This window comes from Bos taurus, chromosome 14 (assembly GCF_002263795.3).
Source record: "Bos taurus isolate L1 Dominette 01449 registration number 42190680 breed Hereford chromosome 14, ARS-UCD2.0, whole genome shotgun sequence".
Taxonomy (NCBI): Eukaryota; Metazoa; Chordata; class Mammalia; order Artiodactyla; family Bovidae; genus Bos; species Bos taurus.
In genome coordinates this window covers 59,646,170-59,718,258 of record NC_037341.1, presented here as the reverse complement: position 1 = coordinate 59,718,258, position 72,089 = coordinate 59,646,170, and the positions used below count along the sequence as shown (strand labels likewise).

At 39.7% G+C, this 72,089-nt stretch overlaps 1 long non-coding RNA gene across 1 annotated transcript; it reads left to right on the top strand.

The window, feature by feature from the left end:
- Positions 1-18,192: 18,192 nt before the first annotated feature.
- LOC132342165 (uncharacterized) lies at positions 18,193-66,150 on the top strand. The gene is made up of 3 exons (XR_009490413.1): positions 18,193-18,325; positions 28,788-28,915; positions 65,556-66,150. It is a non-coding gene; the product is annotated as an uncharacterized lncRNA (long non-coding RNA).
- Positions 66,151-72,089: the final 5,939 nt, after the last annotated feature.

Here is a 72,089-nt window from a genome sequence, read left to right as displayed (position 1 = left end):
ACTGACTTGCTACCGCCCCTTGGCAGGAAATGGCAGGCAGCCTGTCGGGCCTGAGAGCATCCTCTAGCAGACAGCCAGGAAGAAGATGGGGCCCTCAGTCAACCAGCCACAGGGAATAAATTTTGTCAACACCTGAATTGAGTTTCTCCAGTCAATTCTTCAGATAAGAAAACATAGTCAACACCTTTGTTTCAGTCTTATGAGATCCTGAGCAGAGGAACCAGCTCGGCCTTGCCCAGACTCCTGACCCACAGGAGCTGTGAGATAATAAATGTGTGTTGCTTTGAACCACCAAATTCATGATAATTCGTTACGTAGGGATTCACATACCAAATAGTGAGTGAGATACACTAACTTTAGTTCAAAGTCTTTCTTATACAAAAATTGCTGTTCAAATAAATGCAACATTGCAATTTCATCATTCTCTCCTCCCTGCAGAGTTCCATTTCTTTCCTCTCATTCATAATATATAAGTAAGGAAAAAAACGAGCAATTGTTTCTATTTTAAGGACTTCTATCGTATAAAAGAAATGCAAAAAAGCAAAATGGCTGTCTGGGGAGACCTTACAAATAGCTGTGAAAAGAAGAGAAGCAAAAAGCAAAGGAGAAAAGGAAAGATATAAACATCTGAATGCAGAGTTCCAAAGAATAGCAAGAAGAGATAAGAAAGCCTTCTTATCTTATCAATGCAAAGAAATAGAGGAAAACAACAGAATGGGAAAGACTAGGGATCTTTTCAAGAAAATCAGAGATACCAAAGGAACATTTCATGCAAAGATGGGCTCGATAAAGGACAGAAATGGTATGGACCTAACAGAAGCAGAAGATATTAAGAAGAGATGGCAAGAATACACAGAAGAACTGTACAAAAACGATCTTCATGACCCAGATAATCACGATGGTGTGATCACTGACCTAGAGCCAGACATCCTGGAATGTGAAGTCAAGTGGGCCTTAGAAAGCATCACTACGAACAAAGCTAGTGGAGGTGATAGAATTCCAGTTGAGCTATTCCAAATCCTGAAAGATGATGCTGTGAAAGTGCTGCACTCAATATGTCAGCAAATTTGGAAAACTCAGCAGTGGCCACAGGACTGGAAAAGGTCAGTTTTCATTCCAATCCCAAAGAAAGGCAATGCCAAAGAATGCTCAAACTACCACACAATTGCACTCATCTCACATGCTAGTAAAGTAATGCTCAAAATTCTCCAAGCCAGGCTTCAGCAATATGTGAACTGTGAAATTCCTGATGTTCAAGCTGGTTTTAGAAAAGGCAGAGGAACCAGAGATCAAATTGCCAACATCCGCTAGATCATCAAAAAAGCAAGAGAGTTCCAGAAAAACATATATTTCTGCTTTATTGACTATGCCAAAGCCTTTGACTGTGTAGATCACAATAAACTGTGGAAAATTCTTCAAGAGATGGGAATACCAGACTACCTGACCTGCCTCTTGAGAAACCTGTATGCAGGTCAGGAAGCAGCAGTTAGAACTGGACATGAAACAACAGACTGGTTCCAAATAGGAAAAGGAGTACGTCAAGGCTGTATATTGTCACCCTGCTTATTTAACTTCTATGCAGAGTACATCATGAGAAACGCTGGGCTGGAAGAAATGCAAAAGGGAATCAAGATTGCCGGGAGAAATATCAATCACCCCAGATATGCAGATGACACCACCCTTATGGCAGAAAGTGAAGAGGAACTCAAAAACCTCTTGATGAAAGTGAAAGTGGAGAGTGAAAAAGTTGGCTTAAAGCTCAACATTCAGAAAACGAAGATCATGGCGTCTGGTCCCATCACTTCATGGCAAATAGATGGGGAAACAGTGGAAACAGTGTCAGACTTTATTTTGGGGGGCTCCAAAATCACTGCAGATGGTGACTGCAGCCATAAAATTAAAAGACATTTACTCCTTGGAAGGAAAGTTATGACCAACCTAGATAGCATATTCAAAAGCAGAGACATTACTTTGCCAACAAAGGTCCGTCTAGTCAAGGCTATGGTTTTTCCTGTGGTCATGTATGGATGTGAGAGTTGGACTGTGAAGAAGGCTGAGCACCGAAGAATTGATGCTTTTGAACTGTGGTGTTGGAGAAGACTCTTGAGAGTCCCTTGGACTGCAAGGAGATCCAACCAGTCCATTCTGAAGGAGATCAGCCCTGGGATTTCTTTGGAAGGAATGATGCTGAAGCTGAAACTCCAGTACTTTGGCCACCTCATGCGAAGAGTTGACTCACTGGAAAAGACTCTGATGCTGGGAGGGATTGGGGGCAAGAAGAGAAGGGGATGATAGAGGATGAAATGGCTGGATGGCATCACTGACTTGATGGACGTGAGTCTCAGTGAACTCCGGGAGTTGGTGATGGACAGGGAGGCCTGGAGTGCTGTGGTTCATGGGGTCGCAAAGAGTCGAACATGACTGAGTGACTGATCTGATCTGATCTGATCATATAAAATGACAGAGCAATCATGAAGCCAAGTACACAGGTCATCATACACACACAAAAATGAAGTGGTCCAAATGTGTCTATCAAGAATTATTTGCTTTAAGGACAAAAACAAACACAGAAACAAAATTTCTCAAAGTAATTGGCACTTTGATTCCCACTCTAGCGGGAAAGAAAAAAAGCACACAACTTTAAATATTCTTAAGAAAATCAAGTTTGTGTGAGTTCTCCATGGAAAGGGAATTTAGGACCAGATTGTGGAGAGACTGGATAAGACATCTGAAGTTTATCTGAGAAGGAATTGAGAATCTCAGAGTTGTAACTAGCTTGTTAGCATCCTGTTGGAATGGACGACAGAAAGAGCACAAGTAGAAAGGACCTTGCCATTCTGTCCCATAAACACTGCATGTGCAGCACCCTTGGCTAAATGTTGGGATTCAAAAAGGCATAATTCATAGTCCTTGCCTTCGAAGAACCTAGAATCTAATGGGTGGATGGCTCTGTACATTAAAGAATAAGAAATAATGTAAGATATAATCCAAGAACTGAAAGATTTAGGTTCAGTAAAATGTTAGATAACAGGAAAAGAATTTAAAGAAAGCAACTGGGGAAGGTGTTTTTACAAGAAGGGACTTATCAAGACCAATAAAGTAGAGGAAGCATCAGTAGGAGGGCTAGGGATGTTATTCTAGGCTGACATCATCCATTCTAAAGCTTGGACTTGCATGTGTGATAAGTCACTTCAGTCCTGTCTACATGAGGGATGAAGAAACTTGGCTGAAATTGAGAACTGTTAGAGGGAAGATCACAACAAACTGTGGAAAATTCTGAAAGAGTTGGGAATACCAGATCACCTGACCTGCCTCTTGAGAAACCTGTATGCAGGTCAGGAAGCAACAGTTAGAATTGGACATGGAACAACAGACTGGTTCCAAACAGGAAAAGGAGTATGTCAAGGCTGTATATTGTCACCCTGCTTATTTAACTTATATGCAGAGTACATCATGAGAAACGCTGGGCTGGAAGAAGCACAAGCTGGAATCAAGATTGCTGGGAGAAATATCAATAACCGCATATATGCAGATGACACCACCCTTATGGTAGAAAGTGAAGAAGAACTAAAGAGCCTCTTGATGAATGTGAAAGAGTAGAGTTAAAAAGTTGGCTTAAAGCTCAATATTCAGAAAACCAAGATCCCATCACTTCATGGCAAATAGATGGGGAAACAGTGGAAACAGTGTCAGACTTTATTTTTCTGGGCTCCAAAATCACTGCAGTTGGTGACTGCAGCCATGACATTAAAAGACATTTACTCCTTGGAAGGAAAGTTATGACCAACCTAGACAGCATATTAAAAAGCAGAGACATTACTTTGCCAACAAAGGTCCATCTAGTCAAGGCCATGGTTTTTCCTGTGGTCATGTATGGATGTGAGAGTTGGACTGTGAAGAAGGCTGAGCTCCAAAGAATTGATGCTTTTTTTTTTTCTTCAAAATTGACAGTCATGATCTTTATTATTTTTTTTTTTTTTATTTTTTTTATTTTATTTTATTTTATTTTATTTTTTTTTATTCTTCCAATTTTATTTTATTTTTAAACTTTACATAATTGTATTAGTTTTGCCAAATATCAAAATGAATCCACCACAGGTATACATGTGTTCCCCATCCCGAACCCTCCTCCCTCCTCCCTCCCCATACCATCCCTCTGGGCCGTCCCAGTGCACCAGCCCCAAGCATCCAGCATCGTGCATCGAACCTGGACTGGCAACTCGTTTCCTACATGATATTTTACATGTTTCATTGCCATTCTCCCAAATCTTCCCACCCTCTCCCTCTCCCACAGAGTCCATAAGACTGTTCTATACATCAGTGTCTCTTTTGCTGTCTCGTACACCGGGTTATTGTTACCATCTTTCTAAATTCCATATATATGCGTTAGTATACTGGTGTTGGAGAAGACTCTTGAGAGTCCCTTGGACTGCAAGGAGATCCAACCAGTCCATCCTCAAGGAGATCAGTCCTGGGTGTTCATTGGAAGGACTGATGTTGAAGCTGCAACTCCAGTACTTTGGCCACCTGATGCAAAGAGCTGACTCATTTGAAAAGACCCTGAATCTGGGAAAGATTGTGGGCAGGAGGAGAAGGGAATGACAAAGGATGAGATGGTTGGATGGCATCACCGACACAATGGACATGAGTTTGGGTGAACTCCAGGAGTTGGTGATGGACAGGGAGGCCTGACATGCTGCTGACGTGCTGGGGTCACAAAGAGTAGGACATGACTGAGTGACTGAATTAAACTGAACCGAAGAGGGAAGAGTAAGAATCTAATTTCCACGAAGACAAGGATTTAGTCTATTTTTCTAATTTTTCTCTTTTTGGTACCATGAACAGAGATTGGCACTCGATAAATAGTTAGGGAAAGAAGGATGAAAAGAAGGAAGGAAGGAAAGAGGAAGGGAGGGAGGGAGGGAGGAAGAAGGAAAGGGGCTTCTCTTTATATAGGTGCATGTGCGTGCATGATCAGTTATGTCTGATGCTTTGTGACCCCATGGACTATAGCCCAGGCTCCTCTGTCCAAGGAATTTTCCAGGCAACAATACTGGAGTGTGTTGCCATTTTCTTCTCCAGGGGATTGTCCCAACCCAGAGATCGAATCTGCATGTCCTGCATTGGCAGGGGGATTCTTTACCACTGAGCCACCAGGGAAGCCCACTAATGTGACTGGAAATATGTAAAGTCAGAGGGTAAAAATATGATGGTAAAACACACACACCTACACACACATACCCAGAACATGGTAGACCAAGACGTCCATTTAATGGGCTTTAAAATGTTTTTTGCATCCAACTTCCCCACCCATTAGCCTTAGAAACCATTCAAGACCTGAATTAAATATTCCATCTTCCCCATCTCCACAATCACTTCAACAAGATGACCCTGAACCTTTGAGAAAGTGTTGCTTTTTAACTCGCATAGAATTTGTGACAAAATATGAGAATTTTTGAAATCCCTGTTTGCTAAGTGAACACCCTTGGTTCAGGTGGCTAGATGAGAGGCCACCTAAGTTTGTCAACAGAAGAGCCAGAGAATGAAGATTCCAAATTCTTTATTTGATTCAGATGTGAGAGAAGAAAAATTTGAAACCAAGGATTCAGAATTGGCTTTCTGTGACTTCCCCCACCCACCCCTTTAAAATCTCCAGATCAGCTAAAGAATCACTAGCTAGGGAGTAAAAGGAAAAAGGAAAGGAAGGAAGAATTGAAGTTTTGCCTATTTCTGTGATTCCAGGTGGGCTTCCCAGGTGGTGCTGGTGGTAAAGAACCTGCCTGTCCATGGAGGAGACTTAAGAGATGCAGGTTCGATCCCTGGGTGGGGAAGATCCCTGGGAGGAGGGCATGGCAACCCATTCCAGTATTCTTATCTGGAGAATCCCATGGACAGAGGAGCCTGGTGGGCTATAGTTCATAGAGTCGCAAGGAGTTGGACACAACTGAAGCAACTTAGCATTCCTGCAAACATGTGATCCCAGATGGATTTGAGAAAAATCACTGAGGACAGAGAGGAGAGGCTCATGGCTCCTCTCCCTGGAGCTCTGGCAGCTCCACAGAAATGTACTGAGATGTGACACAAGAACAACTGAGCAGGGATGTCTGTGGAGTCTGGTAGAGCCAATGGGCATCTCCTGGACAGCCCAGAGGTCCTGTGGCCTCAGTTGGATGAGGGACAGAGCATCAGCCTTCCCTGTGCTTGGGAGAAAGTGTTTGGAGATTAGCCAAGATGGAGAAATAGTGTGCCTGAGCAAATCTGAGTGCACCATGGGTGTGGGGAGGATCTCCGTATCCAGCCAGGGCAGCTCAGAGCAGAGGAAGCCAAGCTGGGGGTTGCTTTAGTGGTGGTTGGTGGTTTAGTCTCTAAGTCATGTCTGACTCTTGTGGCCGATGCCTGGACTGTAGCCCACCAGGCTCTTCTGTCCATAGTATTCTCCAGGCAAGAACGCTGATGTGGGTTACATTTTTCTTCTCCAGCGGGTTACTTTAGAATGTGGCTATTTGTCAAATGATTGCTCCTGTGGGAAAGGACACACATAAGGGTTGGACTGGAGATGGAGGTCCGCGTAGAGCTGAGGTAGACCAAGTCTGGAGAAACAGACAGAGAAGTCTCCCAAGGTCTGTGTTCACACAAATCACCAGAGCAGAGCACCAATTTCAAGTACAAGGTGGTGAGTTTGGGGGATACTGAATATAGATGAATTTTAAAGCCAAAATGACTGAAAAGACACTGAAGTTGTTGAACCTGTTTAGAAATGACTAGATTAAGTTTTCTGTATCAGACAAAAGAGGGGCTCAAGTTCTCAAAAAATAAGGATTAAGAATTTTTTTTTTTTGCAGATGTCAGTTTGTTGATAGTATGACTAGGAAATTCATACTCAACAAGCACGGATTAGTCCCATCTGTATAAAGTCTCCTGCTGCTGCTGCTGCTAAGTTGCTTCAGTCGTGTCCGACTCTGTGCGACCCCATAGACGGCAGCCCACCAGGCCCCGCTGTCCCGGGGATTCTCCAGGGAAGAACACTGGAGTGGGTTGCCATTTCCTCCTCCAATGCATGAAAGTGAAATGTGAAAGTGAAGGCGCTCAGTCATGTCCGACTCTTAGTGACCCCATGGACTGCAGCCTACCAGGCTCCTCCATCCATGGGATTTTCCAGGCACCCTTCAAGTCTGGTGTTGACCCTCAGTGATGTCTCCAGTTCCTGCCTTAACCATTTGTGTGTTCACAGAGGGCATATCACTTATGTAGATAGAATGCAAGTTGATGAGCTTCAGAGTGACCCAGACAGTGGAGGTTAGGGCCCATAGACAAATAAAAGACAAAGTCATCAGGATTAGGTGAGGAATTTGGGAAGACCATCAAGTGACTCAGGGTCTTGGAACCAGTTACAACAAAAATAAGCAGTGCCAGATACCTAGCAAGGACTCTGAGAAAGACAGGTAGAAGCAATACAAGTAGGAACTTTAAAAGAAGTTTCTAAGAGGCACTAGTTAGAGGTCCTTTAGACAAGTGGCTTTTTCCACATTGGGCATCTCCACTAGAGATCTTGTGTTAAGATCTAATTTCATGAAAGGAACTTTGGACCTTGGGTGAACTTCCAGGGAAAGTAGTTTTAAGGGTATAGTTGGGGAGTGCAATAGACAAAGGTGCTGAGGGATGTGTCAGGGTGTGTCAGATAGCTGCCATCCAAAGACTAAGTAGCAAATTAGCTTAATGCTGTTATGGCTCCCTGATTCCTTTATTTCCCCAGAATAAGAATAAGATCTTAATAGCCTGGGATAGGGACCCCTGTTCTGTGATGGTCAGTGATTAAGTCCTCTATCTTATCAGCCACCGTTACCCTGTTTTGGTGATCCATATATCTTGGATCATATAATTGAGAAAATGATGAAAACTGTAATATTGGGGTTGGCCAAAAAGTTCATTCAAGGGTGTCCATAATCCAAATGAACTTTTTGGCTAACCCAACATTTGGCCTATTTTAGCCTCAGAAAGCGGAGAAGGCAATGGCACCCCACTCCAGTACTCCTGCCTGGAAAATCCCATGGACGGAGGAGCTTGGTAGGCTGCAGTCCATGAGGTCGCTAAGAGTTGGACACGACTGAGCGACTTCACTTTCACTTTTCACTTTCATGCATTGGAGAAGGAAATGGCAACCCACTCCAGTGTTCTTGCCTGGAGAATCCCAGGGACGGGGGGGCCTGGTGGGCTGCCGTCTATGGGGTCACACAGAGTCGGACACGACTGAAGCGACTTAGCAGCAGCAGCTTCAGGAAGAACCCTAAGAAAAAATGGATACTCTTAGACAATTTCATGACCTCTGTTCTATCAAGTCTGTACCTATCATCAGTGTGCCCTTAGAAAGTCAAGCCTGCTCTTTATCAACCCCAAAGTCCCTAAAGGAATGTGAAGGAAGGCCCTGGTGGTTCATTTATGCAATAAGTTTTGCTTATTTTAAAAAAGTCTTCCTACTCTAGGTTCATTTTCCTAGTGTCATTGAGTGGCAATAGCTTAAAAAATTGTATTAATATCTTGACTGTCAATTACAAATGAAGCTTAGCAAGAGCTTTTGTTTAAAAGTTGTGCATTCCAGTGTTAATATGGTCCTTCCTGGAAAAGCAGTTGCCTTTTATGGATTTTAAAAAGCAAAACTGAGCTTTATCAAAGATTCCTCTTTCATGTTCTTCGATTGCTAAGCTATTTGAGTTAACCAAAAGATAACTAAGCATTAACCCATGTTGCCTTTTGTTTTTTATCTTCTTTTGAAATCCCATGAGTTTAGCTAAGTACATTAAATGAAGCATAAATCTTTAGGTTGTTTTTATTAAGCCACATATTTGGAATATATACCCAAGACTATTTGATCAATTGTAAAATATTAGCTGCTACACTGAAGATTTGTGACATGGGTTTTAACAAGTGAACAAACATTTCAGGAGCACAGTGAAAATCATTGGCTGGGGCATCATGAAAAAGTTATGACACTTGAGTTTAAGAACATTCAGAGAGTTTTTACGCCACAATATTTTCAGATAGACTTTGCAATTTACAATACTAAATATGAACAAATTTGGGAAAGTTTAAAGATTTAGAAATAGTTTCCATTTTTTCTATTTTAATATTCTTGTGATGATTTCCTCTCAAATTAAATGAAAAGTCCTTGGATGATTATTAAAAGCTCTGGGTTATACTGTCACAAAAGCATCCATGTGTAGATTTATACACTCTACTCCTTTTATGGATCATAAATATAATCTCAACTATTCTCTGTGTCCCAGTTTTACTTTGTCATTTCTGGCTTCTGAGCTCTGATACTATTCCTTTTGCCTAGAAACTTCCATCCTCAAAATCTCATTCATTCATTTATAATTATTAACCTCCTACTATGTGCTAGACACTCTGCTGCATGTCTTTCAAGGTATAGTTTAAAAGTCATTTAGTCTATAAAACTTTTCACAATTTTATCTCTTTTTAAAAAAGCCCCACATCTCTTTCTTCATTTTTGCGGTAGTAACACTTCACTTGTATCTCTATTCAATACATTAAATATGACCTTATATAGTTGCTTGCTTTTCCTGTCTTTCAACTCTGCAATGTTGAATTACTGAGGACAAAGGCTATTTTTAAAAATTGATCATCATAACTGATGTAGCATCTAGCTCTATGCCTTTATATAATAACTGCTCAATAAACATTTGTTCCATTAACACATGAACTCCTCTAGCTATCAAGTCAGATATTGAGAGTATCAATCTAATCTGTTTCAAACATTTAGTATTTAAATTGGTTCAACATTGCATGGTGCCACTAAAAGGTCAGCTTTCATAATCAATTTTCTTAACAAGTGATCAGGGCATTTAATTTATGTAATGACACACTTTGGAAAAGAGAAATATTATTAATGGATATTTTAATTTACATTTTAGAAAAGGAGTTAGGGCCTTTTGTTAAGTTGTCCAGTGTATATGAGTCATACAACTACAAGGTTAAAATTCTTTAACACAACTAAGAAATTCTATTATAACATTTTTAGATTCAGATTTATTCCAAGGAAGATGCTTTACAGAAAGTTTACCTTCAGAAGACAATGTTAACACTTTTCATGATTTGAATTCCATGTATTTGGTGTTTAACTCTTACCTCCCTTCCAACTCAGACGACAAGATACTAGTTTATTTTGCAGAGACAATGTCTTAAACCATAGTAGTTCGGCCTCTGACTGCCTGAAACTCCAATAACTTGAAATAAACCCCTTGATCCTAAAACGATAAGAAGAATTTACAAAGAGAAAGTCAAAATTCCAATGGAGGAAAATCAACAACATGGCGGAGAATGTTACCAAACCAAACTTGGGTTCACTTGCCCGTCCTCAATCAATCCAATCTGCTGACACTGGATTGTGGTGAAGAAGAGTACAACATTTATTGCAGGGACAGCTAGTGCTGAAAACGCCCAGACTCCCTGACAGGGTTCAGGAAAGCAGTGTTTAAAGGCCAGATGAGGGTCGCAAAGGTCTTAGGATGGGTGATGAGCTCATGCCCAATTCTCTGATTGGTCAATGGTGAGGTAACAGGGTGATGTCATAGTGATTAACATTATCAATCCTTAGGATCCAGGAGGCCTAGGGGCTTTGTGCTGATGGTCATCAGGTGGTTAACATCTTCCATTTGGTGTGGGTTTTCAGATCTGTAAAGGGTTTCCCTTGTGGCTTAAATGATAAAGAATCTGTCTGCAATATTGGAGACCTGGGTTCGATCCCTGGGTCAGGAAGGTTCCCTGGAGAAGCAAATAGCAACCCACTCTAGTATTCTTGTCTAGAGAATTCCATGTACAGAGGAGACTGGTGGGCTACAGTTTATGAGGTCGCAGAGAATCATACATGAATGAGTGACTAACGTTTTCACATCTGTAAAACAACTCAGAAAATGTGCCTCAGATAATATTGTCTAGGTACCTCAGAGAGGAGCCAGTGCAGAGGTATGGGGGAGGGGTCTGCCCCTGGAAGGCCCCATAGGGTTCTGCTTGGTTATAAAAAGGTGTGAGGGATTTTGGAGAAAGTTAACAAATAATTCCTGAGCATCTACTCCATATAACTTGGGAATATAGGTTTAAAAAAAAAATGAATGTTCAAAATTGATGTCTCTAAAAGACACAATCTGTTTAGTAAAAAGTTTACATTTAGAAAGATTTTAAATAAGGAGGCTTTTTTTTTTTACATTTTCATGAATCGAAATGTTTGAAAATTGCTAGTGTGTAAGAACCATTAGTACAAGTTATTAGCATTTTGTGCATGGATTTAGCCTTGCCAACAAGGTATTTTGAGAAATTCTCCTCCAGCATGGCATCAACATGCCTGTATAGTAGAAAGTGGCCTAAGGCTTTCTTAATGGAAGTAGTGGTCAGTATCTCTAGTTATCCTCTGAGAAGAGTCAAGCTTTCTCTGTCACTAGTGATAGACACCGTATCTCCAGGCACGAAGGCAGTTCATCGGTTGCCTGTGATCCACACATCTATCTCTGTTATGGCCATTGGATTGTGCTACTTAATCCTGTCTGAGTGGCTTCCCAGGAAGAGAAAACAATCTCTTTGTTCTAACAACCCTGAAAAGACAGTATCTCCTTATTGATAGGAGAAAGGGCTCAGAACCTTTCCAAAGTGAGGGGTGTCTGGCAGAGACTTACAGGCAAAATCTGTCCTAGGTGGAGTCCATTTTCTCCCACATAAAGATGTAAGTTCAAGAAATTACTTAGAGAGATTACTTATAAAATACCTCTTCAGGTATCTCAGAACAATTTACTAAGCAAGCATTTGAGTCTAAAGACTGAGCTGATGTTTCCTAGAGGGCCAATTATCATGTACTTCCAGTGTTCACTACAGCAAAGAAAATGAGGGACACAGGTTTCAATTTGAATTTGCTTCCTGGGGCAAGAAACTCTTGTTTCATATAGTTTATAGATTTTTCATCCTGTCTTATATTTTGGGGCAGAATTTTGGTTTGTTAACAACATTCTATAACTAGAGGTCCTGTTTAGGAATGAAGTTACATAAATACGGGGAAATATTAGAGGTCTTTCAACTTCCTCTCAACAGAGCTTGAATTAATTCATACATGAATCTATGAAGTGAGATAGAAAACTTCAGATAAACAAATACATATATTATATATATATATATATATATATATATATATAAAATTGCACTGTGCAACTAAAAGTCAGCCCATATATACATATGGGTTTCCTTGGTGGCTCAAATAGTAAACAATCTGCCTGCAATGCAGGAGACCTGGGTTCGATCCCTGGGTCAGGAAGATTCCCTGGAGAAGTTAATGGCTACCCATTCCAGTATTCTTGCCTGGAGAATTCTATGGACAAAGGAGCCTGGAGGGCTACAGTCCATAGGGTCGCAAAGAATTGGACATGACTGAGCAACTAAAACTTATATACATATATATCTTTGGTATGCTCTAAGATTTGAGATCAATACAATTTAAGGGAGAGAAAACCACATTTCATATTTGCTAATGTGACAGAGTAATCATTTGAAACATAGAGTCTAGAATACTGCTTGGTATGTGGTATATAACTGCTGAATATTTGCTCAATGTCTATTAATTAGGCTATTTTTTCCCTTACCTCTCCAACCACGGCCATCATTTCTTTCTTTTCTAAGAGACATAGGTCCATCATTAGCCCTGGCGGACAATTGTTGAAACTAAAACCTGAAATAATAGAAAAGGCCATTTTCTCCTTGTAGGGTCAAATGTGTGATGGTTCATGATAAGTATTGATTTGTCTGAGCCACAGCGCTCAGACATTTGATCAAACATTCTGGATGTTTTTGTGAGGGTGGTTTTGCATGAGATATACATTAAATTAGTGGATTTAAGTACAGCAGATTGTCCTCCATAATGTGGATGGGCCTCACCCAATCAGTTGAAGGCCTGAATAGCGTAAGAGGTTGACCTTCTCCAAGCAAAAGATTATTCAGCAGATGGCCTTCAGACTTTATCTGCAACATCAGTATTTCCTGGTTTCACAGTATACTGCCTTCAGCTTGAACTGCAACTCTCCTGGGTGGCCAGCCTGCTGGCCTTTGTCATTAAATTATGAACTAGCCAAGCTTTCACAATCACGTGTGCCAACCCCTTACAATAAGTCTCAGTGTGTATACACATCTCATTTCTTCTGTTTCTCTGGAGAATCTTTTTTTTTTTTTCGTATTTATGTATTTATTTTTGGCTGTGTCGGGTCTTAGTTGTGGCATGCAGAATCTTTCCTTGCCCAGCACGGGCTCCGGAGCATGTGGGCTCTATGAATGTAGTGCCTGGGCTTAGTTGCCTTGCAGCACATGGGATCTTAGTTCCCTGACCAGTGATCAAACCTGTGTCTCCTGCACTGGAAGGCAGATTCTTAACCACTGAACCACCAGAGAAATCCCAGCAGAATCTTAACTAATACAAAAAGTAACAGATTCAAGGGTGCAGGAAGTGGTAAGAATGATCAAAATCAGATGTAATCCGTGTCCACACACCTTCCATCCAAACTCATTATAGGTTAGCCCTCTGCATTTGGGAGGAGAGGAGAGAGAAAAGGTAGTCTGAATGCAACAGAGTTAATATGGGAGGTTCTCCATCCTGCCCCTGTCTCTTGATGTAGAATTTCCCCCTTGTACCATGTGGGAAGCATCATAGACATTCCAACCCTCAGTCCAAGAGGAGGGAGGATCTATTTCACCTGCTTTATAAGGCCCAGAGAGAAGGCAACCACAGTATAATTGTAAGTATCATATAATAAAACTGGTAGAATTAAGAGTCTGGAAAGAAGAAAGCAAGACACAGCCTTGAATTTCCCAGAGGTATGGAAGGCATTCCAAAATTTCTTGGGTACTGAAGCATGAAAATTGAATTAAAGAGAACGCTAAAGTCTACAAGAGGTTCTAATGCCAGGCCTCTTTAGAAAAGTGTAGTGAGAATAATTATCGAATGGAGTCAGTTAAAGATTTGGCTATACCTCTCCAGCTGACAGGGGCTTCCTGGTGGCTCAGTGCTAAAGAATCCACCTGCCAGTGCAGGAGACACAGCAGATGTGAGTTCAATCCCTGGGTTGGGAAGATCCTCCTCCGGAGGAAATGGCAGCCCACTGCAATATTCTTGTCGGGAAAATCCCATGGAAAGAGGAGCCTGGCGGGCTACAGTCCATGGGGTCACAAAGAGTGGGCCACAACTGAGTGACTGAGCATGCATGCACGCACTCTCCAACTGGCAAAGACTCTGAAGTGCATGTCCACTGATTTGGTTTTCAAAAGTTTCGTGAATCCATATTATTAATAGCAAGCCCGTCCACTGCCTGAGCCACAGCCAGCAGAAGAGTGAGAACAGTCTCTCAACAGCGTCTTGTCAGCATCCTTGACTGTCTTTCAGGAATGGCACTTGCTCACATCCTGCTGTTGCGTTCATTTCCCTCCATCATCTATTCTGAATGGACAACACCTTCATTAGTCTCAGACCAGTGTTCAAGGTTCTGGATGAAAAGGGAGGTGGTAGGAACAGGAGAGGAATATCCCCACACCTGGGCAAGCTGGGGTGAGAAGGAACCAGATGTAGCTATTCCAGTGAACAAAGACATGATTAGAATACATCCCTCACTCAAGATAGAATTTTGATAAAATTAATACTTCATGTGATCAAAATGTGGGCACGCCTAGATGCCAATATTAATAGCTAAAACAGTTGAAGGAACATCTGCTTTTTCTCAGAGAATTTCCCCCTCTAGCATATCTTCAATACTGTTTGATATCATGTAACTCAGTTTTTAATAATGGTATGTTATTATTATTATAAGCTTGGAAAATCATTCAACTATTTTATACTTGAGCATCACCCATCTCATAATCAAACAAGTCCTTCTTGAGTGCTTCACATTTTTAAAATATATATTTCCTCTGCCATTAGTTTTTCTTTTTTTCAATGGGGGAGAAAGACTTGAAGTGTTTAAGCTAATTCCCCATTTTCTGATCATCTGCTCCATAATCATTTTGGAAGTAGATAGGGATATAAAACACAAAATATTAAATGTAATATTTTTTCACATTATTTTTCACATGCAGAAAGATGGTTCTCATTTTCAAGTTATTTTTAAAGGCATGTATTAAAATAAACTAAAGCCATAAAAGTGAAGTGCTATAATCTTGTGGAGGACTGAAATTTTAGACATATGTTGATGCATAATTGGTGCAGTAGTTGGGTGAAAGTGAAAGTTGCTTAGTCACGTCTGAATCTTTGCACCCCATGAACTATAGCCTGCTAGACTCCTCTGTCCATGGGATTCTTCAGGCCAGAATACTGGTGTGGGTTGCCATGCCCTCCTCCAGGGGATCTTCTGAACCCAGGGATCGAACCCAGGTCTCCTGAATTGCAGGCGGATTCTTTACTGTCTGAGTCACCCTGGAAACCCTGGAGTACTGGAGTGGGTAGCCTATCCCATCTTCAGCAGATCTTTCCAACCCAGGAATTGAACTGGGGTCTCCTGCATCGCAGGAGGATTCATCATCAGCTCAGCTACCAGGGAAGAAGTAGCTGGATGGGCAAGTGTTAATAGGGCTTCCTTTCCTGGTCACATCTTTAGAGGTCCCAGATAAAGGGGCATATATTGGGTCTGATATTTTGGGTCAATCAGCTATTTTGCTTAGAGCAACAGGCTTCCAACTTACTTGGCAGAGGAATCATTCTTGGAAAACAGACTGCAAATTCTTGGAAAATAAAAGTCGAGATTTTTTACTTGAAGGGCAAGTGAGAAACCTAGCATCTGCCCTGATCCACTTTCTCTGATGGTCCTTGAGGCATCTCAGGGAACCCAGGGTTCTAGCAGGGCCAATGACAGAGGAGATTCCTGGAGATTAGGATTCAACAGGAAACTCCATAGGAGAAAAATGGCTCTGCTGATTTTCTGTTTGGTGCTGGACAGAGATTTATGGTCATATAATTGCCAACTCAATGGACATGAGTTTGAGCAGACTCCAAGAGATGGTGAAGGGCAGGAAAGTCTGACGTGTGTCAGTCCATGGTATCCCAAATATAATATCCCAAGTCTCTAGAAAACAATGGTCAAGTTTTACAGAATCATTTTTATTTGAAGGTGATTTACCCTTTCTTTGCCTTAAGAGATCTCTCTAATGCAGTATAAACCAGTGGGGTTGTGTACTTTCAGAGTAAATAGGATGAGAGATTTTTCACTCAACACTATGCCTTACCCTGCCTTCTGATGTATTCTCCAGAAAGCAAACGTGTCACATGGTGGCACTTAAGTTTTCCCTGCACATCAAAGTTCCATATGGAGAATCTTTACCCAGTGTGATATTTACTTTGCATCAGCCTGGGGAATTTTCAGTGTTTACATTTGTACTGTTTAACTCTACTAGAAAGAAAAAGAATTCCTCTTCTGTTAATGTGCATTGCTTTAAGCACTGCAACAGAATGATCACAGTCAAATTGTTTTATAATCAGTAACACGCCATTTGGGACTCAGAAACCTACTGTTAATAAATTGTGTACAACCATCCTTCTCTGGAGATGTAGTAAGCCTTTGGAGTTAATGTACACTATATAGTCCTTCTTGTTTTAACTAAGTTGTACATTAAGAAGATAGCCTAGGTTAGTACTTAGTGATGAATTATGTGTGTTGATTAGTAATCTGAAATCTATATGAGTCTTCTATATGTTTTTTGTTAATGCTGTGGCTAAAATGTATTCCACAGATAAAAGTCGTAAGACTTGAAAGAAAAGTGAAGACCGATAACCTCCATAGGAGAGGACTAGGCCATTAGTAAGTTGCTTAGCAGCCTAGTAAACCCTTGATTTGCTTTTTGATTATTATTGATTTATAGGGTGATATTTGAAAAATGGACAAGGATTATGGGGTGTCTATTAGTAATTTTACTGTATAAGTACCATATAGTTACATTTTACAAAGATTTAGACTCATCCAATGCTGTTAGAAGTTGAAACTCTTTGAGAACTTCTTCAGTAAGCCTCGGCTCAGTGAGGTCTTCATACTTTTCATTAACCAATCACAGAACAGAGTTATAAAACTGTCACCCTAACATTAACTATCACCTTAACCATCCCTGTGCTAAATATAGACAATTACCTGACATAAGTAAAACCCCATGCTTTTCATTACTTGAATAAAACATGCTACAAAATTTATGAAAATGATGGTGATAAGCCCCATGCATACTAAAGCAAATAGTAAAGAAGAAGGAAGAAGGGAATAAATAGTAGAGAAATTTTGAGGTGTAAGTGGCTGAATTGCTCTCAGAGAATCTTGTCACTCAGTGCTGGGGTGACTTTGGATTTTAAGGTAGGACAGGACCTGGAAAACAGGAAAGGGTTATCTGCTTGATTATCAACAAGGAGAGCTTAGCCAGCTTACCTGAAACTAAATGAAACTGATTTTGGCAACTTTTGTCTGTGGTCCACCTTGATGATCTTTGTGTCCCTGACCTCTGAGGAGTCCCTCATACTTATAGTAAAGAAGCTTTATGATCTGGAGTCAACTTGGAAATACCCTAGCATATGCCTTTATTAGTAAGAACAGATTTTGGAGACAAAAATCAAACTGGGAACAGTCTCATCCTAGAGATGACAAACATGATAAAAAAGGGAGAAAACCAAAATATATTATAATGAATGTAAAGAAAACCCATTCATTTATAGTTTATAAAGTTCTTTCATATATTTGATTTGACTGGAACCCCTCCTGAGTCTGATATTACTGTTATCATCATTTATCTCCTCATGAAATAGAAGAGGAAACTGAGGCTCTGACTGAGAGATTTGTTGCAGGATGATTATGAGTTTGTCTTTGTGTACCCAGCATAGCACTGGACATGTAGAAGACACTCAAAAATGTTTATTAAAGAATGAAAGTGGTTGAAGCTTATAAGATCTGAAACTATACCCAATTATTTTCTTATTATTTAAGGCTCTTTTGGTTGCAGGCAACAGAAATAAACAAAAGGTAGAGGTATTATTATAAATATGTAGAACCTAAAGTCATGAAAGTTGTTCAGGTCTTTAAAAATGAAAATGAAAACAGGAAAGCATTGGTCAACTAAGACAATATTTCTCTCTCTCTCTCTCTTTTTCTGTGTGTTTGCTTCATTTTTTATAACCTGTTTCTCAGGCCAGCTTTGTCTGAGTTCCAGACCTGTGTTCTGAAAATACAGCTGTTCTACAACTCCTTGAGTTCATGAGTTACAGATTAAGTCTCCATCTCAATTGCAGATTCTTAGGGAAGAGATCTCAATTGGCTCCACTCTGGTAAGATTCCCACTTTTGAAGTAATCAACCAAGAGATGAGGTAATGCCCTACACACATGGCTACTAGAATCTCATCCCTTTGGTGATGTAGGTGGGGGTAATTAAAGAGAACAGAAGAAGGCATTGATTTATATGCCAGGAAAACATACCAAAGCTGTTCATTACAATTTCTTTTACTCAGATCCCATGTCCTCTTTTCCGTTTTTTGCATTAATGCCACTATGAAGGAAAATTCTTTGAAATATAATATTCTTTATAATTTCCTCTCCTGCATGAGAGGAAAGCCCTTAATAATTCACTGCCTTGGTATTTTTGCAGAGCAGAAAATAGAAGCTACTGGGAATGAACAGTTATTGCTGTCTTTGCAAAAATCTGACTTCCTTGTTGAGATAATGCTGCCTATCTTGGAGACAGAGGGGACTAGACAGCTTTTTAAAAATTATTTATTGATTGATTTTAATTTTATTATCAGAGTATAATTGCTTTACAGTGTTGTGTTGGTTTCTGCTGTACAACATGGTGAATCAGCTATATGCATACATATATCCCCTCTCCCTGGAGCCTCCCTCCTGTCCTTCCCCTAAGCACCTTTAAAAGAAGCTAAAGTTGAAATAGTGATAGTACTATATTATTGGTCTACAAACTGCATTAGTAGTCTTCTTTGCCAGTTGGGACTTAAGCTGAGTCAGTCTTAAAGGATAAACCCAAACTATGCAGGTAAAAGAAGAGGATAAAGTATACTCCATTAAAAGAAACAAATATTTGAGGAAAGATATTTCCAGGAACACATATACTCTAGAATAGTTGCACTGTAGATAAAAAGTGGAGAGGTAGCAAATATTACTGGAAAATAGGGGCCAGTGGGTGATGTCTTGAGGAGGCGAACTTTATTTTGTGAGCAGTAAAAGCCATTGAAGGAGGCTAAGGAGTACTCAAAGTTTAAAACATATTGGAAGCTTAAAACCTCAGTCTGGAAAGGAAAAACACTGGACCAGAAATAAGGAAGGAAGAGCAAGAGGAGACTGTTGCAGTTATAGATATAATACAGATGTGGAAAATAAGGGCTTGAATCAAAGTGGTAGCAGTGAGAATAAAGAGAATAGGATTCAATAAGACACAATAATAAGGATGTCAGATCTTTAATTGTTGCTGAGAATGTGGGAAATAGGGAACATTTTTGACTTTCGGGTATAGTGGGACCATTCACAGAAAAATCACAGGAAGATGGTTGAGTTCAGACATGGAAACCACATGATCATTATCCTTGACTTCAGTGAGTTCTGATGTTTATGAAACATCTAAGTGGAAATGTCCAATAGCTAACTGAAGATACAAGTCTAGAGTTTAGGGAAGAAGTTGTAACTAGAGATGATTAATTTAGCAGAAAGTATTAAAAATCATACACAGTTTGGGGAATTTCACATTTAACTGTTCATATATTCAGGCTCCAATTGTAATATAAATAGAATAAAAATTCAGTTGACATATGAATTTATAGAGCCTTCACCAGATTCTTTTGCCTTCCATAGTCTGTCTTTGTTATAACAAATTTGTTTCTTTTATCAGTGCTGTTGAAACTGAGCTTTATAAAACCTTCATTTCAAAAAATGCATTTTCCAAGGAGCCGTTCCAAAGATAGAAAAGTGTATTGGATGGATTCTATTCTGACCTAATATGGTGTTAAAAAAATATGTTTGCATTGCTACATGTATTTTTTCAATGGTTGTAGCTTATAAATTCTTTGAATAGGATAAAATACTAGTTACTTAGTGCTCACAAGTAAACTTACTCTTAATTGGTTTTCTGACTTTTATAATGTAGGAACCATATTCAATTGCAGAGATAATCTTTCATGTTGATTTTTTTTTTTTTTTTGGTGTGAACACTTTGAAGGTCTATAGAATTTAAAGCTTCCTTCTTCTAGTCTGTCAGGATTCCCCTGATACTTTATATCAGCTCACCTTCCTCTGTGTGTGTGTGTGTGTGTGTGTGCATGCACGCAAGTGTGCACACACTCAGTCATCTCCAACTCTTTGCGGCCCTATAGACTTTAGCTCGCTAGGCTCCTCTGTTGAGCTCTGGTTGGGAAGATCCCCTGGAGTAGGAAATGGCAGCTCACTTCAGTATTCTTGCCTGGAAAATTCCAGACTCCTCTGTCCATGGCATTTGTCAACCACTTGTTTAATTGATAGTTTAAAATGTCACTCTAGATCTTGCCTGTTTCTAGGTTATCTGAACACAGTTGTATCTTACAGTCTAGGGTTCCTCCCAAGGTTTGTCTACAGGACCTGCTGCCTCTTGGTGGGCTAGTAACATTGCAGGCTGAACCCTTCATGATTGACTCACCCTGAAACATGTATCTGGATATCATCCATGTTCTTAACCAGCAAGAGAATCAGAAGGGTGGCAGGTCTGGAAAGCAGTTGATATGTGGAAAGGCAAAACAGAATTGTCATCTTCAGTCAGATGCAATCTAGGAAAGACCTGAAGGATAGCTTCAAATAATTGAAACTCTGTGATACAGAAGAAAGAGGCTTTAAATTCTACAGACCTTCTGAAGGTAGTACAAAGACCAGTGGTTTAAAGCTAGGGACAGATTCAGGTTTCCTGTAAAAAGAAATTGCTAACATTTAGTGAAATGGAATGAAAAGTTACAAAAGGTGAAACGTATCAATCGTTGTGTATGCTATACAGAGGATATATGTTTATCTGTGCAGTGACTGAAAACAAGATTTGGGTATCCATCAGAGCTGAATTGAAACCTTATTCCACAGCTTTCTTAGCCTGTGGCCTCCTAAATTTTATCATCCCTATCTTTTATAAAAGTCATAGTGACAGGACGAACTTGACACCAATCCTCTTGCCTTCACTATTGAGAGCACTCTCCATAAACTGCCTATACTCCAATCTATATCCCAGGGTCTGTTTCCTGGGGGACCCTACTTAAATCATTAGTATTTTCATCTTCATCATCTAATTCTAGCAAATTGTCAGCACCTTCTGGGCACAGAATCAGCTTTATTCTTCTTTGTATTCCAAGAGCTGTGATTATTCAATAAATGTTTCCATAACTTACTTTGTGAGAGCTTTAAATAGACTCTTACCAAATTACCCATCTTCCCTCCAGTTGAGCAGCGCAAAACACATGTCCATAAAATGCCTCTGTGTGTGCGAGTGTTTGCGTACTAAGTCACTTCAGTCATGCCTGACTCTGTGTGACCCTATGGACTGTATGTAGCTCCCCAGGCTCCTCTGTCTACCTCCTCTTATTTTCACTGAATGCTCTTCAGCATACCCTACATGCTCAAGAACATGGATTTCTAAATGCAAAGGTAACTCTTGAAACAAAATGCCACTTCCTCTTGTATATTTTCAGTTAATTACTAGGTTAAAATTAAGCAACTACTATAGCCCACATTAATCTTGTGTTGGCAGCATAATTTAGTGATTGAAGCAAGATTTGGGTGTCAGACAGACCTGAGTTGAAGCCTTATCCCACCATTTCCTAAGTTTCATTGTCCACATCTTTAGAGGAAGGGTGAGGATATTAATACCTATCTCTTTGGGTTGTGGGGAGAATCAAAGAAAATGTACGCAGAATGCCAGACATACAGCAAATACTCAAAGCAAGTCAGCTATTTTCTGTGATATTATTTTATTAATATTTCAAGTTCACTTTATTATTCATTCTCTGTAAATTTATTTTCATACAGATCAAAATACTTACTAATTTCCCTTGTAATTTCTTCTTTGACCTATGGGTTATTTAAAAATCTGTTGTTTAATTTGCAAATATTTGCAGATATCCAAATTTCCTTCTGTTGTTGATTTCTAATTTCAACCCACTGTAGTCAGAAAACTTACTTTGTATGATTTCAATCCTTTTAAATTTATTGACAGATTCTGTGGCCTAGCTCATTTTTGTAAATTTGATAAAAGGTATATGAAATCTAAATATTGCTCCACATCTCCTTTTCTGAATTATTCTCTTAAAATGGACTTGTAGCCTTTTCTAATATTATTGCATTTTCTCTACAAAGTTTTGACCTGCATGATAGTAGTTTTAGGGCTTCCCAGGTGGTACTAGCGGTAAAGAACTTGCTTGCCAATGCAGGTGATGTAAGAAACACTGGTTCAATCCCTGGGTCAGGAAGATCCCCTGAGTAGGAAATGGCAACCCAATCCAGTATCCCATTCCAGGGATCCTGGAAAATCCCATGGACAGAGGAGCCTGGTGGGCTACAGTCCACAGGGTCTCAAAGAGTCGGACATGACTGTGGTGACTTAGCATGCATGCATGATAGTAGTTTTAGAGTGTTATCAGTGAATTTTTCTCCTTTGCCCCTTCTGATCAGAGTTATCTCGGTCAGTTCAGCTAGGCAGCTGCCAGAGTCATCCTTCGCTATCTTCAGAAGACAGGGCACTGAATCCATTGCCTGGAGCTCATGGTTCTCATACTAGAAGCCAGGTGCTGAGAGCAGATTCTGAAATTCAGCACCATCCGCATGTCCAGCTGGTCCGCTTTCTTCCTTTCCAAAGCCATGACCTTATACAGGGATTGGAGATGAATACACCACCTGTGCCCTAAGTCACTCAGCTTTTCTATTTAGGGCTGCAAATGTTCACAAGAAAGAGAGAAAGCAGAGACTTTTCCTGGCAGTGTGTATACTCCCGCATGATGTAGCAGAAGCTAATCATGGTTCTTGAAAAACTATGTTAAGAAATAGGACTAGTGTGGCATGAATGTTTTTGCTCGGTTTGTTTTATTTTATATTTTGTAAGATCCAAATTTCTACATTAATTCAATAAGATAATGTCACTTCCATTTAGAAATTTAAACCCAATGAAAATAACTATTGAGTACATGATTATTTAATGATAGTAAATACCAGTTTCAATAGATTCACAGGGGAAGATGGTCTGTTATGTATATATTTTATATTTGTAGCTTTTGTATTAACATTTTGCTTTTCAAAGTGGAGCCGATAAGAATGAGTCTAAGTGATAAAGAATCAAAGAATCAAACACAGTAAATAAGTAAATAAGGGAGCCATCATAGAAAATTGGCTAAGATCATTGGCTTTGAATCTGAAAATATCTGCATATCAATTTATTAATACTTCTCTGAGCTTTAATTTTCCTCATGTGTAAAATATAGGTAATAGTTGTAACTGCTTACTGGTTAGGGTTTTTTTTTTGTTCCAAAGTTAGGCAAAAAGGAGTATATTTATAGGAGAGTTCATAGAATTCATGAGAAATCTGGAGGACTGAGCTCAGAAATTGGGCCAGAGCCATGTTATGCTGGAGGAGGAGCACAACTAAGTCCTCTGTGGGAGTAGTCTGGCCAGGGTGCCCCTTCCACTCTTTGCATGATCTCTAGGTTGAATGGCTTCTTTGATCACACACTCCAAACCTGGAGTTCCAGGCAGGAGAAGCCAGGTGACTAAGCCTTGGTTGCATGGCCATGCTGAGATATGTCCGGGAAAGTAAGGATCTGGTCTTTTCAATTCATACAACACCCTTATGCATAGATAATGGGCAGAAATAATAGGCAAAAGACCACACAGAATTTTTGTGCATTAATTACTGAAATATATGCAAAGTGCTTAACATAGTCACCTCATTCACACTGGATATCAGTTATAATTGTTCTTTTTTCTTGGAGGAGCAAAAGCACTATGAGTCATATATAATAAGGTTCTATACATTCAATAAATGAAGAAGAAAGAAAACTACAAAGCCCCAAACCAACTATATTTGTATTTTTTGAAAAAGAAAACCAACTATCTGAGCACATTTACCCTAGATATAGTTGTTGCATGCAGTGAGAACATATGTCCTTAAATAAGCTTTCAGTATAATAAAGATTAAATTATCCAAGGGAAATAAAGCTGCTTGACTTTCTTAAGCATGTAAAGAAAACACATTTGTTCCATGAGATTTCCCAGGAAAGAATACTGCAGCAGGTTGCCATATTCTTCTCCAGGGGATCTTCCAGAGTCAGGGATCGAACGAGCGTCTCCTGCTTGGCAGGCAGATTCTATACCACTCAAACACCTGGGAAGCCCGTAATTCTCCTACGGGTGAAGTCAATTCTCAGGGAGGGGTCAGCTGAAATTTTTTTGCTGCCCAACCTCCCAGAAGCTGGAGGAATGAGAGGCTCAGTCCTGGAAGGAGTATGTAGTGACACAGCAAGTCATCTACTACCACGACTCGGCTCCCTACCATCATTTGATATGCTTGCCCACTCCTCCTTCTGAAACACTCTTCTCTTGGCTTCTATGTTGCTACACTCTTGCTTTTTCTTTTTTTTCCCTTCCTATCTAAAGGTCTTCCTTTTAGACCTAAATTTCATGGAGATTTCCCTGGACCTTTATTTCTCTTTACTCAGCATGAGTGCATTCTTTCTCATGCCTTCACATATTATCTGATGACTTTTAAATTTATAATTGTAACTCATATGTTTTAACTACCTCCAGAACTGTGAATCTAATGATTGCTCATTTCATCTAGGATGTCTCACAGACATCTCAACACTTTTTTCAAAAAACCGAACCCATATCTTTAGTATTGATCCTCATCCTGTATTCTCTTAGTTGTTTATGCCAGAATCCAGAAAGCCAAACTTAGCACATTCATCCACATTATGTCCTCACTAAAAAATGACCTATTTTTAGTGAATTTGACCAACAACATACATCTCATGTGTATTCCTTTATTTTCTCTATTTCTGTTGCTCCGCCATTTTTGATCTAAACTGCTACAATATTGCCCTCTCTGACCTCCCAGTGTACATCTTTGCTTCTGTCAGATCATTCCTTATACAGCAGCTAGAATGGTCACTCAAGAATGCAAATACTATCGTGTTACTCACCTATCTAAAATCCTGGACTTGTGCACTAAAATTATTACCGCTACCTAAAGTGTCTTTTGAGGATACACTAGACTTCTGTATGTCTCTCAAATGTGTTTTTCATATGCTGTTCCCACCGCCTGGAATACACTATCTCCAGACTTTCTTGTGTTGTGTTTAGTCGCTCAGTCTTGTCCAATTCTTTGTGACTCCATGGACTGTAGCCTGCCAGGCTCCTCTGTCCATGGGGATTCTCCAGGCAAGAATAATGGAATGGATTGCCATGCCTGCCTCCATGGGATCTTCTCAACCCAGGGATTGAACCCAGGTCTCCTGCATTACAGAAATGCCTTTACCATCTGAGCCAACAGAGTAGCCCCATCTGACAGTTGTTCTTTAAATTTCAAGAGAGAATCAATATATTACTTTTCCAGGGAAGTCTATTCTAACTTGGCTAAATTAGCTTTCCCTGCTAAAGACATTTTTAGCATTTACTCCTCCTCTCTCAGATGGCTTATCAGAATTTTAAATATATAAATTTTATTTCCTTTCTCCCACATTAGACTATTAATTTCATGAGAACTAAGACTATGATTTTTGCTCTACCACTAGGCTGTCAGTGTCTAAAAAGTATCTCAAACATAGCAGTCCTTCAGTAAATTTCAGTTGAACATTTTATCAAATTCACATACATACATATATACATACCCATAGTGTCCTAGTCTGTTCAGATTGCTAAAAGAAGAATACCATAGATTGGGTGTCTTAAATAATAAACATTAATTGTTCTGGAGGCTAAGAAGTTCAAGATCAAAGTGCCAGGAGGTTTGTGTTTGGTAAGAACTAATTTTTTAGTTTGTGCTAATTTCTTTTAGGTTTCAGGAAAGACCAAATTTAGGTATGATTTCCAAGTCATTTCCTGATGTTCCTGAAAATCAGTGTGCTAAGGTGCTTTCAGTCATGTCCGAATCTTTGTGACCCTATGAACTGTAGCCCACCAAGCTCCTCTGTTTATGGGATTTTCCAGGCAAGAATACTGGATTGATTTGTCATGCCCTCTTCCAGAGGATCTTCCCAATGCTGGGATAGAACCCTCATCTCCTGTGTCTCCTGCATTGGCAGTCAGGTTCTTTACCTCTAGTGCCACCCAAGAAGCCCTAAAATCAATACATTTGAACAATAATTCAGAATCATGGATTTTGCAATGTGCCCAGGAATCCTGAATACTGCCAAGTATGTAGTAAATCTTCAGTAGGTCCTTATTGATCAAGTAAGTGATGGAGCAAAGATAATTATAACCCATGTGTGATGGTTAATTTTATGAGTCTAGGCCAAGGTACCAAAATATTTAGTCAAAAACCAGTCTAGATTTAGCTGTGAAATTATTGTTTATTTTTAGAAGGGATTAACACTTAGATCAGTAGACTTTGAGTAAAGCAGATTACTCTCCAAGACATGAGAAGTCCATATCCTTAGAAAAAAGACTCAAATCTCCTGAGTAAGGGAGAAGATTTTGCCTCTAGACCACCATTGGGTCTGAACTGCAACATCATCTGGTCTCCAGCCTGCTAGTCTACCCTACAGATTTCAGGCTTCCAAGCTCTCACAATTGCATGATTCAGTTCCTCAAAATGAATCTCTCTCTATATATATTTACATATCCTATTGATTCTGTTTCTCTGGAGAATCTTGACTAATATGCCCTGTGGTCCTTATGTTGTGATTTTGAACTTAAATATGTAAATGAGTGATATAAGTTAGAATTTGGGATGCCCTCTCATTTCGTTGCAGCTCACTATGAATTATACTAAATTAGGTTACAAAGTATGATTTTTCTGTACATTAATATTAACATGTCATCTCTCTATAGTAGAGACTTTGTTAGTAGACTTTGGTTAAACAGGTAAAGTAAATGAAAAAAAGTGTGACCCTAAATCTTACTTTCTAGAATGCAAAAGAAATTACCCTTCTAATTTTAAAACTTAAATGAAAATCTTGAAAGTTTCAGGCTCTAGGGAAAATGTTTACAGTCACCATATGAACAAGGCCAGCTCGAGGGTGTCCAATGATCTATTTTAGATTTTTTGAGGCTGAATCTGCCATGGAAAGCATGAGGCAGCTAACAGGAGACCTTCCTTGTAAACCAGGCAGGAATTCTGAAGTAATGAACTCTGCTCCCTGTGTGGGTACCATAAACTTCGTAATGAATAACACTCTTTGAACGTCTGGACAAGAAAGATGTCTCACTCCAGGAGGGATGTTTTCCTTTCTGTAACCAAACTGAGCTTAGCTGATATTTGAAGCCTGACTTCACACTCTTTGGAGCTCCTCTTTGATCCAATACAGTTTAGTCAAATTGACTCTGATATGTTTGCAGATTGGAGTGGGGGTTAGGAAAATGTGGGAGTCGGGGTGTGAACCGTGTGTTTCTCTTCAGCTGGAAATTTGCCAATATTTTCTCTAAGGAAATTAGATTCCCTTTCCAGTTTTGATTGATCAATAGTAAGAAGAGATTTGGATATAGCTTTTGGCTCAAAATGGATTGGGGAGAGTCACAAAGAAGAGCCCCAAAAGTGGGATATGATTTGGCAAGTGAAATATAGAGGGGGAGTTGAAAGAAATGTCAGCCTGGAGGAGAGAACCTAGCAGACGATTGACTAATAGTCCTCAGGTATGGAAGAAGAGGTTTGATTACTTCTCTAGGCATACAAAAGATAAAATGAGAAAAGCACCAAGCTGTAGCTCATAATGTTAATGATGAATCGGCAAAGAAAATTCATGTCACTATTGAATTAAAATATAATTAGCAATGGAAATCATGAAATGGTTTCCAGGGTCTTGATAATGAGGCAATTATCCATCTTCTTCATCTCTTTTAGATGTTTTAGATTTCTTAAAATTAAAGAAAGGGAATCCTTTTACTATATGAATATTTGATGCTTGTGGTTTGTATATTATTTATTCCTCTTCCACCATCTACCTTCCACACCTCCATGGGAAGAGTGTATTTGGCCCCCACACTGGTTTTGAGCTTGGCTCTTCACTTGCTTTGGAGACTGAAATGTGGATAAAAATGAAAGGTACAGGTTCTGAGTCTAAGCCTTAAAAGACATCACATATTTCCATTTACCCATCTGGCATCTTCTGACACTTACATGAGAAAAACTTGCCCTGGGTGGCTGTGCTCCTGTGCATGTGTGCTCAGCCACTTCCCTTGTGTCTGACTCTTTGACCCCATGGACTGTAGGCTGCCAGGCTTCTCAGTCTGGGATTTTCCAGGCCATAATACTGGAGTGAGTTGCCATGCCCTCCTCCAGGGGATCTTCCCAGCCCAGGGATCAAACCCCCGTCTCCTGTGTCTCCTGCATTGTCAGCGGATTCTTTACTGCTGAACAACCTAGCCTGGACTCAAATTGAGACAAGTATGCAGACCCAACTAAGTCCCAGTCTGAAGCAGAGGTATCCTCACTGCTCTGTAGGCCCATGGGAGAGATATCAAGACTGTCCACTGAATTTTTTATTTGTTTGAATGGGTTCAGTGCTTATTCATAGTTTTCTTCTTGTTTTTTTTTTTTTCTTTCTTTTTTGGCTACATCACATGCCTTGCAGGATCTCATTAATAATTCCTCGACCAGGGATCAAACCCAGGCCTGGCAGTGAGAACATCAAGTCGTAACCACCTGGCAGTGAGAACATCAAGTCATAACCACTGGACCATGAGGGAATTTCCTCATTCTGTAAGTCTTTTTGGGTATTTACTATGTAACAAGCTTTGTGCTAGATGCAGGAGATACAAAAGACTCAACCTTCAGAGAGCCTCTAGGTTACTGGAGGAGATAGATAGATATACAGTGAACCAGGTTCATATAAGAATCAGTGCTATAAGGGCTAAAATTTAGTGTCATGTGGTTGGAAAATTGAAGAAATAATGTATAGCTTGGAGGAGGTAAAAGTATATCAGGAATGACTTCATAAACAGGGATTGTTGAATGTGTTAATTGGAGACATCACTTGCATAAGTTGTATTGATCTATGCTTTCACATGTGTGTATCCAAGTGAGATATGTGCATCCCACACTGGGGATATATACCTGGGGTCATGTGTGAAACAGCTGAGAATGTACATACATACTTATGTATGGTTCTCATTCTGTAATGAGAATGAGAACCATACATAAATATGCACAGCATAAGATAATGTTCAAAACAATTTCAAAATGCCATAAAATGCCTATTTATCAATTTCATCTGTATTCATGTAAATATAAGAGCCACATTACACAAACTGGGATTTATAGTTCTTAAATAATGATAAATATACAAACTAAGTCATTGAATCTTTTTCGGAGCAAAAGTAGTCAATTCCTAGGAGACTATTTCTTGTGTAAAACTTCAAACTTCTCATCAAGTATTAGTACTTATGGAGTCATTTTCAAGGAAATCATATTTATACTTATAATAAGGATAAAATGTCAGGACAAAAAGCTTTGAGATGAGAATTCGATTTCTGATGTCCGACACTAGGCGCTTCAGCTTTCAGTTTAGTTTTTGATTAAAGGAGGGGGTCATGGCTTTCAAATACTATTTATTTATTTACATTCAAATACAAAGTCACATCCTCTCAAATTAAGAGCAGGCCGTGGATGGAAGCTGCCTGGGGACTGGATTCCATGTTCGATTTTTACCAGAAGTGTGACTTTGGTAAGTTCTAACATCTCTAAGTCTCAGAATCTCTTCCTGTAAACTGGAAGTGGTAATAATAATGCCCCATAAGTTGTTGAGAGAATGTACTTACAGGGCTTGGCACGGTGCCTGGAATGTGCAAAGATCTCAAGAAATGTTGGTTGCTATTATTATTGTTGTTATTTCTCCAGTAGAGGAAGGTAAACATTTAAAATATAGAATTTATTATTTATGTAACATTTGTGAGTGGGAATATATGAGTATAAAACCCTGAAACCTTCGAGTGTGCAGTCATGCTTTGGATTATTTTGACTTCAATTGGCAGGGGACAGACTATGAGCTCACATGAATTTTCTAGACTTTAGGAGGTAGTATTATGACAATGGGCTTCCCAGGTGGCGCTAGTGGTAAAGAACCCGCCTAGTAAAGCAGGAAATGACTGAGACAAGGGTTCAATCCCTCGGTCAGGAAGAGCCCTTCGAGGAGGGCATGGCAACCCACTCCAGTATTCTTGCTTGGAGAACCCCATGGCCAGAGAGGAGTCTAGTGGGCTATAGTTCATAGGGTTGCAAAGAGTTGGACACGACTGAAGTGACTTAGCATGCATACATGCATGCATTAGGACAACGCAGCAGAGAGAACCACATTCTTGGCTTTTAACCTCTGTCTTTAGGGGATGTTGATATAAAACATCAATCATCTGAACCATCTTAGACATGCACTACAGCTCAAGTCTCTCCTCATCAATGATTTTCATTTAAACTAAATCTGTAAGAAGTATTTGGGTAAATAACCTTTCTCCTTTTCTTTTTCCTTTTACTTTCCACATGTCAAGAACAGTGTATGGCCAAGTTATTTTTTTCCAAATTACTCATTTTAACCAGGAGCACTCAGAAAAGTTTGGGAATGACTTTCAGAGAAACATTTTTAATTGTTTTTAATTTATCTAAAAACAGGCTAAAAAGTTTAATTAACAGGCTCCAAGTAATATACCATTTCTCCTCTGCTATCAGCTTTCACTTTTATTTACGATGGGTGTCCCCCATGTCTCTTTCACACCAAAGTCCACTATCACTAATATTTCTGTGATATGTGAATAAACCTACATGTAAAGTTAGCACTTGCAATCAATGCAAATTAATGACTTTTTAAAAAAATTTCAATCAGGAAAAGCAGCTTTGTAGTTGAAAATCCCATGCTGGCCCTAGAGTGGGAGTTTTTCCAGCCTCTGCTTAAATCCAAAAAAATACTGCAATCTTCTGGCACAGGCCCACTGTAATGCTTTAAAAACAATTTAGCAACTGTCATTGCTGTAATTACAGTAACTAATTACCATCCTTAGCAAACAAATAGCTTAACATAATACGCAAGCCGAATCAATTTTGAAGAAATGCAAATTCCAAAAGCGAAAAAGGGCATTTTGGCAAACCTGAAAGGGAAGCAGGAAAATAATACACTTTGTTTTATCTGCACATAATTCCCAGGGAATATCATATCATAAATATTTGCATTCAGTTCTTATCAGGACATTTGCATTTGCTTCTTATCAGTGTGCAGACCGGACTCTGCCAGATAGAGAGAAGGGCGCCCCACCATGCACATATTTCTAATGAATCACGTCTCGGGCCCAGAGAATATTTTGGCTGGAACTTTATCACCCAGATGAAGAGGTCATTTACTCTCCGAGTTGGTTCATCTTGGAATTGTCTTGAGATTTTGATGTGATTCACCCGACGCCACATTTCTTTATTTCTTTATTTTAGACAAATGCTGGAGGCAGTTCTCTACTGGAACATTTCTTCCAAAGGCAGCTAGCTGTTCAAAGGACACTTCTCCCCTTGCTGGCCACCCCTTCTCCACCCACTCCCCAACTTCTGCAAAAAATGAAATCATATGTAAATAACACCAGTTCCAGTTATTTCAGATTCAGTAACAGGCCCGGCCATCTTTATTTTGTAGGAATCAATAAAGAGAATAAAAGCACCGCAGAGGAGAAATCGAGCCCTACTTGACCATCATTATCTCGAAATTTAGTGCCAAATCCTGTTGTTGTTCTCCAGAAGCACTTTTGATTAGCAGGGGCTTCCTTAGTAAAGGGAGGCAGTGTTGATGACCAGGAAGCCACCTTACTAATGAGACCATCAGATTCCTCTAAGGGTCTATCCAGATAAATCCATTGCTCATCTTATTATAAGAAAAGTGCATCTTACCCAAGAGCACACGTAGCAGCAAGCAAGCAGATAGCAGTTTTCCTCTTAAGCGAATAATAATTTTGTCCTTTTTAACCCTTGACTTATCATCTGACTCAGAACCCAGCACTCACTGGCTTACTGTGCTTGGACATAAAACATTCAAGCAGTCTATTTTGTTTTGGAGAGAGAAGCAGGAATATTATTCATATTGATTGGATCCTTTCTGTTGGACTTGGCTGTTTAATTAAACCAGATTTGTATTTTAGTGCCTTGGTAACATGAGGTTCAAATAGATAGGGGTATTATATCCTTATGGAAAGCACAGCCAGGTTGGTATACAAGACTCAGGGCTGTGTGAGTAAGGAGTTCTACAGGAGTGCTATTATTACACAATTTCCCCTGAAATTTTATCATCTACTTGATATTATTGCACAAATTCTGAGGTCAGACTTCAAAGTAAAACTCGGGATGGGATCAATTGGAGTACTAGGATTTCAATTTCCAATTATAAATTAAAATATAGATATAATGGGAAAATTTGTCATTTATAATAGCAGCAAAAATGCATTTAATTGTACCTCATAGTGATTTTATTCATGAATACGGTCACTTCAACTTAATTTCACCCTTTACCCAAGTAGAATTTCACTTGGTTTATTTGTTTAACACAAAAGAGAACTTCTGGTTTATTATGATTCAAATGATTGACACATCTCTATTTGGATCCAGAAAATGCTATTTAAAATCTCATAAGTGTGTAAACATCTCATGAAACTTTATTCCCATAACAACAAAAGAGCTTTCTGTCAAATTATTTGTTTTAATTATCATTTTAAAAAATCCATAGTTTAAATTTTTTCCTAAATAGCCCTGTTAACATAGGGTTTTTCTGGTATCTTGATTTCAACATAAATTATTTTGTTAAAAAACATGTAGACATAGTTACATATATTGATGTTAAGAATTTAATAATATTTAAGCCTTAAATGAACATTTTATATCAATATCTTATGAAATTATTTCTTTAAGATTTTTTCAAATATTAAATGTGAGATGAAAATTTAAATACAAATGAAATGTTACAATTATATGTCATCTGAAAAGCAATTCACATAAAATTTTCAAAAAACTTACCTTTTCCCTAAGTTCAGCTCTTATGTACATGTTCACCTTGTGTGTTATGCTCTAAATCCAGGATGCATCCTCTGTTATATGTAAAAGAAATGTAAAATCTCCTATTTAAAAAAAGCAAAAGCTAGAAAGGAATAACACTAAAAACCATTTGTGAGATACAATAATTCTTCTGAAAAAGACATTATATCTTTCATGTTTTATCATTGTTTTTCGCTTTTTCTTTGAGGTGGGAAGAGCTTACAGTTAAGAGCCCATTATCAGGGTGAAGGATGCAGGAAATCCAAAATATTTATGTTTGTTCATGGCACACGGACAAAAGACAGTTCTCAGGAAAAGGACTTTCTGATTAAGTGATTGAAAACACTCTGGTGTATTTTAATAGCTTCTTCTATCCAAGAGATAACATCATCTTCATCCTTATCGCTATTCTGAAACTTATTTTAAACATTCTCCTGTGCTCTTCCAATTAGATCCTCTGCTCTTTGGCTTCCTGTATCCTCACTGCAACTCATCTCATTTGTTTGCTTTCTCATTTTTGTCAGCAGGTTGGGTGTAAAATGAGGCATTTAACAGATAATTGAAGGGACATGCTTTCCAGAGTCAAATTCATCTACATGGCATTCGGCCCCCATCTCTTGGTGATAAAACATGGGTGTGTAAAACATCAACTTGCACTTTGTAAAAGCTTAAAATATTGGTGATTTATTGAATGGCATGGCAGAGGATGATCAAGAGGAATCTGCTCATTTTGAAATGAAAATTGGTAATGCCCAAACAGATAAATAAAATCACGTCAAACACTTGGCCAAAATCTACTTAAGGGAAACACACGTACTGAGTAGTAGTTTACTATTATATATACTTGCTCATCCTTCTGTCTAGAATACTTTTCTCCCAGATTTCTCTAATGCTGATGCTTACTCACCATTTTAGCTCAATCAAAATATCACCTCTTTAGAGAAGCCTAAAAACCTTTGCTGATCATTCTAGCTAAAGTAGCTGTCCCCCACCCACCCTACATAAGCGTAGTTTATTTCTGATTCTTTTTTAAATGTATTTTTGTGTACTTCATTGCATTTATTGTTGGGCATAATTTATATAATTTATAATTATATAATTTAATAAATAAACAATATGCTATTTAATAATTAATTAACATATTATTTAATTAATATAATTAAATTATATGATTTATAATTATATATAATATATAATTTATATATATTTTATATATATATTGTAGTTTGCCTCTGACTCCCTCCTGGTGAGGTCAAGAATTTTACAATACCCTTTAATACTGTTGTAATAACAATATATAGATTATTTCTTGGCACATATTAAGCAGTTGTTAATTGTTTTTTTATTAAATAAATACATTTATTGAAATCCAGATACTGTGGTCAGCCTTTTAAAAATAATTTTCGCAGTCATCCTCTGAGATAGGTACTAATAATAAATCCATTAAATAGATAACGTCTAAGACTTAGAGAAATTTTTAAGGACATACAGTGTAGGCACTGCAAGCTGGGAATCAACATCAATTCTGCTCGGGACCTCAAAGCTCCTGTTTTTTACAACTCTCTGTTTTCCCCTACATAATAGTTCAATTAATCCTACTTTCATTCAGTAAATGTATGTTTTACTACAACGTGGGACAGAGATTGCCATTGGTATGGGGAACTTTCAAGAGAAAATGACAAGTGATCTTTTTGCTCTTTTGTCAAAAAATATATGTTTTATTGGCCTTTGAGTTCCCTCTCTTTTGAGCATTCAAACTTTCAACAGCACATGGAAACCCAGGTGACAGCTATGACTCAAAAAGTTCTTTTCCCTTCTGTACAAAGAATGGACATTGCAAATTTTCCTCTCAGGGAGGATAAGATAAAAGAGAATTAGAAGTGATATTATTCTTGAAGTATTCTGCAGACCAACAGACCAGACAGAGGATATGGATAAAGGTTTCCGAACGCAGATTACAAAACTGGCCTTGAAGAGAAGGGAAAATACAACCGTCGGAATGTCTGCTGAAGTCTTATTCTACCCAAGGCAGGGCATCTGATAAGTTCTAGACTTGCTGACAGCTCAGAAAGATGAAGAAACAAGGAAAGAAAACAATATTCTGGACAAAATTATGAAAGAACTGTTTGTGATAGAGACATGATAGGGACTTTTGTAGGAAGTAGTCAAATCATTTGAGATACTAAATAAAAAAAATCACAGGAGACACTCTATACTGTATCTGAGGCTTTAGGAAATACCTTGCCTAGAGTTTATAACAAGGGCAAGCCTCGTTCCATGGTCAGGAAAGTCAAAAGTTCACATGGCTCGAGAGGATTCTTGGAAAAGTAGAATTTGTAACAACACAAATGAGTGTAAGTAAGAAACAGAAATGTTATACCTAAAGTTAACAAATGCAGCCAAAAAGAAGCTCTCTGATAAAGTCATCTAGTACAAGGGTATCTTCAAAAATGGAGGGAGGCCTTGGCCCAGATGCACAGGAGCAGAGTGGATCTGGAAAAGAATATCAGGAAGGCTAAAGTCCAAGGTGAAAAATAAGCTTCAGTAACAGTTTCTTATAACCCAAAGGCCTTGTTTCCCTCTGGAGAGTAAGGAGAATAAGAAAAAGATAAGTGTATCTGTGAATGCTCTGATAGATATATGCCCAAGGTAATAGAAAAATTATTTTGACCCTGCTTTGATTATATATTTACCAGCAAGGAAGACCATCATCAAATTTGACAAGTCAGAACAAAGATCATTAAAAGGATATAGAGGCCCACGTTAGATGAGCAAATGAATTGTAAAGAAACATTTATTAGCTTTATGTGAGTAAAGATGAATTAAATTGTAGAGTACTGGGAGATCACACAGAGAACACCATAGTGCCCTTTTAGAAGTCATGGTGATTGAGAGACTTACCAAAGCACTACAGATGGGTATATGACATGCTTTTTAAAAGGTGTAAATGGTGGAATTTCTAAAAAATTTTTTTTTCAGTAAAATACCATCAAACCCTGACAATGTTTTTGAAAGAAGTGATCATATCTAGGGTTCATTAATACTTATTTATTTTAAGAGACATTGATACTTGGAGCAAATGTTGACTCATTTGCTATTAACTAATACTATCAGTGATACTATCCAATTAATATCCTTCTCAAATGAAGCAATTGGAATGATAGTGAAATGACATAGTAAAGGCATATTTAATTTCAGAAGGCATTTATTGGACAAAATAATGCATGGAATTTGGGGTAAGATGGAAAATGTGACTTGAACCAACTTATGCTAGTGGTGCTTTATCCAACACAAAGGGTTTTGAAATTTTGATTAAATCAGTGGTCTTGACTGATACACTGCCTTTCCATTTAATTATGGTGAAAATGTGTGTTTACTACTAATAGATTTATAGATGATACCAAGTTGAGTATGATGACTTGTGCTTTGGAGAGGAATAGTTGAACTGCTCAACTGTTGAACTCTAGGATTCTATGATTTGGTGTGTAGTCTTATCTCCTCTCGTAACTTCGTGCCCTCAAATCTCATGAATACAGATTACTCTAGAAACAGCTATCTAGACATTAGCCTCTAATCTGCAGGTGCTCAAGAATGCTAAAACAGTGAGCGCTCAGTGAAACATCCCACAGAAAGTCACTTGTTGATTTGTTGGTGCCATGTGGGTTTTTGCCTGAACAGTAGAACTTCTGTTTGTTTGGGCCATTCTTAGCTGAGAAGTGTTTGCCACTCTCTCCCCCTTTCCCCTACTTCTGTTATTCCCTGGATCTGATGCTGTTGGTGCTCCACCAAAATGTCCTATCTTGGGCTGGTGCATCCTTCCCCCGCATACTGGAAGTATTGCCTGAGTAATTCACAGCTGCTTCTTTCTCCAGAATATTATTCCCTGCTAGAAGGAACCACCCCAAACAGAGGTGCCTGGGAGCTTAAGCCCCACATCTTTGGCCCACAGATCAGATCAGTCGCTTAGTCCTGCCTGACTCTTTGCGACCCCATGAATCGCAGCACTCCAGGCCTCAACTCTTTGCGGCCCCATGAATCGCAGCACTCCAGGCCTCCCTGTCCCTCACCAACTCCCGGAGTTCACTGAGACTCACGTCCATCGAGTCAGTGATGCCATCCAGCCATTTCATCCTCTGTCATCCCCTTCTCCTCCTGCCCCTAATCCCTCCCAGCATCAGAGTCTTTTCCAATGAGTCAACTCTTCACATGAGGTGGCCAAAGTACTGGAGTTTCAGCTTTAGCATCATTCCTTCCAAAGAAATCCCAGGGCTGATGTCCTTCAGAATGGACTGGTTGGATCTCCTTGCAGTCCAAGGGACTCTCAAGAGTCTTCTCCAACACCACAGTTTAAAATCATCAATTCTTCGGCACTCAGCCTTCTTCACAGTCCAACTCTCACATCCATACATGACCACAGGAAAAACCATAGCCTTGACTAGACGAACTTTTGTTGGCAAAGTAATGTCTCTGCTTTTGAATACGCTATCTAGGTTGGTCATAACTTTCCTTCCAAGGAGTAAGCGTCTTTTAATTTCATGGCTGCAGTCACCATCTGTAGTGATTTTGGAGCCCAGAAAAATAAAGTCTGACACTGTTTCCACTAGCCAAAGACAAAAACTGGTATGAAGTTACAAAAAACTGATGCCTGACCTCAAACTGTGTGTGTGATTCATGCTCTAGAGCTCCCTGTGGGGTCTGGCTGAAGCTGGACTCCAGCAGACATTCATTCTCTGATTAGCTCCTTCTCCTCCTAGCCTGTGTCCTTCACCCCTTTCACCTGCACAAGAATTCTGTGTCAGCCTCGGCCTCCAGGGAACCCAACATAAAACATCCCTGATTTCTCTCTTTGTCATTTTCCTACTTTTTTTCTCTTTCTCACTCTCATCATGGCAAATAAGATTCCATGATGACAGTTACCATGTTGTCCTCTCTATAACTTCAAAGGAGAGTGCAAACTTTCAAATTGGCATTTGGCTCAATTAACTCCATTTCTGGAGTTTGGTTTCTAGACTACTGCATCAGACTCTCCTGGGGAGCTTATTAAGATGCAGATTCTTACTCCCCATTTCAGACTTGCTAAATCAGAGACTCTGCAGGGAGGCCTTGGTATCTGTAGTTTATCAAGTTCTCCAGGTCCATCTATGCAGAAAAAAAAAAATGAAAGTCTTTAGGCAGGATACAGTTATACTGCTGCCAAAGTTGTGGGTTTGATCCCCTTGGAGGCCACTTAGCTGAGCATTAAAGCGTCTAACATAAACAGAACTTTTCCAAGTCTGTGAACTGTGCTCCAACATTGCCAGGTGTCTTGGAACATATATTACTAAAATCTACTCACATCTATACAGTACACTGTTTAAGCTCAAGGTCACTTCAATTTTGGGGAAAAAAGCACATCAGGGCTCTGTTGTGGAACTTCTTCAAGTACCAATTTCTGAAATATAACACAGGTGCTCATCACCTTGACACAGCTTCCAGATGCTCCCCTGAGAGCATTAGTCCCTTGTTTTTCTGCTGATGTTCCTTTGGTGACAAAGGAACAGGCCACAACCATTGGACACAGCAAAACTATGATAGTCAGCATCTTACTAACATGAAAGCAACAGATAAACAGAATTCCTGCTTTCTGGCAATAAACATCTTCAATCTAACAACTTGCAAACGTTAGCCTAATTAACCCTATGGCGATAAGGGGGTTGGCATTTGCTACTTTTTCCTGTTATTTGAAGGTAAAGTTTAGAGGTGGAGCTTCAGCCTCTGCCTTGTCAGGCTTTCTCATCCAGTGATGGTATCTGAGAGTAAAGCTGCCTGCTTGGCATTCCTCGTGGCCCTGGGGAGGAAGGAAAAACCACAAACAGTGTGTCCTATAGGGGAAATGTTTGTTACCTCTAGCTAAGCTGCCATTTCTGAGCACTCCACACTGGCCACTTCTCCATCAGGCCAGTTGCAGAGCCTCGATTTCCGCAGGCTACACACCAGACATGTTATCCCATAAGGCCTCTTAGCTTTTGACTGCACTGAGGAGCCTCTTTAATAAGCTGGTTGAGGTTATTCTGGGATTACCATTAGTTAGTCAGCATCACACCCAGGAGGGAAAATTAGGCTGAATTAGCCATCAGTGAATACTACTAAATAGTGTGGTGGTTTAGTCACTTAAGTTGTGTCTGACTCTTGCAGCCCCATGGACTGGAACACATAAGGCTCCTTTGTCCTCGAGATTTCCCAGGCAAGAATACTGGAGTGGGTTGCCATTTCCCTCTCCAAGGGATCTTCCCGACCCAGGTATCAAACCCTCCTACATTGCAGGTAGATTCTTTACTGACTGAGTCACCAGGGAAGCCGAGTACAATGCAGTAAAGACAATATCCCCAGTGACGTGGTGGCTTTGGAAAATCAAACAAACTTGCTTTTTTAAAGAAAAAAAAAAAAAAAAAAAACATGCCTCTGGGCTCTACAACTTCCAAAATTCACAGCTTAGAAGGGTGTGGAATTGTTAATATGAGGAGCTGAAGCAGGCCAGGAATAATTTCCAGAGCTGTGCTTCCAGCTCCCTGATGCCTCTCCACCTGGGTGAACCATCCGAGCTCGGCACGGTGATCCTGCCATCTGTCACATCCCTCTGGGAAGCAGCCAGCCTTTTGCACAAGTTTCTTACTGAAGGAGAAGTGTTGGCAGCTCTCGGGACCTTCTGAACCCACCTGAGGAGAGTTTGTGGAGACCCAGAGAAGAAAGTGTTTAAAGAATAAGAAGACAAGGAGACAGAGAAATGAAAAAGATATGCTTTCTCTCTTTTCTTGAGTTGCGCCCTTTCCATTTCTGATTTACTCCCACGAGGCAAAGAAGAGGAAAGGGAGACCACAGAGGCAATGAGAACACAAGTATTCAGCCATGCACTTTGGTTTTATAAACTGACGTTTTTCTTCCTCACAAAAATATGTAAGCCAGGAGTCCAAACAGATGCAGTTCTAGAAATGAAGAGGGAACTATGTGAACTTACAGTTAGGAGATTATTTAGAAAACATCTGACACTGCTTGAGGAGAAAAATGGTGAGTGTGTGAATTCACACGTGTGAATATGTGTGTGCACATGTGTGTGAATACATGTATGTGTGTTTATGTATTCACTGGCCTGTGTGTGCACGTCTGTGCTTTGCAGGCATGCATGTGTGTATGCATATGTGTGACTTTGGGAGTGTGTATATTCCACCTAAAACCAAACATAGTCTTATTTGTTTAACAGAGGAGAGCAATTAACCTTCCATGATCCGAACTTCTTTCTGCTCATATTTCTAATGGGAACTACAAACATTTCATTAGCTTTAAATGAGATAGGATTCACTTGTCACCTGCCTCATCTCAGGGGATCTCCACTGCTGAGAGCTGGAACTTCGTGCCTGGTATTCACAGTCCTAAATGACCTTTCCAGCCATTCTCCTTCTCTCGATATCCATCGTCCAAAGAACTGAATTATTCACTCTTCCTGCACACACCATGCCTCTATGATATTGCTTATTTTCTACTCCTTGCTCAGAATAATTTCTATATTATTTAGTGTAATGTCAATGGCTTCAACAAGTAAGCCCCTAAAATGTCAGTGGCTTAACAGAATAAATTTTTACATTTTGCTATGCATCATTTGTATAGGTGGGCTTCCCCTGGTGGCTCAGCAGTAAAGAATCCACCTGCCAGTGCAGGAGACATAGGTTCGATCCCTGGGTTGGGAAGATCCCCTGGAGTAGGGCATGGCAACCCACTCCAGTATTCTTGCCCAGAGAATCCCCATGGACAGAGGAGCCTGACAGGCTACAGTCAATGGGGTCACAAAAGAGTCAAACACAACCTAACGACTAAACAGCAACAATAACAGCAACAATAACATTTGTATAGATATCCCAATCAGCACGAAGAAAGAGAATGTGGGAAAAACACAACTGCCTTGGTAACGGAGGGACCCACATCACTTTTACTCAGATTCCACCAAGGAGAACTAGTCACGCCAGAGGGCTAAGGAATGTGGGTTGGTTAGGGAGCTCCTTGGAAATGACTGTTCTGTCACAAAAATGGGGATGCCTTTACTGGTTGACAATTGTCTTTCTAAAATGGCCTCTGTCAAAGATTTCTAGTTATCTCCAATGGAAATTAATTTCTCCATTTTCTCTAATCCCTAAATAATTTTGTTTATACCGTTCTTACAATAAGCATTGTTTTATTATCATTACAACCATTGTTACTATCATGGTTACTTTCATTTGTGATTGCCATGGTTTTTACTATCATCATCACCATCATGTTTGTTTTGGAGTGTAGCACAAAGTGGGGAGTAATAATCAAGAGCATACAGGCTTTGGATCAGATCGACCTGGTTTGAATCCTGGCTCCATGACTTGCTCTGAATCCTTGGTGACTTAGTTAACTTCTCAAAGGTTCTGGAATGTTGTGCCTGCAGATGGTAATAGATACCTCCTAGTACTCTTGCCTGGAAAATCCCATGGACGGAGGAGCCTGGTAGGCTGCAGTCCATGGGGTCGCTAACAGTCAGACACGACTGAGCGACTTCACTTTCACTTTTCACTTTCATGCATTGGAGGAGGAAATGGCAATCCACTCCAGTATTCTTGCCTGGAGAATCCCAGGGACGGGGGAGCCTGGTGGGCTGCCGTCTATGGGGTCACAAAGAGTCGTACACGACTGAAGCGACTTAGCAGCAGCAGCAGCAGCAGAACTGTTATAAAAATTAAATAAAATCAGTCATTTAAAATACTTAACAAAATACCTAGTGCATAGGAAGGGGTATTTGAAAGTGACTAGTTATGGGCTCTATCTCCCCAGTAAATTAAACATTTACTGAAAATAGAAGAATCTTTGCAGGTTTCCATCACCTAGTACAGTGCCTGATGCATAAAAAGGGTCCCCTAATGTTGAAGTGATTTATAGGAGCTGGTCTGGCTTTTGCAATAGAACCCAAACAAATTCATTTTCTCTATGCTATTTTCTCTATACGGAATTAGTAGCCATCTATTTTAATTGGCCTCTCACTTATCTACAAAGCTGAAATGCACCAGGAGAGATGGTTTTACTTATGCTTCTGCAATGAAGCAACTTGATGTTTAATCCGTGGATCTCGTAGAAGTGAGAGTCTCTAGGTTCCTCAGTTTCCCAGTCCAGTCCTTTATCATCCAAAGTCAGGAAGGTCTTTCTTAGGTTAGGACTACGATTCTCCTACATTATTCAAGGTTATTTCCTACAAGAAACCTTTTACTGAATGTAGAAATGAAATCAAACTTTGATTTCTGCTGTTTAGGTTTTAAAAGTGATTTAATTTTTCTCTGAAGTGAAAGTGAAAGTGAAGTCGCTCAGTCGTGTCCAACTCTTTGCGACCCCATGGACTGTAGCCTACCAGGATTCTCCGTCCGTGGGATTTTCCAGGCAAGAGTACTTGAGTGGTTTGCCATTTCCTTCTCCAGGGGATCTTCCCAACTGAGGGATCGAATGGGTCTCCCACATTGTAGGCAGATGCATTCCTGTCTGAGTCACCAGGGAAGTCCCAATTTTTCTTTGTGTCTTTTAAAATTTAACTACTTATATCCTTCCTTCCAGAATGCATTCTTTTTCAGAAATGGTATTCCAAACTGAATATATGTTCTGATAAATGTCTAATATTTCTCTATAGAAAGGACACCATCTCCCATTGGTGTCTTCTTTAATGAAGAAAGACTGTCTCCAGTTCAGATATTAGGGTTGGTCCAAACTGGAAGTAGAAACATAAGGGTAGCCCAGTGTGTGTCCCCCAGGCTGTGAGTTATGAGATGAAACATTTTGCTCCCTTTTGCTTGCCACTATAGCCACAAGGCCCTGAACATATTAAGTGGTATATATCTATGATTATTGGTTGAACCAATAAATTATTTAATTAATAATAAATCAACCAACCAAATTGATTGGTGGGAGGAGGCAGTAGTTGGCCTCTAAATAAGATGAAACTATTTGTATTTCTTTTTTCCCTATCTTATTAAGCAATTTGAGGTTTCTCTTCTCCTGACACCATTGCCAAAATGAGTAGAATCATTACTTATGCTTTATAGTTTCTGTAGCTGACTTTATGTACTTTTGGCAGTTCTAAAGCTTTTCTGAGAATTTCAATTTTATTTGTCCTCTAGGAATTTGGGGGCAAAGTGAAGCACAAATGGCCTCTACTTCCTGTCCCCACTGCCCAACCCCCCCAACTCTCCCCACTCACACAATGTATTCGTCATCAACAAGGAATCTAACAGGCACTTAGCATGGTGGGAATGGCAACAGTTCATGAAACACCCCCTGGAGAATGACAGGCTTATTAAACTAATATCCCGACTCTATTTCCGGATTGTTATGGTCTGGGGAGAAATCTTTTATAGTAACTCTTTACAGGGATATCCAGTTTACAGAATGCTTGCATGTACATTATCCCATTTGATTTTTGCACCAACCTATTTGGTGAATGAAGCTCAGAGGATTTAATTGACTTGCCCAGTATCACATGATCAGGAAATCAAGAACAGGGTCCTTAGAACCTACCCTTCTGATTCCACGTTAGAACTGTTAGATCTGCCTTTGTTCCTTATAATGACTGTGTTTCTGTCAGAAGCTAATTGAGTATTCTACCCTCGTTTATTTTCTGCACATGTAAAACTCACCCAAAGGAGTTGGCTTCCTACAAGACTTCATTCATTGATTCTCATTGTTAACAACTACTTGTTAAGTACATTTCACCTTCTAGGCTCTGTACTAAGTGGTAAAATACAGCACTAAAGAGTATAGACTCAATCATTGCCCTCTCAGGGCTCATTATCCCCTGGGAGGTGAGAAGTGGGATACAGAAAATTAAAAACTCAGATTCCATGGCAGAAGACAGTTCCACTTAAGCCCGTCACAGAGGAGTGAGGGACGCACAGACCGTCACCTGAATGCTTTTGGCTGCCATGTTGTGCCTAGGACCCTGAAACATTCATTTCAGTTACTAAGTAATGACCTGTGGAACTGTCAACTCAATTGCTAAAAAATTTGCTTCTAAATTATTTGTATAATGGGAATAGTGTAAGTTTGTATGTGTATTTACCATATTAAATTGATGTATTAAAAAAAAACAAACTCAGATTCTGATATAGTGGACTGCAAGGAGATCAAACCAATCCATCCTAAAGGAAATCAACCCTGAATATTCATTGGGAGGACTGATGCTGAAGCTGAAGATCCAATATTTTGACTATCTGATGCGAAGAGCCAACTCATTGGAAAAGACTCCAATGCTGGGAAAGACTGAAGGCAAAAGAAGCGGGTGGCAGAGAATGAGATGGTTAGATATCATCATGGACTCCATCATGGACATGAATCTGAGCAAAGTCTGGAAGATAGTGAAGGACAGGGAAGCCTGGCATGCTGCAGTCCATGGGGTTGCAAAGAATTGGACATGACTTAGTGGCTGAATGACAACAACAATTTTTTTCCTTGGCTACATGAATGTTATTATCTTTGCCACTAGATAGTTTGATGCCTGGTGACAAAAGTCATAAAAAAGTTTTAGCTTGGAATGACCAGAGAGTTGATACAAATTTAATTTCTACCCATGAGGGTGATGATGAGGAGGAACAGAGTTCACCGTTTATGTAACATTTCTGCAAACATTTCCTCAATCACATCTTCATCAGCATCTCTAAAGGTCATTGTTATTAATATCAATATCAATATCAATTAGAGCTACAGAAATTAACTTGACCACATCTGGACTTCTCTCACATACAAGGCTGCATCCCTCTTGACTCTGAACCCTCATATCTCTTTGCAGCCATTACGTGGTTAGAAGGCAAAATTGTTTGAAAGCTACCACAAATTTCCAGGTTAACACAGCCACTGACCACGTGTGTAGTCACACTTTCTCTACAAACCACATTAAATGGCAGGAAAGCCATAAAAACACGAGGGAAAGAGATTGTGAGAGGAGGTGAGCATAGATGGTTCATGTCAAAAAAGTTAGAAAGTGGAAGGCAGTTAAGTAAATGGCAAGAGACGGTGTTGAACAGAACAAGTTGACAGCTAAGTGCTTGGAGGGGTAGCATGGAATGCCCCAAAGGGATAGCATGCTGCTCACATTGTAAATCCCTGAGACTCAGGAGTTATAGATGAGGCCAGTACTGGTGGCCTTGCCTGCTTTATTTCAATGAGGTGTTGAAATCCCTTCTTCTCCCTCCTCCACCCAAGCTGAAGACCGGAGCTTCAATTTCAGGAGATACACAATAGAGGGCCTAGTGTCTGCAGACTGTAGATTTATAAGAAGGGATATTTAAGACTTCCCCAGAACACTTGCAGTCTGGTGAATGACCTCTGTCCAATTTCCTTTACCAAAACCCACTATCTGACAAATCCCACCCATGAACACTGATTCCAAACAGCATTTTACTACTTTGCTGCTGTTTAAGGGGACCCAAAAGAGTACCTGATTTTTGAGATAAGATTCTAATGTAATAGACTACGACCAAAACAAACAGGAAAAAGGAAGCCAGGGGATAAAGAGACCATACAGGGAGCTAAAGAAATCTCAGAGAAGCTTATTATCTGGAGAGATAAGAGAAGATAGTATATTCATGAAAATGAAACCAGGATGCTATAAGCAGGAAAAATTCAGTAAGAAGCATAAAAAATGACTTAGTATTAGAGAATAAAAAAGTTTTGGGAAATTAAAACAAATATAAAATAGATATTAAACTTCAACATAAGGGTTGAATAATATACTTGAGCAAATCTTCCAGAAGAAGTAATAAAAAGTGAAATATACAAATGTATAGGAAAAAGGAACAAAAAAGATCAGTTTAGTAGTTCTAATATTCAAAAAACCAGAAGTTACTACAGAAGTAAACAAAGGAAATAGTGGGAAATAAATCATTAAATAAATGTACAAGGAACTTTTCCAGAATCAAAAGATACCCATTTCTGGCCTTAAAAGTTTTACCAAGTGAAATGCCTACCATAGCAGGGATGCATAAAAATATAAAATGTCCAGGACCATTTATGACATTCAGAACAGCAGAGATAAAGAACAAATCCTAACAGATTCCACAGAGAAATATACAAATGAATAGGTCACACGGTCACATATAAGGAAAGGAGCAGGGATAAAAATGACTTTAGGCTTTTCAGCAGCAGCCGTCGAAGTTTACTGACAAAATTCTGACTGTGACTGCTGCTCTTAGTCAAAACCCACATCAAGAGGTGTGTTCACATAATGAACTCAAATGCAATTCCAAGCCTTACAACCTGGTCATAGTTGGTGTTATTGCCACTGAAGGAGGATTTTTATGCTTTTATTCCATAGATAACTGGTTGGATGGCATCACTGACTCGATGGACATGAGTTTGAGCAAACTCTGGGAGATGTTGAAGGACAGGGAAGCCTGGCATGCTGCAGTCCACGGGGTCGAAAAGAGTCAGACATGACTTAGCAACTAAACAACAATTTATTGAGGGCCTGTAATGAGCACATGCTTTTTGGACATGAGTGAATGAGCTGCAAGGAGATCCAACCAGTCCATTCTAAAGGAGATCAGCCCTGGGTGTTCTTTGGAAGGAATGATGCTAAAGCTGAAACTCCAGTACTTTGGCCACCTCATGCAGAGTTGACTCATTGGAAAAGACTCTGATGCTGGGGAGGGATTGGGGGCAGGAGGAGAAGGGGACAACAGAGGATGAGATGGCTGGATGGCATCACCGACTCGATGGATGTGAGTTTGAGTGAACTCCGGGAGATGGTGATGGACAGGGAGCCCTGGCGTGCTGCGATTCATGGGGTCGCAAAGAGTTGGACACGACTGAGCGACTGAACTGAACTGAACTGAACTGAATGAGCTTGTAGTGTAGATGTAACCAGTGCACTGTATTACATAAAGTAATTACATAAAGACTTCATAAAGTAACATCAAAGAAACAGATAAACACCAGACTTTGCTTTTTACTTGCATCTTTCACACATTGAAGGGGTTCAATTCATGATGCATCTATACATCTTCATTGTGTTCTTCTCTCTTCCTTAATTCTGCAGTTAGGGAGCTTTTCAAACATCAGACTTTTAAAATTCTCCCCAAAACCCAGTCCAGGAAGCTTCTCTGTTACAACCCTGGTTACCTTTCTTCCTCAAGTCTGTAGATCCGTTTAGGTCCCTTGGCTCAATTCACTTGTTTAGATTTTCAACAACAAAAGAGAACTCAGTATCTGGCTCAGTAAAGAATTTGTTTTCCATTTTTCTCTCCTTTAGAAGAGAAGTTTTTTTTATTTAGCCTCATAACAAGTTGGTAAGAACAGAGCACAGATAGGCTTCCCTGGTAGCTCAGATGGTAAAAGAATCTGACTGCAATGCCGGAGACCTGGGTTCGATCCCTGGGTCAGGAAGATCCCGTGAAGAAAGGAATGGCAACCCACTCCAGTATTCTTGCCTGGAGAATCCCATGGACAGAGGAGCCTGGCGGGCTACAGTCCATGGGGTCACCAAGAGTCGGACACGACTGAGTGACTAACACACAATCGCGAGCAAACCAGACTTTAGAAAACAAGGACAAATCTCGCTGATCTTTGAAAGACAAAGTTCTTTCAGGTGAAGAGGGAAGTACACGTGTAAGCTGAGAACACATACACATGAACAAGTTGTTGATCGGTAGGGAAAAGTTTTCATTTGAGGTTCTAGAAGTGCTGTAATTTTTATATCTGCTGCTGCTACTGCTAAGTCGCTTCAGTCGTGTCTGACTCTGTGTGACCCCAGAGACCGCAGCCCACCAGGCTCCGCCGTCCCTGGGATTCTCCAGGCAAGAACACTGGAGTGGGTTGCCATTTCCTTCTCCAATGCATGAAAGTGAAAAGTGAAAGTGAAGTTGCTCAGTCGTGTCCGACTCTTCATGACCCCATGGACTGCAGCCCACCAGGCTCCTCCGTCCACATCAGCTCAGGCATTTAGATACACAGGAAACCCCAGCTCTACCATTGTCAACAGTGCTACCCATCGTCCTATTTTCTGCCATCTGAAACAATGAACGAAAGCTCTTTACATTCAGAAAATACACTGATTGAAATATCATCTTTGGGAAGTCTGTTCTAAAGACACTAATTGATATTGTATGAGGAAGTGTAAGTATCTGTCGTGAAACCCATTTTAACGGCCAACTTGTTTTCTTCTTTAGTTTGCTTAACTTGGCACAGTGTTAACTTCCCTCTTAGAAAACCTCCTATTTTGATTTATGAATGTTTTCAAATTTTTAAGATTCTCCAAACCGTTGTTTCACCTGTAAGTAGAGAGATAGCTTGTTTGGCTAACTGCCTTGTATGACTCTGTGCCAGGCAATGAATAATGCCATGTTCAATATTCTAAATTTGTGTTCCAAATTCTGAATTTCCAATGAGCTGCATGGAACTCTACTGATAACTGACTGATTTTCCCTGGAAGGATTGTCTTATTTTAAACTTCAAATGTAGTTGCCTTACTTTATGCAAGGCAATTTTGAATGGGTTTTAAAGACAGGATGAAGACTATTCATACCTTTCTAAACCTGCAAGGGAGAAGAAGAGAGTTAGTGAAGGCAGGCATCTTATCTAAGAGGACTGAAGGTCTTAGCAGGAGCACACAGGGAAGGCTCTTTCGTTTGCAATGGTACTTACCCAACTTTAATAGAAACCTTGGATACAAAGTATTACCCAAGTTGCTAGAATCCACCCCAAAGGATTGCTCCGTGTTTAAAAATACAAACATATTTATGTGCATGGAACCAGAGCTGAGAAAACAATAATCGATCATATGAGTGACCAGTTATTTCTTTAGCTCGAAAGTAGACTGATTGGGAATTTCAAAGTTTGGATGAACTTAAAAATATTATTTACCTATTTTGTCTTCCTCTGCATATTTTTCTAGGCCATAGGGACCAGGATAATGTGGGAAAGCTTTTCTTAGAGCTTTTTCCAGCGTCAGGGGAAGAAAGCATTGCCAATCTCAAAGAATGTCTGTGAGTAGTCCAAACCAATTTTGTGAACTTGAGCATCATTATGTTTCCTTTCTTTTTTGTTTCCAGGATGCAAGTCAGCCAAGGCTGTCACTAACTGGACCTGAGCTTGCATTGATTATCCAGCTCATTTAGGTGGTGTAGGTGGTTTGAGTACAAGTGCTTAGATGATTCACACAGCTGTCTAGACTGACCTGGGTTGACCAGATTGGCATACACTCCCCCAGGTCTCATTAGCTTTGTAAACCTGTCAAGACGATAAAAACAGCAAAGACTCTTTATTTCCCTAATTCATTTTTAAAAAAGATTCACTATCGCTCAGAGAAGGCAATGGCACCCCACTCCAGTACTCTTGCTTGGAAAATCCCATGGATGGAGGAGCCTGTTAGGCTACAATCCATGGGGTCGCTAGGAGTCAGACACGACTGAGCGACTTCACTTTCACTTTTCACTTTCATGCATTGGAGAAGGAAATGGCAACCCACTCCAGTGTTCTTGCCTGCAGAATCCCAGGGACGGGGGAGCCTGGTGGGCTGCCGTCTCTGGGGTCGCACAGAGTCGGACACGACTGAAGTGACTTAGCATAGCATAGCATATCACTATCATTTGTCCTTGGTTTTGTATACTACCTATTTTGACTTAAAGGTATAAGATTTGTTTTGGATTTAGGGAATGCTGCTATGGGAGAAGTGATCATGCTAATGTCTTTCTTGAGAAAGAAGGGTTCAATCTCTTTGTGGCTAGAACTGTAACTGAACAGACAGGATTCTTCTGTTGTCTGTAGTGATATCATACTGGCAGTTGATATTGGTACATTATTGGAGGAACAATACAAAATTGACAATAAAAAATTTTAATAACAACTGGACTAGGAGAAAAGCACAACATGGGGCAGCCAAGATATCAGTCAAATTCTGCCCATTGGGATTAGAAGTGTGTTAGTGTTGGCATACATTTTGAGTGAAGAGCCCTCTTGAGAAGCTTATGTATCCCCAGATAATTAAGTAGGTGTACTTGGTATTGCTTCCTGTAGTGAAGACAGGAAAAAGGTGTAAAAGCCAGCAAATAAGGTCAGGGGACCACTTCATATTTTGTTCTGAACTTGAATGTGGAGAATGTGTTCAAGACTGATGAAGACTCTGACATGAACCTGCAGGATAGGGGTTAAAGTTGCCAACTTTCCTGCTTGTTACTTTTTATTTTGAGAACCATCTTATACAAAGTGCATGCTCATGAAATATCAAAAATAAAGGAATAGCTGTATTAACATCGCCTGTGCCCACTGCCATCCAAGAATGCTCATTGAGGGGAATTATATGGTTTGTCCCAGAAGCGTAGGGAAGTTCTTTGAGTGCTGGCAGTAGAGTGGTGACCCCCGTGGCAGGGGGCAGGGGTGGGGGTCTGTTTCTCCAGTCTGGGGACGGAGGGTGGTATCACAAAGGCCAGAGGCACAAAGAGCATCAGAGGATCATCTGAGAAATGGAGTCAACAGTCGGGCAGGCAGACCTCTGAGAGTCCATCTAGAATGTTGGTGATTAAGTCAGAGAGCATCGGCAAATATTCACCTGTGTGACACATGACATGGACCAAAAAATATGAGGACTGCAGTAATTATGGGTAAAAGCAGTTGCTTCTCATCCAGTTTTCTGGTACTGCATGTGTTCAGTAGATTTGCCTGGTACAAAAAAAACTGTGGCAGTGCCCTGATGACTAAGATGGAAATCCTCTTCAGCCCAGAGGTTGGAGACTTGGAGCAGATACAGTTTATTTCAGAGAAAGAAAAAAGTGACACTCTTAAACCCTCACGTCTTACCTTCATACATGTTTTGGTGGTGAAAGTACAAAGCACCCAGTTCAGTGAATGGCTAATGGCAGGCAATCACTATTCCTTCAGCATGTGTCTGTTGAGTACCTGCCCTGTGCCAGACCCCATGGTGGATGTCAGGCATGGTGAGGTGTAATAACAAGATGCAGCCCCTGTGCTTGTGGAGGTTACCTAAAGGGAGAGAGACATATTAGATAGTAAATACCCAACTGATTTTTAGTTTCATGAAGGGAGCCAGCCTTAGGACACAACCTGACTCATCAATGATGAGGTCAAAGCCACGGAAATTGTAGGGAGGGGGAGCCAGAGGCCTGATGACACTGTGACACTGTGAAAGTCGGGATTAAATTCCCTGGATTTCCAGCTACAGGAGGAAAGAGATCTTCCTAGAAGCACCACACCACACACACACACACACACACGCACACACACACATGCACGCACACACACACATGCACACACACATACACATACACAGACACACACACACACAGAGGCACGATCACTCACTTATCTTTTTTTTATTTAAACCAGTTAAAGAGTTCTGACACTAATAACCAGATGGATTCTCTACCAAGGGGGAAAAAAACAAAAGAAGAGGAAGCCAGGTATATATCCGATTTTAGGATGGTTGCTGTTGCTGCTTAATCACTTAAGTCATGTCCGACTCTGTGTGACCCTATGGACTGTAGCCTGCCAGGCTCCTCTGTCCGTGGAATTCTCCAGGCAGTAGTACTGGAGTGCGTTGCCATGCCTTCCTCCAGGGGATCTTTCCAACCCAGGGTTCGAACCTGGGTCTCCTGCATTGCAGGCAGATTCTTTACCATCTGAGCCATTAGGGATGGTAAATTAGAAAAAATAAATAAATTAGTAACAAGAAATGAAGGCATGTTACCATAGCCTAACCTGAAAGGGAAGTGGCAAAAAAAAAAAAGAGTCTCAGTGACTTTCACATAGTGAAACAGTAGTTTCATTGAATAGAGTTAAATTGACCAATAATGGAAATCTGCTGCTATAGTAAACAGGATACCTTTTTCACTCAGTTTTATTGAGAGTTGACACATACATTGCTGTATAAGCTTAATGTGTACAGTGTGATGATGTAATTTACATATATTGTGAAATGATCATCACAACAGGGTCAGCTAATATCCATCTGGCTCAGATGGTAAAGAATCTGCCTGCAATGCAGGAAACCAGAGTTCATTCCCTGGGTCAGGAAGATGCCCTGGAGAAGGGAATGGCAATCTACTCCAGTATTCTTGCCTAGAGAATTCCATGGACAGAGGCGCCTGGCAGGCTGAAGTGCATGTGGTCTCAGAGTTGGATAGGACTGTGCAACTAACACTACCACTTTCATATAGATACAATATTAAAAAAAGGAAAGAAAGAAAAGAAAAATATTTTTCTCCTTGTGATGAGAACTCTTAAGAATTTGCTCTCTTAACAACTTTCCTATATATTATACAGCAGCATTAATTATCATCATCATGTTGTACATTAATTCCTTAGTATTTATCTTATAACTGGAAGTTGCATTTTGGGACCACCTTCCTCCAGTGCCCCTTCCCCTCACCCCTTCTGGTAACCACATGGCTGATCTCTTTTTCTATAAGTTTTTTTTTTTTTTTTTTAAGATTCCATGTATAAGATCATGCAGAATTTGTCTTTCTCTGTCTGATTTATCTCACTAAGCATACTGCCTTCAAGGTTCATCCATGTTGTGACAAACAGGAGGGTTTAAGAGGACATTTTTAAGGAAGATGAGATGATTGCTATAGGAAATTCTCAGTCTTTAAGCATTCATAGGAGAAAGGAGCAACCACAGCCCAGAAGGAAAACAACAGTGTGTGAGAATTCTATTATAATATAGAACAAAGCTCTAAGAGGCCGAGGTTTGTCAAAACTGCTACGAGTCATCAAAAGGAGTTTCTAAAAGTTATAGAATAAACTCTCCTAACTGACCTTTGCCTAATGGCATGTCAGATTAACAGACACTCTCCACCCTGTTTTTAAAACATCCCTGATAAAGACTGCAAGCCATTGAAGGCTCATGGTTTCGAGGCTCTTTCTAGGACTATGAGTACCAGGCAAAACCTGCCATTGGAGCTGCGTCTATCCCAAGCCTCAATTGTGTTTCTCTTCAGTTTATGTCAGTTTTATACGCTGTGGTAGTTGAGCATTGTGCAAACTCATGAAATGACTGGGAAAGGTTTTTTTTTAATTAATACAAAATTAAATATTTTATAGATTCTATAAAGATGAATAGCGAAAAATAATAATTAGAAATTACATTATAACAGATTGAGAAAAATGTGAAATTTAGAAGATTACTGCATTCAGATGCTTTTACCAGTTCTCTAAATTTTTATTTCACTTTAAGCAAACAAAAGTGAAGATTGTAGCCTATGTTTTAGAGGTACGTATATGCCCAAAAGTTGTGCAGAAATCCAAACAGGGCATTCATACTCAAATAAGCCTTTACCTAGCAATGAAGAAATGGTGAAACGATGTACACTAGAGAGTTTTAAGTGTAAAACACACACATTTAATCCATCAACTACTACAGCTGAGTCCCATTAATTAAAGGGGTTTCTACACTATATTCAGAGGAAAAGCATTGAGAAGGAGCAAATTTTCTCTATAGGACAGTTTGCATTAGGATAACTGATGAAGTGGATAGAGCAGCACTATTTTAGTTCTCTCTCTCTGTCAAGAACAGTAAGTACTCTTTGCACCAAAAATAATAGAGCAACCCTAGCGAAGAGGAGGTTAAACAAACAATGCAATGCAAAACATATGCCAAGATGTTTTAACAGTCAACTCTTTTGGTTTTAATGAATTCATCCTAAGCATTGCAGGAGTTCTTGTTGAATATTAAAGGATAGGGAAAAATAGAAGAACTGGTATAGCACTTTTTCCAAGTTTCCAAAAGGGAAGAATTCAGATTCCATGTATTAAAGGTCAGTATGTTTGTTCAGTGCCTAGGGAAACAGTGGAATAGGTTATTAAATGTATTATTTATGATAATTTAGAAACAGAATCAGTGATCATTTAGAAATCACACCAAAGCAACCTCACATCCTTCCTCGTATTGTTGTGATTTTCTAACATGATTATGAAACATAGGAAATGATCAGGGAAACTCTAGCATATCTCTTATGATATTCTGGTGGACAAAGTGAGGAAATATGATAATACGGCTTGAGGAGCTGACATTGATGGAAGGGCTGTATTCAGAGCAGAGGATCCAGGGGAATAATTTCAGCCTGAGGAGAGGTCTGCAATGGCTCAGTTGGGTTTTCCTCTTTGGCTTGTCCTAAGTCAACTTGATTATCAAAGTGAAGTGAAGTCAAAGTTGCTCAGTCCTTTGCGACTTTTTGCGATCCTGTGGACCATACGGTCCATGGAATTCTCCAGGCCAGAATACTGGAGTGGGTAGCCTTTCCCTTCTCTATGGGATCTTCCCAACCCAGGGATTGAACCCAGGTCTCCGCATTTCAGGCCGATTCTTTACCAGCTGAGATTCTTTACCGGCTGAGCCACAAGGGAATCCCAAGAATACTGGAGTGGGTAGCCTATCCCTTCTCCATCGGATCTTCCCGACCCAAGAATCAAACCGGGGTCTCCTGCATGCAGGTGGATTCTTTACCAACTGAGCTATCAGGGAAACCCTTATTACCAAAGAATGCTGATCAAGTTTTCAGGTGACAAGAGACTAGAAGACAGCTTTAGTACAAAGGATGATAGAATCAGGATCAAAGGGAAAACCACCAAATAGAATAATAGGCTGAAGTTATTAGACTGAAATCTAACAAGATTGGATTTAATTGGATATAACTCATGCTGTTATGGAGAGTTGGATTTGAAACTAATTTATTCAGGTTGGTTCAACAGGAAGTCTTATAGCAGGCATGGAAGCACCATTAAGGGATTTTATTGTTGATGGCGTGCAATTGGCAATGTCTGCCTCATAAAATGTTGAGGTTAAAAATTATTAGCCATTAGATATCATCTCTGGAGGAGGTGCAGGTACGTGTGAAATACTGTAGTTGTAATCTTCATTCCAGTCAGTTCCTGGGCATCCTGACAGACTAGAGAAGAGCTGTTGAAGAAATCTGACCACTGTGTGCATATTCAGAATAACCAGAGAGCATCAGTTCATGATTCTGAGAAATCTTTCCTGCAGAGAGGATTGTTGAGGGAAGCGTAACAAGAGGAAATACACTGAAAACTAGCCAGCATACAGGTGCTCATGGGTGGGATTAAAGTACTAGAACTGGGAGTACTCAGTCACTCAGTCATGTCTGACTCTCATGACCCCATGGCCTGTAGCCCACCAGACTCCTCTGTCCATGCGATTTTCCAGGCAAGAATACTGGAGTGGTTGCCACTTTCTACGCCAGGTGGATCTTCCCAACCCAGGGATTGAACCCACGTCACTTGTGTCTCCTGCATTGGCAGGCAGATTCTTTACTAGTAGCGCCACCTGGGAAGCCCCTGAGAAACTGTGATCATGGCTGAAATAGCAGAGTGAGTTTTAGATACCTCCTTCATTGATCAACTCAGTTGAGGCGAGAGAAAAGGTACATGATGAGAGTAAATATGGGGAAGCACTGTTTGGATCTTTCCTTGGAGAACAGCTGTTCTTTTATTTGGCTGAGCCTAAACTTGGAATTTCCAGTGATGAACAGCAGTATTCACATATCTCTTCTGGCAGCATTAGTCTGATTTCCATTTGGGAATTTTTTCTCACACACTAGAATTCAGGCTACCTTCCCACCTCTAACCTCTATGAGCATGTGACCCAAGCCAAGCCACTGGACTTTGTCTAAGCTTTGAATTTTAAGCAAGATGAGATGAAAAAATAAATAATGATACAGTTAAATCACTTTCTTTTTTTCATTTTGGTCCCTAAAGAGGTCTAACTGAAGTCCTTACTTTTCTGAACCTAATTTTCCTGACTTCCTGTTGATTGTGTAACCTTCCAAAAGGAAGTTATTTTCTGCTGGGAGAAAGGAAATTTGGCGCACAGACATGTACTTGGGTAGTTGTTTGAAGCAGACCTCAGCTGCTTTCTGAAGAACATTTGACTTTTCCTATGGGTTTCCCGAGAGCTCACCTCAGGGCTGCCGATCTCCACCAAATTTTGTTAACACATTTGTCTAATACTATCCATTGTGTTGGGTGCCCCATGAATGATTTTTTTCTAGAAAGCAGTGATGTTTATGAATGATTTATGTTTTCTTATAAATTAAATCAGATCCAAGGCTCTCTCTTATAATAAAGTCATTCACACTCACATAGTTGGAAAAGGCTTTCTTAAGTGGGGGAGAAAAGTCTGGAGTGACTGGTAGTTATTATTCAAACTCTGGTACAGGCAGATGGCAGTGTGTCATGCATGGGAATTTCCCATGTATGGACTGACTGCTTTCTAGAGGATAGTGAGGCCATCACTTCTTACTACAAGGCCAGCCGAGAGGTTACATTACCTTTAGGAATCTAAATTCCATCTTGGGATAAAGTTTCTCATCCTATGCTTGAGGTTATGTATCTGGACCATAGTACTTCAGCTGGCTGTGGAGTCACCTCTATTGCACTTTAACATTTTGCCCTTTATGTTTTTAATTCTAAGGAAACATGAGAAAAAAATCGACCAAGTTCTTACTGCGTATGCTGTATGAATATTGCTGAGTATTCTTCGAGCATTTTCTGTTTTAGATCTCCTGATAATCTCTGGGAACACAATGAGAATAAGGACAGAAGCACTCGCTGAGCTCATGGAACCCATCTTAGAAGACACACAATCATTAATCAAATAATGACAAAAAAATAAATATTTGATCACAAGTTAATTAGTAGGAACAAAGACATGCTCAGTATTTCACAAGGGGCTCCTCCTTAATCCAGGGAGGGGTAGAGGCCAGGAAGGGCTTTTCTGGAATTTGTAGGATGATTTGTGAGTTAGAGGATGAATGGGAGTTAAGTGGGTATAGGGACCTATAGTTGCCGATTTGCTGGAACTTGGGTATCATTATTATTTCTTTACATTTCCTTAACTCCCATATGTAACCTTACATTTCCTTAACTCCCATATGTAACCTCGACTGGATAGTTTGTGTTCTTTACCTGGGAAAATTGGTCCGAGGCAGGAGAAGTCTATCATTGTAACTTTTTGAAAAATGGAAGAGTTTACCTCTTTTTCACTAGGAACAATCACTTCCTAGTTTGAATTTAAATCTTTTTTAAAATTGATCTGTCTTGTAAATTTTGGTTGCTATGACAATAAATTGATTCACTTTAAAGGCTATTAACAACAGCTTGGCTATTCTGTTTTTCTTTGTTGAGAATATTAGCATAGGTAAAATGTCAGCAATAATGAAAATTTCAGGGACAGGAGAAAAACGGTACAAGAATTTGGCAAGATGTGGTATACCTTCTGATTCATTAAACATTATAGAATTTAATTTCTGGTGAATGAGAGATATTAATTCACTTCATATGAAAAACCAGAAGAGTAGGTTTAAGAACGATAACCTTTCTTGGGTTTTCATGTAATTTCTTTCGTTATTTCAAATCAATATTTATTGAGCTTCTACTACAAGCCAAGAACTGTGCTAGGTACTAGAAACAAAAGATGAATAAGGCAATCTCCATCAAATGATGAAGCTATAAACCTGAATTTTCACAAGCATAGTAGAGAAACACCAAAGCCAGAAAAAAATGTGTTGAAGCTATGAAGTCAGGCATGTTTCTCCACTCGTAGGCAGCATATCCTGAAAAATGGCACAAGCACATTTGGAAAATAACATTATTTTTGCTGTGTTTTTCCACTTTTAAGGACAGTGGATATGAGCTAAACATATTACTCAAACATATCACCACTTGATGGAGAAAACACCATCCCCAGGGACCCTCATTCCAAAGCCAAGAGGGTCCATGAATTACATATCCTGAGAAGAAGTGATGTCAATGAATTAGCAATCAGCAGTTTTCTGCCTGAGTTAAAAACGAGTCTGACTATGGAGCCAGAATGCCTGAATGTGAATTCCAGCTCCACCAGATAATGGATGTGTAACATGGGCCAAGCCACCTATTCTTTTCTAGCTTTGTTTCCTCATGTGTAAAATGAGAGCAATAATAGTTACCCACCATTTGGGGTTGTTAGGATTAAATAAGTTAATGTTTATAAAGTTTTTACAATAATATGTCTAACATATATTAAATTGCATGTGTGCGTTTGGGCTAAATCAACAACTATATATGGCAGAAATTCATACTTAATCGAAGGAGGAACCAAGGGCAGAAATACAAAGGCCACACTCAGAGCTCACTTTAGACCTTACTTCTACATTAGAATTCCTTCAGAATTTTGAATAAGAATATTCACTGGTTTCTAACTTCTGCATTTCTCCACCTAGGAAACTTACTAATAAGCCTTTGGATATATGAAAAGCAAATAGTATGAAAGAGAAAGGTCAATAAGAAGCACGGGTAACTTAGAAATTGGAAAATAGATCCTAGATAATTGAAAGGCAATGGTAGACCATGAGTCCTGAAGTCAATCCTTTTCCCCCTTGAGGAAGAGCAGGGAGAGCGATTTGAAGACAGTGACTGAATCTGTCACATTGGGAAGCATGTGGCCTCTGCAGTGTTGCAGATCAGAGCTCTCACATTGGACTTGCCAATAACTAGTTATTTGAATGTGAACATCCTCATCTATGAAACGGGCATACATATATGCCTGTACATATATGCCTGCATATATTTAATGTTACATATTATATGCATTTAAATCCCATATTATTGTTTTCTATTTAATACCCAAACTAACTGCTATCATGTGTGTGTTAGTTGCTCAGTTGTATCTGACTCTGCAACCTCATGGGCTATAGCCTGCTAGGTGCCTCTGTCCATGGAATTCTCCAGGCAATATCAGGTTCTTATAATGGCCTTCAGTTCAGTTCAGTCGCTCAGTCGTGTCCGACTCTGAGACCCCATGGATTGCAGCATGCCAGGCCTCCCTGTCCATCACCAACTCCCAGAGTCCACCCAAACCCAAGTCCATTGATTTGGTGATGCCATCCAACCATCTTATCCTCTGTCATCCCCTTCTCCTCCTGCCCTCAATCTTTCCCAGCATCAGAGTCTTTTCAAATAAGTCAGCTCTTCGCATCAGGTGGCCAAAGTTTTGGAGTTCCAGCTTCAACATCACTCCTTCCAACGAACACCCAGGACTGATCTCCTTTAGGATGGACTGGTTGGATCTCCTTGCAGTCCAAGGGACTCTCAAGAGTCTTCTCCAACACCACAGTTCAAAAGCATCAATTCTTCGGCCCTCAGCTTTCTTCACAGTCCAACTCTCACATCCATACATGACTATTGGAAAAACCATAGCCTTGACTAGATGGACCTTTGTTGGCAAAGTAATATCTCTGCTTTTGAATATGCTGTCTAGGTTGGTCATAACTTTCCTTCCAAGGAGTAAGCATCTTTTAATTTCATGGCTGCAGTCACCATCTGCAGTGATTTTGGACCACCCCCGCTGCCCCGCCCAAAATAAAGTCAGCCACTGTTTCCACTCTTTCCCCATCTATTTCCCATGAAGTGACGGGACCAGATGCCATGATTTTCGTTTTCTGAATGTTGAGCTTTAAGCCAACTTTTTCACTCTCCTCTTTCACTTTCATAATGGCATTGGCTCAAGGTAAATGTTTAAGAAATTGTAGCTGTCACTTTTCTTATTATGAGTTTCTTACTATGAGCTTGTAAGCCAGCTAGATATATTGACTGATTGGGAGTTTTTAAAATGGTAACATGTTAGAAATTTGTTTCATTTTTAAGGTTAGAGGAATAAATAATACAATGTAATAAATAGTTTATCTAAGGAAAAATATCAAAAAAAACTTGAAATAACATAACTAATCATAGTAATGTTTTAACTTGTTAAATGAGACAGCCTAAAATGTTAGATCTAAAAATGAAAAAGAACCTGATATGTGCAACTGTAAAAATAAGCAAGTAGATCCTTTCCCTTCTAAAACATACTTGTCTTCAAATTTACATGTAAACAGTCACAGACAATGTAGGAGAGGTTGGAAGGAGACTATGAGCCTGCACTGTCAAACTTATTTTACTGACTATGGCATGCCACTCCTTGGTCAATATAGAGGTTGGACTAAACCAGTGGCCAGGCAAACAATTTCATAAAGGGACTTGTTTTCAGTAATGAATTTTTTGTTCTTAGCGGACTGAGAGCTGATCAAATGCAGCATCTCCTGAAAGTGATCATGGTTTATTTGTACTCTGCTGGAAGCCAAAGCTGCAGAGAAGCACCTAATAATTTCTACAGCTGCTAGACAGCTTCGAGAGCATTCACTTTATGTCTCTGTGTGAATGTGTGTACATAGGCATATATGTGCATAGATTTAATGTTCCATATATGTTTAAATCCCATATTATTGTTTTCTATTTAATACCCAAACTAACTGCTATCATGTGTGTGTTAGTCGCTCAGTCACGTCTGACTCTCTGCAACCTCATGGGCTATATAAGCTGCTAGGCTCTTCGGTCCATGGAATTCTCCAGGCAAGAATACTGGAGAGGGTTGCTATTTCCTCCTCTAGGGCATCTTCCCGATCCAGGGACTGAACTTCGGTCTCCTGCATTGCAAGCAGATTCTTTACCATGGAGCCACCAGGTAAGCTGGTTTTGCCTGGATCCTTGCTGTTAAAGTCGCCAGCACGTTATCTGTTTCAGTAGATTCTAAAGTATGTGCCCCTTTAGGGCACATGTAAAATGTAACAAATGTTTTGAAGAATGTTGATTTTAGAGGCTTTATGTTTTCACAAGTTTCACAGGTAGGCTTAGTATGCTTTGTACTCCAATAATCCAATATGTGAACTGTGAACTTCCTGATGTTCAAGCTGGTTTTAGAAAAGGCAGAGGAACCAGAGATCAAATTGCCAACATCCGCTGGATCATAGAAAAAGCAAGAGAGTTCCAGAAAAACATCTATTTCTGCTTTATTGACTATGCCAAAGCCTTTGACTGTGTGGATCACAATAAACTGTGGAAAATTCTGAAAAGATATGGGAATACCAGACCACTTGATCTGCCTCTTGATAAATATGTATGCAGGTCAGGAAGCAACAGTTAGAACTGGACATGGAACAACAGACTGGTTCCAGATAGGAAAAGGAGTATGTCAAGGCTGTATATTGTCACCCTGCTTATTTAACTTCTATGCAGAGTACATCATGAAAAACGCTGAACTGGAAGAAACACAAACTGGAATCAAGATTGCCAGGAGAAATATCAATAACCTCAGATATGCAGATGACACCACCCTTATGGCAGAAAGTGAAGAGGAACTCAAAAGCCTCTTGATGAAAGTGAAAGAGGAGAGTGAAAAAGTTGGCTTAAAGCTCAACATTCAGACAACTAAGATCATGGCATCTGGTCCCACCACTTCATGGGAAATAGATGGGGAAACAGTGGAAACAGTGTCAGGCTTTATTTTGGGGGGCTCCAAAATCACTGCAGATGATGACTGCAGCCATGAAATTAAAAGACACTTACTCCTTGGAAGGAAAGTTATGACCAACCTAGATAGCATATTCAAAAGCAGAGACATTACTTTGCCAACAAAGGTCCATCTAGTCAAGGCTATGGTTTTTCCAGTGGTCATGTATGGATGTGAGAGTTTTTAAACTGTGAAGAAGGCTGAGTGCCGAAGAATTGATGCTTTTGAGCTGTGGTGTTGGAGAAGACTCTTGAGAGTCCCTTGGACTGCAAGGAGATCCAACCAGTCCATTCTGAAGGACATCAGCCCTGGGATTTCTTTGGAAGGAATGATGCTAAAGCTGAAACTCCAGTACTTTGGCCACCTCATGTGAAGAGTTGACTCACTGGAAAAGACTCTGATGCTGGGAGGGATTGAGGGCAGGAGGAGAAGGGGACAACAGAGGATGAGATGGCTGGATGGCATCACTGACTTGATGGACATGAGTCTGAGTGAACTCCGGGAGTTGGTGATGGACAGGGAGGCCTGGCATGCTGCGATTCATGGGGTTGCAAAGAGTCGGACACGACTAGCGACTGATCTGATCTGAATCCCTCTCCCCCAGTCCAGTCTTCGTTTCTTTTGTAATTTGTATAGCAAGATTTTTTTTTTCTTTTTTAAAAATATTTACTTATTTGGGAGCACTGGGTCTTTGGTGTGGCGTGTGGGATTTTTTTCAGCTGTGGAATGCAAACTCCTAGCGGTAGCATGTGGAACTTAGTTGCCTAACCAGGGATCACACTTGGGCCCCTGCATTTGGAGGTCAGAATTTAACCATTGGACCACCAGGGAAGTCCCATGCATAGAAAGAGTTTTCTTAATTTATAATCTGGCCCAGAACAGAATATCACAAATTATGTGTTAGTGGAAGCCCAATTAATAAAATTTTACCAGACTAAATCCCTGTATTATTTTTTTCTACTATTCTCAGGTTTATTCATCTTATTTTTGGTAAGGATTAACCCCTTCATTGGAGAAGGAAATGGCAACCCACTCCAGTATTCTTGCCTAGGGAATCCCATGGACAGAGGAGCCTGGTGGGCTGCCATCCATAGAGTCGCACAGAGTTGGACACAACTGAAGCAACTTAGGCAGCAGCAGCAGCAGCAACTCCTTCATTACAACAGAAAATTACTTAACACATGACCTTCCCAAATGACAGAAATACCAGCATATGCAAAAAAAAAATGAGTTTAAACAGTGGTGGCTTACATTGTTCTTAACTTTATTGAAAGCCTCATTGCATTCTTTTTTTTTTTTTTTCATTGCATTCCTTGGCATGAGCAAAAGTAATACTTTAAATCTTTCAAATGTAATAATAAGAGGCTGCAGTGCTTTAGGAAATTGGAATCTGAAAGCCGTAGGATGGGTCAAGAGACCAGTTCCTCTTCTAAAGATCCTGGGTAGAACAAAAAATCGCTGCATTGTGCTGGAGGTCTAAGGAGACACCACCAGCAGGGGTCTCCTGCTGAACTTCCATGTCACTTTCTGAATGCTTTAAAAAAAAAAAAAATTACACTCTTAGGTAATTCTACAGCAGTGAATTGGCAAGTTGGCAAGAGTCTTGAATAGCCTTGAATTTAAGGCTGAAAGGAGGAAAAAGATATTTTATCAGGGCTTGTAAACTTGGTTTTTCCTCAGAGACCAGATCATCACAAAATACCCATTTTGACTTTGAATATGTGTGTCACACAACCTCCAAGAGGCCATTGAATTCTTATCTATTTATATGCAGACAGAAGTGTATGTGTGTGTGTGTGTGTGTGTGTGTGTGTGTGGTGTGTATGTTGTCTTTTGCAAGTGCAGAATGTTTTACCTTTTTTTGGGTGATTGGAAAATAACTTAAAAACAGTTATATAGAAGTGACATAAATTTATTAGCTTGCCTTCCCAAAATGATTCTTTTTTTTTTTTTTTCCAGAATAAGAAAGCTTGGGAAAAAATTAGCTTTGGGTTGATATACACCCTTCCCCCAACTTTGGTATTGCTTTTTTGTTTGTGTTTTTGAGGTTGAGGGTTATCTATGACTCATTGGCAAGCTTCAGTTCAATCAATTTAGAGGGAACTTTTAGGGCTGAGTTATTTTTAAATGCCTGAAAATGAGGGAGCTGTAAATGGAAATCTAATCACAGCTTAACCTGTAGTCATGCAAACAGTCAACTATGAAATCAAATGAGTTTCCAACCCTCTTAACCCATTAATGCTTACTGACTAGCTGTGCTGCCCAAACTTGGTTTTTCAAAAAGCAGGAAAAGGAAAAGGCACATATCTGGCTGGGATGCAGAAGATAGGAAGGGAGGGGTGCTGTGGATGCAAAGAAGGAAATCTCTAGGATACAACAATTTCCTCATAGACACAAGCATGTGCGCTTGCATAAGCACAGATCTTTCTCTGTCACACATTGTTCCTGGTTGTTTATGAAGCCTCTCCCTGGCAAATAAATACCAAGCAAAGGACGGTATTGTCCTTGTTAAACTGCATCTGATTTTGAATACTTCATATTACAAAGGCTCAGTCCCTCCCATTCTCATGATTGAAAATTGCTGAAATACACAATCTCAGGATTTCTTTGGAGCTTTGTGTCCGTTTGAAAACCATGTAACCTTGACTGGTTCGCTTCCTGCCGCCTCCCATCACCTTTCCTTCCTTTGCAGGTTTCCATCTACTCTCCACTTCTATTTTCTTTCCTTGGCCTTTGACTCTACTTTTTCCTGCCACATTTAAGGATTCTTTGCTTTTTTTTTTTCACATGTTCAGCTCAACTTCTATTTTATTATTATCTATCCTAAGAGCCACATCCCAAAATAGCAAAAAAAGTATCCTGAAAGGCTAAGTTGGGGGGAAATCCAATTGTCTAAACACTCAGGTATTCAAATTAGTGTACAGTATGCAAGTTGCCATGCCCTCCTCCAGGGAATCTTCCCAATTCAAGCCACCATGGCTCAGACAGTAAAGAAACTGCCTGCAATATGGAAGACCTGGCTTCGATCCCTGGGTTGGGAAGATCCTCTGGAGGAGGGCATGGCAACCCACTCCAGTATTGTGGAGAATCCAATGGACAGCGGAGCCTGGTGGGCTACAGACCATGGGGTCACAAGAAGTCAGACACAACTGAGCAGCTAAGCACAGCACAGCACACATGCATGTAAGACAGGACATGTATATGTGTGTAAATGCATCTGTATCTGACATCTTTAAATGCCAATACATGTAGTTAATTGATATGTGTTAACTTTCTTAGTTTCAATGTTGTATTTAGTCTGCTTCAGAGAGAGTAGGCATTCCTATATAATGGCAAGCACACGAAGTATGCAAAATAGCAGTTTGGGATTGTTGAATTAATATTCTCAACTCTGTTAAATTACCAAGTCTCTTTTCTTATCTCCTGAATTGCCACCTCAACTAATCTGAACCAAGACCAATGTAAAAAACCTTCTCAATCAGGAAAGTCCAGTTTGGCATTCAATGAAAGCTATGCTTGACTATTTCATCTCTCAGCAGAAAAAGGCAAGCTTGTTAAATGCCGCTTTAGTGCCAAGTGGTAATTACCCCCAAATGATTTCCTGGGGTTGGACCAAGGCTTTTTCACGAACATTTACCTCCAGTGTCAGAGTATGACTGAGAGGAAAAACAGTCTTTCTTTTTCTTACACACACATTCATAAAGATGAAAAATAAAAGCCAGAGTAAACAATTTTTTTTCTTTTCTTTTGTTAAATGGGGAACCTTGAGTAATGCATCCTTCCCAGTGTGTTCTAAAAAAGGTGACTGGGAACATGGCCCTCAGTGGAACTTATACAGTGGCACATACTTAGTCCATGAAGTAGCCTGTTTTTAAGCTATTACATTTGTATCCAAAGGCCTACTCCCAATGGCAGGAAAGAAAGAATAGTGTCCTGGTTTTAGAAAAGTTGAAATTGAATGGAAAAAACAAAACCTCTCTTTCTTTTTCACAGCAATCATTGCTCATTCACCTAAGACCCTGTGTGCTGCTGTGCATCGATCCATTATGAAGACGCCGCCACCTCCACACCACCAAAGGAGTGAACACTGGAAACGAAGGAAAACCGCCTGCCATAGCATATGTGGCTCTCATCTCACATCCATGAGCGACGCTCACAGACTTACGTGGCCCTCCTTTGAGACATGTTATCACAGTATTTAATGATTCATCAAAGTATTTAATTGATTCATCCTCCAAACTGTATTCCAAAGGATCTCAAAGTCCTTTCAAATATTGTGAATGTACAACAAAGTATTTTGTCCTAAGTTTTTAACATGTGTGAGAGTTATAAACTGCTTTGTCATTAATATCCATCAAATGGAGGACATTTGGCTGGAAATGAAGAAAAGATTTATTAAATTTAGTTGCAGTTCCATTCATGGGACTGAAATACATGCAGGAATATGAAAAAGACTAATGTCCCCATGTTAAAGAAATCGATTTCCAGGGTGCCGAGCAGAAAAGTGTAATTGAAATTGACCCATTAAATGATTACATTATTTGTGTACCAAATCTAATATATTTCACAAAACTATAGAGCTGTTTCAGTAACTACCTGCCAAACTGTATATATTGTTCCTAATTAAGTTTTATAAATGTACTTATAGAAATGTGAGGTAGCAGAATTATCCAAGTAATATGTCTCTACATTTATGAAACCTGTTCCAGAGAATTAAGACAAGGTAGTGCATTTCTAATCTCATGACTACTTCAGGACTAGTGAAAGCTGTAATAAACAAGGTGACAAAATGAATATTTAAGGGAAGCATCTCAGTTAAATTTCTAAAACATACTTGGAAATACACCTGCTTCTTTTTTAACTTCTAGCATTGCCCCTGGTAAATCACACTGTAGTAAACACTTGACCTCTTACGTATTTAAAGCTTATTTTCTGAGTATCTACTATGTGCCGGGCACATGGATTTTCAAATCTATACTTTTCCTTAATCCTAGCAACAACTCAGTGAAGCAGCCATTATTCTTGTTTGACTGGTAAGAGATGATGAGCAACTCAATTAAGGTACAAAATATTTAATTTTATGGCTGCTTTTAATCTTTTTCCCTCCCTTCATTATTAGACTGTATGTTTCTGAAGGGCAGGAATAATGCCCTATTCATCTTTTTGTACTGAAAGAATAAAAGAAAAATCTGTTATTTTCCATATGACTTAAAGATCCTTTCCCCCTCCAGTTTTGTCTACATTCCATTTTCATTGAAAACAAATAAGACTCTAAGATATTGTGCATTTTTCCAATTTACCAAATTGAAGTATATTTTTTTTAAAGAGGATTTGAGACAAGTTTTAATAAGCTTATTTGGATTTAATATGGGTATACTAATTCAATGACAAAGATGACATTTTTTTCATTTAACTACTACATTTAATAAAATCAAGAAGAAATAATTTAGGCCAGTGAAGAACAGATAAAGTATACAGACTAGCAGGAAAGATGGTGCTTGCTGTTGAGAAGCTGAGGTCAGAGAAAGAAGCTGTGGATTTGGGAGTGAGTATTCTTTGAAGGCAGAAGAGTGACCCGAGGTGCAGGATGACTCCCAGCCATGCTAGGGGTTCCCTGTTGCTTATTGCAGGCTCTTTAGAACTGTGCCATAACGAAGCATCAGTGGAATGCTGAGCACCAGCCTTTGCAACAGGGAATGTCAGTAGCTTCTTATCAATGATATCCATCCAGTGAGGAGTGAATCTGGGACATATGCTTTTCAGCATATGTGTTGCAGACCCAACTGAGAGGTTTAACATCAACTACAGATATTTCTGGAAGTCCTGCATACAAACTGATGTCCTTTTTGGTAAATCTACAGTATATTCCTAAATATTACTCTGGCTTGAAATTTGGTTTTCCTTAAAGTATGTCATCTTCCTAAAGCCAACCCATATATAGCAATGCACTGTGATTCTATTATATGATACTCTCTCCCAAGACCAATCTATTAGTTTGGTTTAAAAGCCTCATCCACATCTTCCTCCTTTGGTTGGTAGATTCCATCCCACTCTTTTAGTGAATCTCTTTGGGTCCTGTATTTTCTCATATAGGTGGTACTCTTGAGTTCATCCTATTCCTAAATAAGGCTTGGCAGTGGTTCCAGTTATCACATTTATTAAAATGTTTGCTTTAAGCCCCAGGAGATGAGTTTTTTTCCCCCAAATCTAATTTTTCCCATAAAGATGCTGCACGTGTGCTTAGTCATGTCTGACTCTTTGCAACCCTATGGATTGTAGCCTGTCCGACTCCATGAGATTTTTCAGGCAAGACTACAGAGTGGATTGCCATTTCCTCCTCCAGGGAATCTTCCTGACCCAGAGATTCAACCTGCATCTCCTGTGTCTCCTGCATTTGCAGGTGGATTATTTACTGCTTCAGCCATGCTGAGTTTCTCTCAAAATATGCCTCTGCATATGATGCTCATGCATCAATACCTGTCTCTGCAATAACTGGTCACCTTCAGATGCCGGGCTTCACCTGCCTGGTTCAGAGTGCTGTTTCATAGTCAAGTTTGAACTCAGTTTCTAGGGGCAACTAATCCAATGAATGCAGGTTGTAGTGAGGGGCTGACTTCAGAGGGGGTGTCTTCTTGGATTAGACATATCCCAGGAAAGAGGCATCTTTGGTTTCCTGAAGAAAAGATAAATGTTTTCTTTGACTTGGAAGCCAAGGTCAAAGTGACCCTCTAAAATCTCACACAAAGACTCCTCTCTAGGTCTCCCCCATTTGCCACAACTTTGGCTCAGGTTCTACTCCAGAAAACAGGCTTTGAAGGCAGCAGTATCCGGTGCTGAAAGAACACTAATCTATGTTTCTAGACTGAGAAAAGCTTTATTATAGACAAAGGACTTCACTTCTCTAAGCCTCAATTTGTTTCTCTGTTGAGTAGTGGGTTCCTACTAGATCATTACAAGTAATTTTCAGCACTAAGATTCTCATCATCTGTGTTAGGTGATAGGGAGCCATGGTAGATTCTTGAATATAAATTATTGTGATGATATATTGACAAGGTGGGTTTCCCAGGTGGTGATAGTGGTAAAGAACCCTGCCTGCCAATGCAGAAGATATAAGAGACATGAGTTGGATCCCTGGGTCTGGAAGATCCCCTGGAGGAGGGAATGGCAATCCACTCCAGTATTCTTGCCTGGAGAATCCCATGAACAGAAGAGCCTAGTGGGCTACAGTCTGTAGGGTTGCACAGAGTCGGACACGACTGAAGCGATTGAGCATGCAGCCACGCACGAACAAGGTTGGACTACTGCCACAGAGCACAACTTTTAGTAGATCAAACTGTCATTTCCCTCCCACATTTTCCCGTTGTAGGTCTTGCTTTCACATAGTTCCTTACACTCATACAGCAAGCAGATCAATGAGGACCAAAGAGAAAATGGAAGAAATAAAATGGTCACACAAATGGGAAGACTTGATTTCATATATCAGGATAGTTTATCATTCAAGACAGATCTAATGAGTATCAAAAGGTAACTTGGTGAGGGTAGAAAAATAAGATGAAGATATAGTGTTAAACTGAGAGCTGAAGAACTGATGCCTTCGAACTGTGGTGCTGGAGAAGACTGTTGAGAGTCCCTTGGACTGCAAGGAGATCAATCCAGTCCATTCTAAAGGAGATCACACCTGACTATTCATTGGAAGGACTGATGCTGAAGCTGCAGCTTCAATACTCTGGCCACCTGATATGAAGAACCGATTCATTGGAAAAGACCCTGAGGCTGGGAAGGATTGAAGGCAAGAGAAGGGGACAACAGAGGATGAGATGGTTGGATGGCATCACCGAATCAATGGACATGAATTTGAGAAAGCTCTGGGAGAGAGTGAAGGACAGGGAAGCCTGGGGTGCTGCAGGCCATGGAGTCACAAAGAGTCAGACATGACAGAGCGACTGAACAACAATAAACTAAAATTTAAAAAATCAAGAAAAAGCATTCCTGCAATTGGAGGAGGAATAGGTGTTGGTGATGACAAAAATGATAAAACAGTTATAAAATCTGTTGCGGTTGGGTGGTCATCATATATCAATACTAGTTTCTCCCTTTTATGTAAGTTTGAAAGTTTTCATAATAAAAAGTTAAAATAGAAAAAAGGAAAAAAAAGAAAGAAAAGGCTTTCTGTTGCATCCATTTCAGAGTAAGCAGTTTACTGCAAATGGGATCTGAAATCTGTTGAATCTTTCGATTTTTAACTCCATGTATTCATCCCCATGCTCGAGATGGCCTTCCGTTACCATCTGGAGAGGACACACTGACATCCAAAGCTCCCTTTCTTTTGGACGGTGCTTAAGTAGGCACAGCCAATGTTTGCTCTGTGATTCTCCTCTTGTATGTGCTCTTTGCTGACTGAATCCTTATTAGTTGATATTTTATTTTTCAGATATTCTTGTTTATTCACGCAGGATACGGTCCAGTCTTCCTGACTTGTGAATCACTTTTCTCCTTGGAGTGACTTTACTCATCTCTGCTTTGCTGCAGGGTTGATATTACTCTTTATTTTTGGGTGGGAAAACCTATTTCGCTCTTTTCCTAGTGCATGCGAGGTAAAAACCTTACTGACTTTCTAACTACTAGCAAGAAACTTACGAGAGTTTCATTTTCATTCTTAGCATGACTTGTACACAATCTCACAGGAAGAAATTAGGATGTATTTCAACGTTATGTTCTAGTTCCATAAAGCTTTGTGGGATTTTATTAGAATCATATTCTATGAGACTCTCCTTTCCCAGTTATGGAACCAATTTTTAAAATTAATAATTACACTCCTCCCCCCTGTTCCCCACCCAGTATTACTTACTCAACTTTGCTGCCTGACTGCATCATGGGGACATGCATTTATTTGATCCACAGATCTGTAGGGCATCAATCCATATACCATGCTACACATCAAAAGCCACAGTCATATGTGACTGAACCGCCACTCTTCCCCATTACCTTTCCTCTCACTTCCCTTCCTATCTCTTGAGAAAACAGCATGTAACTTTGCCCAGAAGTATGTGTCTAGCTGAGCACTGAAGAATTGATGCTTTAGAACTGTGGTGTTGGAGAAGACTCTTGAGAGTCCCTTGGACTGCAAGGAGATCCAACCAGTCCATTCTGAAGGACATCAGCCCTGGGATTTCTTTGGAAGGAATGATGCTGAAGCTGAAACTCCAGTACTTTGGCCACCTCATGCGAAGAGTTGACTCATTGGAAAAGACTCTGATGCTGGGAGGGATTGGGGGCAGGAGGAGAAGGGGACGACAGAGGATGAGATGGCTGGATGGCATCACTGACTAGATGGACGTGAGTCTGGGTGAACTCCGGGAGTTGGTGATGGACAGGGAGGCCTGGCATGCTGCGATTCATGGGGTCGCAAAGAGTCGAACACAACTGAGCGACTGATCTGATCTGATCTGATCTGATGTGACTTTATTTGAAAATATTATTATACTTGCAAAGATTACTTTTTAGAGTTGTCTATTTTAACAAGAATTATTTGAATGTTTGATGGAAGAAATGTCATAGCTGGCCTAAGGAATTGTTTCCAATTGTGAACACCCAACACTCTCCATATCTTCTTTAAATCTAAATTGACCTTTATCTAGATCTCTATCCCAACACAGTATTGCCATCAGCACTGCACAATTTCACTTTGGCAGAAGTCATAAACTTTCCTGAATTTACCCAGATGATGGTTTGCTATTTTTGCAAGAGAACCCTGCCATTTTGCCAAAACTTTTCTATCTTGCAGCAACTGCCAGTGCTATTTTCTTGGGCTGCAAATAGGGCAACAGCTGTCCTTTCTGTACCAGACTGTGGACACGAGGCTGCCAGAGGCACTGTTCTAGAAACCCAGACACTCTGATAATCAGCTCAGCCATCTAGGTGAACTTAAGTGTTTTTAATGTCTTGGAATAGCAGGGAAATTAGGACTAAAAATAGGTATTATTTAATTTTTCAAAATTTTTCTAAGCCTCTGAAGTTCACTAGTTTGAATTGTACTTTCTGCAGTGCATGATGACAATGTTGTGTAGGGGGAAAAATAAATCTCTAGATTGAAAATGAGAATTTTAGTCCTCAGAGTTGTTCTGCATTACTGGGATATATATTCTAAATTCCTTTTGGGGAATTTGGTTTCACCATATTTAAAGTGAGGTTATTGTACAAGATGATTTTTAAACCATCTAAATTAAATTTTTTTTACTCTTCTGAATTAAAATTATTAAATCATCTGAATTCTAAAATTATCTGTAAACATGTACCTCTAATTTTAGAAAAGGGCAGCCTTTTGAATGGGAGGTCTGTTTGTGTTCTGTGTGCTGTGAAATTTGCAGGTAAGTATTTGCTAAGCCAGTAAATCTACCTTATAAATCTCCATGTCTAATTTACAAGATGAAAAGATAAAATATTATTAGAGGAGTTTACAGTCATATTTTACCTTGCCACTCATTTAGATTGTTTCATTTAATTGGATAGCAATTGCAAGTTCAGCAT